Source organism: Ascidiella aspersa, chromosome 5, assembly GCF_963924565.1.
Source record: "Ascidiella aspersa chromosome 5, kaAscAspe10.2, whole genome shotgun sequence".
Lineage (NCBI taxonomy): Eukaryota > Metazoa > Chordata > Ascidiacea > Phlebobranchia > Ascidiidae > Ascidiella > Ascidiella aspersa.
In genome coordinates this window covers 17,653,001-17,720,583 of record NC_139451.1, presented here as the reverse complement: position 1 = coordinate 17,720,583, position 67,583 = coordinate 17,653,001, and the positions used below count along the sequence as shown (strand labels likewise).

The 67,583-nt window shown below is 36.0% G+C and overlaps 4 protein-coding genes across 4 annotated transcripts in view; 1 reads left to right on the top strand and 3 right to left on the bottom strand.

Moving 5' to 3' along the window:
* The window catches only part of LOC146145143 (interleukin-17A-like), a 2,025-nt gene extending 1,359 nt beyond the window's left edge, over positions 1-666 (bottom strand). Inside the window, exons 1-2 of the mRNA XM_083390236.1 lie at positions 336-666; positions 1-68 (exon numbers count right to left, since the gene is read on the bottom strand). The exon at positions 1-68 is cut by the window's left edge and continues 166 nt beyond it. Coding sequence (XP_083246362.1) covers positions 1-68; positions 336-463 — 196 coding nt within the window. The 5' untranslated portion in view covers positions 464-666. The remainder of the gene's footprint in view (positions 69-335) is intronic.
* Positions 667-7,705: 7,039 nt separating this feature from the next.
* Positions 7,706-21,445, top strand: LOC146145142 (uncharacterized). Its single transcript, XM_083390024.1, has 8 exons — positions 7,706-7,807; positions 10,689-10,833; positions 11,884-11,965; positions 12,982-13,046; positions 15,305-15,446; positions 19,737-19,893; positions 20,084-20,192; positions 21,074-21,445. The coding sequence occupies exons 2-8, from the start codon at positions 10,753-10,755 to the stop codon at positions 21,116-21,118; spliced, it is 681 nt and encodes a 226-aa protein (XP_083246150.1). The 5' UTR covers positions 7,706-7,807; positions 10,689-10,752; the 3' UTR covers positions 21,119-21,445.
* Positions 21,446-21,550: 105 nt separating this feature from the next.
* On the bottom strand, positions 21,551-52,894 carry LOC146145141 (uncharacterized). The gene is made up of 48 exons (XM_083390490.1): positions 52,757-52,894; positions 50,494-50,565; positions 50,159-50,328; positions 49,881-49,956; positions 49,624-49,762; positions 49,039-49,368; positions 48,854-48,900; positions 48,723-48,779; positions 45,754-45,816; positions 45,107-45,275; positions 44,787-44,911; positions 44,456-44,584; positions 43,697-43,851; positions 42,982-43,122; positions 42,671-42,794; positions 42,377-42,592; positions 41,630-41,693; positions 38,897-39,031; positions 38,397-38,515; positions 37,788-38,036; positions 37,266-37,338; positions 36,973-37,135; positions 36,525-36,682; positions 35,890-36,200; positions 35,538-35,633; positions 35,227-35,275; positions 34,107-34,220; positions 33,769-33,864; positions 33,192-33,333; positions 31,842-32,009; positions 31,360-31,507; positions 30,910-31,089; positions 30,312-30,440; positions 29,972-30,009; positions 29,799-29,839; positions 29,580-29,653; positions 28,868-28,970; positions 28,547-28,738; positions 27,592-27,744; positions 27,133-27,201; positions 26,850-27,001; positions 26,546-26,686; positions 26,114-26,254; positions 24,641-24,835; positions 24,148-24,278; positions 23,224-23,357; positions 22,805-22,924; positions 21,551-22,004 (listed from the first exon to the last, which is right to left on the bottom strand). Exons 1-48 carry the CDS (start codon positions 52,841-52,843, stop codon positions 21,832-21,834), a joined length of 6,351 nt encoding a protein of 2,116 aa, XP_083246616.1. The 5' UTR covers positions 52,844-52,894; the 3' UTR covers positions 21,551-21,831.
* Positions 52,895-66,868: 13,974 nt separating this feature from the next.
* Positions 66,869-67,583, bottom strand: part of LOC146145140 (uncharacterized) — a 20,033-nt gene continuing 19,318 nt past the window's right edge. Inside the window, exon 23 of the mRNA XM_083390489.1 lies at positions 66,869-67,583. This exon is cut by the window's right edge and continues 53 nt beyond it. Coding sequence (XP_083246615.1) covers positions 67,511-67,583 — 73 coding nt within the window. The 3' untranslated portion in view covers positions 66,869-67,510.

Here is a 67,583-nt window from a genome sequence, read left to right as displayed (position 1 = left end):
TGAATCGGAGAAGTCGATGGCGAGATTGCGACAGTATGGCGTTACTCATCATTATCTCGCATTCGGTTCTGCAAAAAAATATGGTTTAATATATGCATACTTAGTTTTTCAACATTTTTTGCTATTCATAGTAAGATGTTAATGTTTTAGCTTAAATACATCGAAGTGTAACGTTTAACGTGTACAGCTTAGCTCTAATTATTTTGCGAGTCGAGTCACGACCAAACGGGGCTTTCATTCCGGTCTCGACCAAGCGTGTCTTTTTTTCAAACAGGCTATTTGTCGTTGAATGTACTTTAACCGCAAAAAAACTTTTTGCCTAATCACGTGCTTACCTGTTCATAATTCCTGGATGATCGCAGTTATAATGCGATTTGATTTTTTGCCTTTCGCTCATGATGGGACCAGCGTTGGTGTATGTGCACAACATACATGTGACAAGTAATCCAAAAATTATCGACATTTTTCTTTTAGTTCTTTCGGTAAATTTCTTCGTTTTTAAACTGGCGTATAAGTTTTGTATGTATATCTACAAAAGTATATACAATCCTTCTCCTTTAAACTTTTCTTGTTGTTGTTGTTGCTGCAAACTGTTTGAAAGTATGTTTTGAAATCCAGTTGGAAGACCTGGTTTTATACAAGACAAAAAAAATCCCCAATTATTCCCCTAAAAACATTTTTTTCCATTCGATTTCGGTTGCCACTATGCTACAACGTAACGCACTGCAAATTACGCTGGCAACGCGGTTGCGTCATTTGCGTGGCGCATCATCGGCAACAGCGTGCCGAAGCGTCACCGCCTTTTTCTTGAAGAAAAAGCACGTGGTGCTTGTTGGCGGCTGCGTTTAAACAGAAAGCGCGAAACTTAAGTTAAAGTGCTGCACCATTTATTTCCAACGTTGTTCCTACATATATTTTACTGTAGACGCGGCATTTATAAACTTATTACAAAATCATGATAGTTTTTATTGACTCTAGGTTTAACCGCCTTCCTGTCCAGCGTAAAGTTGCCTTCAGGCTATGTTTTTTTTGCAGTTCCTCTTTGTGGCACGTGGGCGATTTAGCGTTTTTTAAATGGTATCGTAAAGAGAAAAGCGGTAGCAGTGTTGCAAGGTGTCATTGGTGGCGAATTAGGCAGATTTAAATCAAGTCCGAACAACTTGGCGATTAAAATGCGTTTTTACTTCAATTCAATATATACATATATATATATATATGCGCCGATACTTCAATTTTATATATATTCATATTTATAAACCGCGACTTTGACTACATATATATATATTATTATATTTGTGTGTGTGTGTGAAAATCAATGAGCAAAAATCGTCGGCACTGCACAGTGAGAGTCGCTTGCACTTTCTCTCGCAAACGCAACGTTAATTTTGCGACGCGTCGCGTGCGTTTCCGCAGCGAGCGACATAAACGTCGCATTTTTTGCACAATGCCGCCTACGCTTAATACCTACTTGTGACGAGCGCCGGCAAATTGACAAACAATGGTGAAATACGGGGAAAATTTGCCACGGGAGTGCGTGTGCCTGCCACTCGCCGACTGGTCCTTGGAATTGGTAACTGCACTGTACTGATTACGTGCTGAGGCAGGTCGAACTTTCTAAATCTAAATTTAGGCGCTGGCCGAATGCGCAGAGAATTGCGCAACGTTCGGCCAAAGATAATTCGGGTCGTTCATTTTTAAGTAAAAAACGGAAAAGGTGCAACAGCTGCATGAATGATTCGCATGCTACAGTAATCCTACCCTAAATTTCCGTTACTATATGGTGCAGAGAAGATTTTTTTTTATCATTCATCGAATTTTATTAACATTTACGCCAAACTATACAAATCGTGACTTAAAATTATTATTTACTTACTTTCCAAATTACAACTTTAAGACTTAAAATCAAACAAAAAATTTCAAAAAGCAAATCACAACAAAAATGCCAAAAAACAAGACGCTGGTTATTTTAGAAAGATGTTGACAGTTGGAATTTAAGGTAAAATAATTAAAGAAAAAAATTAAAGAAGAAAAATAAAAGAGACCGAGCATTATCGAAATAGAAAATGAGACAATTGTAAACCACAGACGATTGTAAATAGCGAAAAAATACAGCAAATGCTGTTAAATACATTTATCACAACGAAGTTCGAACTAAACCTAATTCGATAAACTAGGCCTGGGTGGCTAATTCGTATATTGCTCGAATGAAGATATAATACTGTTTAAACGACTTTCAATTTAATTCAAACCTAAATTTGTTGATTAAATTTTTAACTTGACATAAAAAGTTTTTTAGGGGAATAATTAGAAAGCTGATTAGTTTTTTTTAAACTTTGTAAACGATTTATGTGTATTTTCAATCAATTTTGCCTTAAAATAATTTTGACAAACTTTGAACACAAAGATAGACGTGAAGGATTTACAGTAAAAGAACAACGTATCTAATATTTGATTAGTAAACAAACAAAAGCATTGAAGGAAAATTAAAAAGGAAGGACCACTTTTATTCTTAATTTCGTGGCTGAGATAGAAGCAAACTAAAAAATTTCAAAATTAACAAGTGATCGATTAAACTTGAATCTTTAAATTAGTTTCAGAAGTAGTTTATATAGCTCTATTCATACGATATTTTTGGCATGCTCTGTGATGCCCAATTTACATTTAGTTTGCAATTAATTACTATACTTCAATTATGACATGTGTACAGGCCCTATATAGTCATTCAAAGCAAACGCGGTTTAGTATTCTCAGAAATTTCAACCAGATCAACCCAAATGGAGATTTAAAAGCTTTGTGACCTTAAAGCATTTACTCTCTTGATACATATCCATATCTGTCTCTGTTGGGTAACGTAATCAATATTTGAGAATGATATTTAAAAAAAAAAACGCTAACTTGTTACGTATGAACGTAGCCTGCCAGCAGCTGTGCTGCCCTGATAAATTCGTTATTTCGCGGGAAATATAAATAGATCCCCAAACCCAGAAGTAAACGTTATTCCGCGCAGCAGCAAAGTACAAAAAATTTTCCACGCTTTGATGCGCAGGAAAGGTCAATGGAACAAAGTGGGAAAATGTCCTTTCAACTTTTGTGTTTATTAATTGTCGCGTGTTCCACTTCTTATAGAACTTGGTGTAGAAAAAATTGTCTTAATTTTTTGCAACGGCTAAATAACGGAATAAGGCAAATTCGTTACCACTTTCGACAACGTTTATTTCCATGCGTGTAACTTACGATCGAAATGTATTCAAGTTGCTGCGCGTTTGTACTAGAAGTAAGGTAAAAGGATTATATCATATTTGCAATTTATAAACGGTGGTTGCAAACGTAGAAAATTATTTTACAATAAATACACACTCATTTTTGTATGTTTAGCAATGTTTAATAACCAAACAACTTGCGAATGATTTATTGTTTAATTTGTGACAGATGGTTGCATATACAATTATTTGGTTCATTTCGCATTTCTATATTTAAAGCAAGGGGTACGATGTATGGACTATAACAAAGTAATGACTGAACTTTTTTAAATTCAAAAGTGGGCATTATACAAAATACAAAACAATTTCTGTGAAGGTTACAGACTACAAATTAAATGTAAGTTTGTAAAGGTTAAAATGTCGCGAAAGTGTTGAATTCCAAAACGTGTTATTTAAAATCGATGTTGTGTGGCAGTATTCTCATTGAGGGGTGCGTCACAAAACTCTACAATCAAAACGTACTTTCGTTGGATTTTCAACTTACTGTTTTTCAGTGTTATCAGGATTTTACCATGAATTTTGGCGGCGTTTCAGATTTGGGTCACGACAAACATGCGGGCCTGTGCATGGCTGCGTTCCAATGCTCAGAAGGCAAGTCTGGGCGATTACGATTGGCCTGGGTTGTCTGCGTCAGCGAGGCGAGAAACGACGTCACATATCGGTTTTACGCGATTTCGACACGCCAAGCTGTATCGAAGAAATTTTGGTGAAATCGAACAACCGTCAGAAGCCTGTAAAAAAATTGCTGCGGCAATTAATGCCGATTTTCTTCAGTTGCTTGTCATACAAGTGGAAGCCGCAAGATTTACAACCACCCAGCCACATACTTTTGGGGGCTTGAAATCACATGGCGTATGTAATCTGTCGAGCGTGGGTTTGCAACAAGCCAGTGTTTATTTTCCATGCGTTGTCTTTTAGTGCAGCATTAATTAAATGCCAGATCAAAAGCCACTTCTAATAATAAATCAAACCTACGCAAGTAATAGAGTTGTTCTGTGAAGATTACATTCCCAATTATGGACAGATTATTCTGATTTCCTCACTCGCAGAAACACTAATTAGAAAATCTCAATAAAAAAGTATTATAAAATTACCATGCTTAAATTTGTTTACATAGTAACGACAATTTATAAGGATTGGCAACTGATTTTGTGATGATAGTTATTCTGATATTACAAATATCGTACAAAGTGTAAAACCAACTGAAGGTTGTTTTTTATAAAAAAATTTATGATCAAAACAGAAAAAATATTGTCAGAACAAGAATGGAAAATCAAAAATTATTTTGATCAATGGACGGAGAAATGGAAAAAAATGTTTGTTTTATGTTTCATAAAATCTAACACTACTTTTTATCTGTTGAACTGTTTCCCTGTGGGACTAGTTGGATTTTTTAATTATATCACGTGCCTATTTTTCCGGTTGAATACTGGATTCGATCAGACATTTCTCCCTTTATAACGAATAAGGAATAAGGTGCCATGCCATTCGAATGGAGGGCCCTGGGGCATCGTGCCATCAGGCCTTGCTCCGTCAGTCGTTTTCTCCTCGAATTAGCCTCAGTGTCCTTAAGGGGAATGTGGAATTAGAATCGCCTTTTGTATGATCTTACATAGAATATCTATTGGTTTTGGTAAAACGTTGTAAACCTGGCGTTCTGATGAGTAATTCGTGTTGTTAAACGACACGAGTGCAAACTGCGACATTAAAAGTCTACAAGTTGTATTGGGGCTATTTTAAAATGCTGTTGCTTTTTGGTAACTTAATTCGGTTTTCGGAAACTGTGTGTTGCGGTTTAATAAGGATTCTTTAAAACGCTATCAATTGGAGCTATATATAGCACTGCATCCTGTCTGTATACGCTGCCTGGATGTTGTATGGAGTCACATCATGTGACTGCGCCATTGTAATAAGTGTGCTATAAATGACTGGGGCCGACAACCCAGGAATAACTTTATCGTTTAAATACTTAGAACGCTGTTACAATAAATATAATAAACAGCAAGCACGATTTGCTTAATGCACACCTGACTTATGCGACCTTATTACCTACACCTGTCCTTTTCACGTTGTTTGTACAGGATTTTATATACCCGCATAAAAGCATAAATGACATATGTTTCACAGTCGATTTATGGTCTACGGCAATGACAAAAAATATACACCTTTTACCACTTATACCAAAACCTTCGTGCAATACTAATCCGTACGAATTCTGTATAAATAAACCATAAAATTGCTTTATTTATGTTAAAATTTTTGCTGTTTATGTTAAAATTTAAGCAAAATTCTAACCGCACAATTCTTCGAAATATTTGTTTCTTCAAATCTAAAATGCGTTCATGTATTTAATGCGATTATGTATTGTGATTCAAATTGGCTGGAGTTGTGTTCCACGAAACGCGCTGTCGCTCACATGTCTGAGGCCTCGATATTTGACTGAAGGATTTACTGGACCGACAGAGCGTCAGATAAGAACGAAAGGCCATGAGTAACAACACCGAGACAAAAAGGAAGCGGCAGTGACAGAGGGGTCGCTTGTAAACCTATTTTCTGACAGTTGACTAAAGTAGCTTTCTGTTGTACCCGTTGCAGCAACTTCCTTGCAAAAAACGTGCCCAGGTTTCTTTAGGACAAACGTTTATTTTTAACGTTTTACTAACTTTCGTCCGGTGATGCGCTAACTGGTGCCACAATGGTCGTCATTTGTTTGGTGGTTGCTCCCATCTATGTTAAGACCGCCGGTAGACTCCTTGTTTTATTCAACCAACGTACATAAACGATAACTTATAAGGTCGAGGTAAAACAAACAACAGATTTTCCAGATTTACCAAGTTTATTTCTTTAAAATTACCGAAGGTCCAATTCAAGTCTACTACGTATAGGCTATTTTTTTCCAAAGTTAAACAATTTGTCAATAACTTTAATTGACCAACTAACATTGAATCATTAAAGGCAGTGAGTGAGAATTATCAAAAGCAAAAGTAATACATTCATGCAAAATTTACGGATCGAAACATATCAAAATTAACGTAAATATGCAAAAAATGTGTTATGAAAATATCAAAACAAAAATTATATAATAATAAAAAGGTACACAACATCGCAACAAGTAAATGTGTTCACTATGGCACTTACGTTACTTAATTGTATTGCTATGTCCAGCAGGGCCAAATCGAGTAAGTGTGTAATCGAAATGTGTCTTCCACACTATGTCTTTGGAATTAAACCAGGTTTATACCAGGTAACGTTGTTTACATTTATCCATTTAGTCGTTTTTACATTCAGTCAAATATTCGAACAAACTGAAACTTTATTATGTATAAATTACTGGGTAAGCCTCACATAGAAGTTTATAATTTTTCAGAGTTAAAAATCACAAATCTAAAAGAGATTTTTGTTTACTATAAATATCTACAACTATGCGAAGAGATCAAAAGTACAAACTACTCATTAAGATGAGAAACAAAATAGGGTCATTCGAGTGTGTAGAAGCTTGACTGGTTTTAGTAAGTCTCCAAAATTAACAATTAACACTAACCCGATTTTCCATGTCAAAAAGCAAAAAACAAGTGGGACTGTTTCGGGATTTTGCTGTGCGACTGTGCGTAAACATTTTGTAAACATTTGATTTCAACACGTAACTTTGCGCGCGAGCAAACAAAAAAAATATTCCTTCACAGGGGAAGACTCGCACCCCTACATGACCAATGCTAAATTTCGAAATGCCGTGCTAACCGGGCGCTACAACAATAACACTTCACAAAGGTGAGCGCCAGGGTCTAACTGTATACACAGCGGCCACACAAGGGGCCCTGTTGACGTTCAAACCCATTGTTCCGATTTTGCCCGATTGTCGTGATCATTATGATTTAATAACCGCGCTCGCAACACCAGCCACGTACTGCGCGCGTGTGTGCATCATTTTAAGTCTTTAATGTATGCAAGTTTCCCAAAAAATTAACAGAAAAACATCGCAATCGTCGTCATGAAGGGGTTTTAAGCTATATTTCGGTGTTAAACAAACTGTTTTAACGTTTTGAAGTGAATTTAAAATGCGGGTTAGCTCGCTCGCGCACGCCCAGGGTCGCATACCGACGCGTTTCAATAGACTATGTCACAATGTATACACTCGCTCCTAACTGGTAGGAAAACAGTGGAAATATCGTTGATGAATGGATACAGGTAGGAACGTTACGTGGCGTCGCCTGGCAGTGGCGAATCACCATGGTAACGTGACCAAACAGTCCGTGGGCCCGAACCTAAGCTCACTTTCTTAGTTTGACGATTTACATGCACACGAACGGTTCAGTGTAGTTGCAAGGTGTTCTTCAAACTGAAGTATGTTTATAACGTGAAGTAGTTACAATTGATTGTTATGTTGCTTAAAAACTGGCAATTAGAAAATGCTTTGCGCTAACAACGACCGATAGTTCAACAAAGCTTTAAATAAAGAAACTTAACTAACGACGATGTTTATCTTTGTTCCTGCCCGAGCTTGGATTTTTCAAGTATCCTTAATGTTTTTTAAGTGGAACTCAAACAAGGTATTTGAGCAGATAATTGTATATGTGTTAACTATAACATGTGACTCGATTGTAGAAACCCAAGTTTCGAAATAACATAGAATGTTTATATATTTTCGACATTTGCTGATCAAACAGTATTTTGGGGTTATTCTTTCGTATATCTTATTACAAATAAATATTTTGGAAGCTAAAGCGAAGTAAAGGTATAAGCAGTTTTATGGGCGTAGGACTTTAATGATAAAAGTTTAATGTTCTGATGGTAATAACTAAGAAAGTTCGGGGTAAAATAGAAAAGTATGACACTAATGAAACTAATGAAAAAGTTTAGCGCAATCTTAGCCTGCAGTTTAACTTTGAAATTAATGACACGGGAAGCACTGGGAAATTAAGTTACGTAAGGAAATTGGACAAAAATTTCTCTCTTCCGTTTCATAACCATGACTAGATAGCGAAAGTAGCCAAAATGATAAAGTACATGTTGGGTTTTCTGATTTCACTCAACTCAAACTTCCGATATTAAAAATACATTTTAGGTTTTTTTTTAAATGGCAACTGTGGCGTGAAGTAGCCTAGTATATAAATATAGATGCCGGTTTTTACGAAACCTTTACAGATAGAAACTAACCTATAACTTATATTAGAGCTTACACAGAACACGCGTTTCTTTCTGCCTTGGTAAAGATGGAATGACACATAACTGAAGTTTTGAACGCGATGTGACCCAGAATAAAAAAATATTTGATCGTCGAGTAATTTGTATGTGGCATATCTGACTAAACTATATAGCGCAAATTAAAATTATCTTTAAACCCTGTTTATTTTGTTTATATATATTTTTTTAAATACAGCGGATAGTTTATGTCCGACAACTTGCTTGCTTCTATATTTGAGTTAAGGAACCATTGGGAAAAATATTGGAAATGCCGGTTAAGATATATTATTTTTTTCTTTTTTCTTTCATTTTGTTTAACGAGTCTATCCGATTTAACAGCAAATATTGTTGTTTAAACTTTAAAAGGTGTGCACATCGTCCGATTAGATATGAAAAAAAACGTGGACGCCCTTTGTGAACTGCTTCCTTGCCTATACGGTCGTCAGGGTCACGTAAGACACAATGTAAACATTGAACGTCGCAGCCAAGAAAAGACGCTTGAGCGAAACAATTTGCTGACGTAATGTAGTTTAAATAGTGGAAAAGTTTAATTTCGATTTAAAACAGAACAAAATTGCAGAATGCGTTTAAATTGCATTTTTGTCCAAAAATGATTTTTTTAATCGAATTGCATTCTTTTCTATATTCAATCTCCAACGTGCCTTTTTTGAATCATTTTGTGAAGTAGTTGGTCACTCTGTGATAGGCACAGCTACATTTTACTTCAACGATATAGAAAAAAACGGAAACCTACGTGTATTTTCCATACAAATCACTAGGAGTGATTGCGGTCGCACTTTTAGTCATTTCGAGCACGGGGAAATGAAAGTACCAAAATATGTACACGCTTGTGTTAATCTAATCGCATGAACATATCGAGTGTGTGGTTTAGAACTCTACGCCACAACTATGAATATAGGCCAGCTTTGGTGAGTTTTAAGCCATCCACACTCCCACAGCCTTAAAATGGCGCTGATTAAGATATTCTTTGAACTTCTACCTGCTTACATTGTCTAAAAGTCCTATCGTCATAGCAACGCGTAAAATATCTCTATATAATTTCTATTACCGGGTGGTTTAGGCAACCTGCTTTTGTTGCCAGTTATAATGCGAATTTTATCAATCATCAGATGAGAAAGCAAAGTTATGAAAATAAGGAACTAAAGTCGATTAAATATAAAGTCTTTGCCGGAAAACTTTCCATTCCCTTTAATTCCCACCCGCCGCTCAAGTACTGTACATTTACAGCTTTCGGAAACTTACAAGTCTGCGTCCCACGTCCATGCGTGAGTAAACTCGAGAAATCTCATGGCTGTGACGCAGTCGTGAGGTAATGTTGTTGTCGCGGCAAACCGGCCCTTAACAGGTTACACATGGGCGATTTAGTGCGCTGGGTTTTAAGCGTGGCCCACGCGCTGTGACTTTGATCACCTTTTCGTTATCTCAAGACAAACACGTTGCCCACGCGAACAATTTCTCCTCCTTGAAACAATGGCAAAATCGGTTACAATTTTTTTGTCCTGGTAAGAAAAATCGGGAACTTACTTTTATTTTAGGTTTTACATAAAATCATAGGCACCACGAACGCGGCCTAAATGCCGGTTCGCGTTAGGTCCAGTGGATATGTCCTGCGTAGGCGGACACATTCGTTCAAATTTTTTGTTCGAACGCCTCGTGGTTGCTACAATACCATAAGTATACTGGACCTTTCTGGAAAGACGTACTGTCAGAAAAATGTAAACGGAATTCACCTGATATCATTTTCACGTGACGATAACGTTATAGACAAAATTAAAATATGGGAACAATTCAGGTGATTTTAAGTGACATTATTCAAATAAACTGTCTTGGTAATCAAAAATCATCAAAATAAAAACACTGAGGCTTTGCGTAACAAACGATGTTCTATGAATACCATATTTTCACTTTTGACATTTTTGTGCAGCATTCGAACTTTTTTACACAACATCTAGATATTGCGTTTTTTCCCAGTAAAAAACATTACAAGCGTTTACAAGTAGATAGCATAAAACAAACAGATAGAATAAAGACAAACGTAAAAATGTGGCCTGTAAAGAGATTTTAAACAAACTCGAGTCTAATATTATAAGGTTGCGCAATACAATTGTGCATTATGATAAAATGTCCTACTGTCTGGTAATTTCGGTATTGAACGTGCTGTTTAGAATTAATATATACATGCCTGAAGAAGGCGTTGCATTGCAGATTGTTTTTTTGTTTTTTAAGCATAAGAACAATATAGCGGCCACATTTTTTTGCAAGTTTAGCGGCTACCCACAACGTTGACGAGATGCCAACTGATTCGGAATACGGGGACGATATTCGTTTACTTGATGACCTAACCAGATTGAAACTTCGTTTAATTGACAAGGTACGGTTAAATCATTTTTTAACTTAGTGGAAATTGTCGAATTTTTGGTAAATGTCCCGGACCCAATTTTTGCTTCTTACCAAACAAATCATGTACGTCGGTGCCAAAATTTTGAAACCAATTTAGATACGTCAGCAATCATTTGATATTACGTCAAATCATTGACAAGAAGAAACCAAAACTATTGGGAAAACGGCATCGTAGAAATTTCAAGCGTGTTGCGCAACCCAAGACAATTCGTATGGTGTGATACACTGATTTGGCACAAACGATGACAAGAGAAGACAGCGTCGGTTGAATGGGCGTAAGGGGATTCCAGAGCCCCAAGCGTGCGGTTTTATTCTAATTTTAGCTCCCCTGTCAATCGTTGCGCTGACGACACGAGCTCGTTTGCATAGCTTATAGACCAAAATTTTTAGTGATAAAAGAAATCTATTTACTCGCAATATAAAATCTGAAAGTCGATTTGCACTTGAAAAATGATATAAGTTAGGTTAAGGAAACCTTATTATATCCCATCATGTAATTTGCGATTATTTTAATATAAAGTAATTACCTATTTTCATAAAAATACACACAATACGATAGTGTCGTATAGTCACAGTAAAGTAATACAAAACATTAAATGTTAAAATGGCAAAAACGTGGATAAATCATTACAAAGCAATTTGTCATTTGTCGGCTCGGTCGATAACTCAGCATTTTCTGTTTCACTCGCGGTGAAACTGCTTTCCGCAAGTGGCATTGTTTTATTGAATTGATGCACAGTCACGAATTACTTTCTGACAATAGAAGCCTCGAAACAAATTGAAGCTATGCGCGAGAAGGCAACCTTATTTTTTTGCTAACGTAATACCAGACTTGTAAGAAAAGTCATTGACTTATACTGTTGCAGAAACCACATTTTATTGAATGGTTAAATGGTAAATGTATGTTAGTTGAAGGGTAGGTTAGTCTTTGTTTCGATTAGGCTTAGTTTCTTTAGGTCCAAACAATCAGCTTTTCCTTATCTTTTGGTTTCTTGCCAGATCTTTTTATTTTGCTTTGTAGAAACTGCACAAAGGTGCATCCCCAAGAGTTCAACGGGCTTTGACGCCAGACTACGAGCGTTACACCCCTCCTGCTCATCCAGGTTAGTATATGCAGTTGTGCACTTGCACCTTTTTGGGGATAAACAAAACTGCTTGTTATTTTATTTTTTCTCTATTACCGCAATTTAGATACTTCGAAAATGTGACATGGGAGTATGCAAAAGGCAAATATGAAGTTGAATTGCGCATTTCAAGCAATTGTTGCTGTGACATATTAGTTAGTGTTGGTCGGGTATTCGATCAACACAGATTCTAGGCAGGCGACACACTTACAATTCACATCGCAAAAATTAAACACGCGTGAAAACAATGCGGAAGCATTTTTGTTTCAACAACGTAAGGGTTTGGCTTTTGCCTAAACAATATTTCAAAGTTGTTTGGTATGTAAATGCGTGAATACGGTTTAAAAGATCAATATACCTTGAACGACAACCACTGCTTGATGATATTGGTGTCCCAATCTAACCTTATGGTCAAGTCATGCGTTGTTTTTCTGCAAACCCTCCCAAAACCATCCGATATTTTGCATGGCGCAATTTAAAATAGCTGGCGGATGCAAGATTACAAGTCTGACTGTTCACTGTACGCCGCATTGCAAAGGCTTTCATTTAAATTAGAAATACTTTTACCATTAGTTTTTAACTTTCGAGATATAATTACCACTAAATGTTTTGTGTTTTTTAAACGTTGAGTTTACATTAACTATAGTGAATATTTTATTATTTTTAATGCTGTTGATAAATTTGCGAATGAATATTTAGTGTTTCTTTAACGTTGGAGTTACTTCAAGGCAGCGAGACTCTCGTTTAGCGTCAATGCGTTAACAAAAACTTATGATGCATAAAATACCACAAGTGCATTAAAAAACTTTACGTACAAACATATTAATACGAGTAAACTAAACCATATGCGAATAAATAGATGAACAAACAACAGCTCACTTTGAAGTAGTCTTAATTTTTACTTGAACTAAAAAATTCCTAATAACTTATCATTTGCCATTCATTTTTTTTTCTTTTTTAAATATTTTATATTTAACAAAATTGTGTGTTTTTAGAAAGGAGACGAGACAGGTTTCATAGAAAAATTGATCGAAGAAATGAGCTTCTGCAAAAACTTTGGGTGAGATTGCACGAAAATCTTTTTTGCAAGGTTTAATTAAATCGCAAGATTTTGAAATTCATTTTTATGCCTAAATATGATCAATGATCATGCAAATACGCATGTTGTGAGTGTGATCTATAATTAAAAAAATTGGCCTGCGGGGCATATTTCTCTTTTCAAATAGCTACGTACTTCACCGTAGATAGGTTGTGATATTAATACATCATATTAGATTTACAATGTAATTATATTCATGGCAATACAATTTGTTAACATCTGAATTTCAACTTTGGAATAAGGCAATTACAACAAGATTGTAGGTGGTATTAGGAAATGTCAAGGTAAGATGTCGTTACGGTTGTAACAAAGGCGATTTGCTAAATTTATTCATCGGCTATAAGGCATTTATGGCAAATCCATTATTAAGTTTTGCAGTGCTATTATTATCTCAAATAGGCCGAGATCTTCGATCAGAAGCAAAGAGTCGTTCTAATTGTGTCTTAACTTACACGATTATATAACTTCGGAACGATAGCGAGTGATGCGTATTCTATATAGGTCTTACATTTTGAATGGCGAAATAACATATTTTCTCAGAAAGGCAATTCGGTCAATGTAGTGCTATAGGTTTGACAAACGCTTTTTAATGGGCGGTCAATTTTGGATCCCCTCTTGTGGCCAACGACTATCGAGTATATTTTACAATTAAACATCAAAAGAGACTGCCAAATTTCATTTTAACGACGTGTGCTTTTAAAGTCCACGTCCTATATCTATATACGTCTTTTAGGAGTTTGGTTAAAATTCAAAATATTGTGTTTTTTATAAACAGAAAAAGCGTCAATTTTAGCGAGAATGTGCCTCGTTTAAACTGTGAGAACAAGTGAAGTAGAAACGCTCATGTGACGTATGGTGAAAAATTCGACCATTTTCAAATACTTTTTGCGTCTAACAAAATAATTTGTTTTTTAACATTAACGCCGTCCACTGAACGTAATGATTCGGAATATTAGTCACTTATTGCAATTTTTGTTTGCAGACTTTATTTGGTTTGCTATATCTTGTTTAAAGTGTCTGTTTTTAAGAAAAATATCCTTCATTGTTTTGTTTCAAGCTGTTTCGACTAATTAAATCATTTTAAATTTACGATAATCTTTGCAAAATTTCCAAGTTGAAATTGCACACAATAACAAAATTTTTCATTGACACTTTCTATGGAAACAACATGTAAGGGATATTATTAAAAAATCCAACGGCGAATGTTAATTACCAATAATAATAATAGTAAGATTTAATTCATCTTGTCAGGTTCGGGTAAAGTATTTAGGTTTCAAAGACGCCCCTGTTTAATTCCGTGCCGTGAAAGTGTTTTCAATGACAGCCTTATTCAAATATGAAATGTTCACGCTCCACATTGGTTATATTACCTAATTTAGTACAAATAAGGGTAGCAGAACAGGAATTACAAAATACATCTTTATAAGGGACCTAGCCTTCTCAACACACAACAAAAATGCAAATTATAACTAACTATACACAGGATCCTAGTAATCTCGTTGAACCGCATGCAGTACTATAGGTGAATTGACAAACTCTATTGCAAGCTTCTGTGGTATAACTCACCCGTCAGATATTCAATAATATAATCGTATAATATATGTTGTACTACTTCGTTTGCATGGCATATTTTGGTGTAATCTGAAACAACGTTCAAGTTGGTAAAATTCTGGTTTATTCGTCACATCTCGCAATTCCTAAATAACGACCGCTTGTTCTAAAAAGAGGGTTTGCTTTAAATATTTTCCCTACCCCAAAATAATAGTTGAACTCCATGCATGGGTCGCGGTCTATTTAAATTAGCATAATTCTGACAAGGCTCATGAAATGGGTCGTACTCGATCTCTCGCTTAAGTCGTGATACTGTATATGTATAAATAGTTATTACGAGGGTAAGGAACACATTGTTCAGATGTCGAAAAACCGATTACTTCATCCTTCAGCTTGTATGCTCACAATTCGTTTCTACCGATCATGACCATAATATCACCGCTTCGATTTGTCTTTGCGTTGTTCCCGAAGTTACCTTATATTGATTGACGAGAATAAATCGCTTCTCGTACAAGTTTTCTACTTAGCGTATCTCGGTTGAATTCAAGTCATTCTTAATCTTGGCCCTATAATCAAACTCTTTAAATACCGAAAACTTAAGGAAAAGGGTTATCTTTTTTATTTTCCATGGAAAATTTAACACGAGCCTGTTTGTCGTTTTTTATAAGGAGGAACTTGGAAACGGCGGGAGCCACCGAAGATACGCCAGATCTCTGCCCCCGCTGACCCCCCGCCCCCTCACTCGACACGAGCACGTGCCCTGGATGGAAGAAAACCTACAATGGAACAAGACTGGCAACACCAAAAAGGGTAACAACTAAGCTTGCTTGGTAACTTGAAAATCGTTACGAAATGTTCTATACGTTACACAATGAATAAGTTAAAAATCGGTTTACATAACTTTATGATATATAACAGTTTCATAGTCATTTTGTTACTAAAAGCAGACTGTCAAGAAAAAACAGAAGAGTCAAATACGCGATTATGAATTTGCCGTTGGTTTTATACAAACTTTTAGTTAGCGACCAAAAATGTAAAATTGCGTGAAAGACGCGGTTTGGCTAGCGTTCTTCTGGCAAATTGGCAGGGAAACAAAAAATAAAAACAAACGCCACATCCGCATGTTCTTCACACGTAAGAATTGTGCGGTCTACCTCTTGTTTAGTTAAGACACCATATTATACCACTTACTCATTGTGGCTTTTATTGCAAATATTGTGATAAAGCGGTTGAGTGGCATCAAAATAGGGCCACGGGTATAATACTCACCACAAAAGATGTTCATTGTTGGGATCTAAAAAATGGTGATCGGCTTTTCGTTCCTGGTTGCCTTTTGTCGTTTGACCAGCGGTACAAAATGAGATAAATGAATCGTTTACATCTTTAGGCAATACGCTGTCTGGCCAAGTGTTTTCTGTCCATATAAATGTTATTATGTAACAAGGATCAGTAAATTTATTGGTTATGCATTTGTGTTGGTGGTAAGTGTGACTGTACTCTATAACAATTTAACCGTCCACCCATGCTGTTTTCAGGTGTCGACTGACCTTGGAAACTAAAAACATACTTTTATTAAAGATTATTTGGTACAATAAAATGGAAGCTGCCTATAGCCACTAGTGATGTTATACTTTTCGTGGTTTTCACATTCTTGCACTATGTGAAATATTACAAATAACATCCAGATAATTCAGGCTACAGATTTCTTTCTGAAAATGAAATTATGATACGTATGTGTTCCTGTACACGTCACGCCAAGACTTATATGTTCCTGTATTCGTCACGCAAAGGTATTTTCTCGGAAAGCAGTTCGGAAGGGTTTTCCCTGTCTGGGAAATCGTGATTGCGAAATTAAGCGGGCTTCTTTTTTTATTTTATTAAACACTTAAATATGTACTTAAATATGTTATTTGTATAAATGTATTGGAAAATTTAAGCAAAAAAACACAAACAATCAATTATATTTTCTGCAACAGTATACGGTGGCGTTTAATAGATATTGGTTTACGAAAACGTAGAGTGCATCTTTGTTGCGCAACTAAAAAAAGCAGTGTTGCAAATTTGGACAAAGCAAAAGGTATTTTACGTCTAGCCACTTTAAGGGAAATTATATTGGAGTAATTACGTATGGGCTGAACTGGCGCCCTTGTCTGTTTTCCTGTGACAATGTGAAAGATAGTTGTGCTTCTATGATTGACGTCAGGATAGGTGTGCTTCTACAACCTACAGGGGGCATCTACTCGTAACTCAAAGAATTTAGCCAAAGTCAACATGGGTTTGGAAGTAGTAGAAATAGTGTAGTGTGTGGTACCGTAACATTGCGACGAGCAGTATGACGTCTTATAGTAAACAAAACTACAAAACTGCACCAACTGTGTGTAATGGCATTAAGTAATGTACTTAGTCTGGAAATGGTAAGGTGACATGGTAATGATATCGGAAATTGCCAAACAGCAAAAGAAACAGAAATTCTAAATCGAATTATGGTGAACAAATAGCGCCATTCTATTTATAACTTGGAAAGCTAAAAGTTCAACAAATAAATGTACATACATAGTAACAAACATACGTTAGATTGTGTGGGATAAGCTTTCGCTTCTACTTTACATAAAACATCAGAATTTGCACGACATAAAGCCTTATCTCACTAAACGTGTGTTGGCATTAGTCATAAAATCAGCAGACTTTTGAGGGAGATCCCCTGGTGGTGGTGAGTGAAAGGTGCTTGTAGCGCCTGGCCTTTTTGTGAGGAGATTTGGCGCTCTAAATTGTTGGTTGCGTTATGGATTTGGTTAGCAAAACCCAGTTGCCTGGTGTGCGGAGTCGGTTTATCCCTTATTATACTTTGAAAGAAAAAATTTCGCGTTCTTGAAATCGCACAAAATAAGAAATGGAGTAAATTAGCATAACGTGCGTAAAAGCATTTTATCTGCCGCTTAACCAAGTTCACATCTACCGGTTATCGCTACTGGTCTCTAACAGATCCAACCAATCCGACAACGTACGATGAACTTATCGTAAACATGAACCAATCTTATTTCACACTTTCGTCTAACCGTGTTCATATGTGTACATGCTAAAATTATATTAGCGGCTTTAACGATAAAGTTGTGCATCACAACTATAATTGTTTAGTTATCTACTATTTTTTTTACTGAAACTCAATTTCGGGTCACCAAAACTCCCTGTTGGCAAAGTGTTTAAAATGTTTGGAGTTTCCACCCAATAGTATACGTTAAATTCGTTAATAAGGTTTTCGAGTGCGGTCTGACTCTGTTGTAATTTCGAATGCACAGTGTCTGACGTCGATATTTATTTTTAGCCTCTTTCATGATTTCAATCTTTTAAACGTTACAAGGCAAACATCTGATATGCAATCATATATACTTGCAAATGGTTGCAAATAAGAAATATGGTTTAAACTGGCAACAAATCCTATGTCCGTACGATTTTAGGAAACAAAAGTGTCCATGGTAAACGCATTAGTCACTTATATTAACAAGCTACTTGTTAAATAAAACGAAATACAAAAGAGGTGAACAACACATATATTGTTTAATTTTTCTCGATGGCGTGCTACAGGCGACAGTTATTTCACGCAACGTCTTGATGTTACCTTACGATTGCAAGCAATTACTGTCGTTGTTTTGAACAAACCAAATGTTACCAGTTTCGACGTGGTGCCATCTAGGTATTGTTTAGAAAATTTAAATCCAGCGAGAAAAATTGCCCTGGAAAATCCGCGAGCAGTTTTTGCGGGATGACGCTAACGCCGGTGACGTTACGGTTGACATGAGATCTTGTGTGGCACCTGGGCACGCGCACTGAAGGCTGGCTCGATTCAGGTCAAACCATCCGTTTATACGCAACAGGTACCTCCTGCAAAATTTAACGCGCCACGGACCACTGCATATTGCTGGGTTTACCCATCGAACGTTGCTTTTTGCGGTCGCCACGCATGCCCCGCAGGCAGTAACAATTCAAGGGCAATCACCCCACATGGACGGTAAATAGATATTTAAAAGTTAGGCATAAATTTAGCCAGCAAAACTTTCCGGTGAAGGAAGTAAATATTTTCAAGTCTTACACCATTGTTGGATTTTAATCGATTTCTATACTTTACTAAAGCCTTAGCATTGTACTACTTGTTTTGTAAATAAAATCTGTTTCTTTTATTCGTAACAGTGAAATGTATTTTCTAACATTAGCCTATTTAGTCAGTTAATAAGGTATTAAGATAATGGTGTCAATCGCTTTTAGCCTGGGGCAAACTAAACAATTGAAAATAAATTCGCCGCATATAGTTGTTGGACACTAGAAAATATTTTCAATTTTGAAAAGTAAATTGATCAAAAATAGTTTTTTACCAACTGTGGAGTATTAAACTTTTAAACGCTTAAGCAAATTTTGTCATAATGACTAGTTAAAAGGGACTTTTAACGTTTCAAATTCACATAGTTTGCTTGTTTCAGCATAGCACTAAAGTCATTTGCTATCGGATTAGATGTCGATATTTTTTGTCCAAAACATCGGATATCAGTATCGGAATAAAATATCAAATAGGACCAAAATATAACCTCACCCCTTAAATATTTTGATTAAACCAGAACAGCATGTAGAGAAAACGCTTACCAAGTTCAATTTTATTTCGATCAATTGACTTAAAGTGGAAACGCTTTTGGGGCGAAAAAGGTAATTTTTCGCCAAATCTAAAATATACCTCGAAGTATAAAATGAAAATTGAATCGCAGAAAAGTAATCAGTTTACTTGGCAAAGCCCAAATGTGTACCTTGCATAACTAAAATATGGTACATGGGCCGCAACAAACCAGAAAAACTTCACAGGCCCACTTTAAAGTTCATATAATAACGAATTTGCTTGTAATGTTCTCGAGCGAACTCATGTGCAAATATGCAGGTGAAATCTAGTGTAAATGCGCGTAGCGCGGAAAGAGGCTTTAATCTGGACTGTCAACCTTTTAATTAAAAATGATACGTGACCCATTTTGGTCACATAAAATAAATTCGCAAATTGCTCTCATTTTGCCTGCACTAAACTGATTGTTAGCAGTTTATTAACGGAACATGACATTGTTGCAGATTTAATGGAACTTATGCTGATCCAAAATGCTCAAATTCAGCAATGGATGATGACACAGACTCTGCAGCGACACCAAGGGGGTGCCAACAGCGAGGAAAACGGGACCCATCATCACTATTATGATTCGGCCGGGCGAGCGTTGCCGCCAATACGCAGGTAATATTGGGACTTGGATGACTTTCAAGATTTATTCAGATGGTAGTTTGCTATAAACGATTCGGAGTTTATAAGATGTATCTTTTTATTAAAATTGTGAGCCTCTTTTCCGAGGCGTGTGAAATACTCTTGCTTAAAATAGACCACTTTCGTTTTATTCGTGCCTTAATTGGGTTTAATGATCTTCCAGGGCTGATGCGGGAAGTCAATACCCGCAAGACTTCTTTAACGAAAGGACAGATGCTGGAACGAACTCGAGGGACTCGAGGGAGGGAAGACGCAATCGGGACTCTCGTGATGTGAGTCGATAGTAAGGTTGAGAATTTGCACCAATACTAATGTGCGATGGTTGGATCTGTTTAAAGGCAAAAGCACTATTTTATTATAACGAGATAAAGACGGTGTCTCAACTAACACATATACAGTGGTGGGATTCAGCCAGTCCGCACCGGTTCTATAGAACCGTATCTCGAAATGTTATGAGATCAGCGAACCAGTTAGCATTGTGGTTACTGTCAATGGATTTTTGCATCTTATTCCATACATTGATTTTTGAGATCCAAGTACCGTAGCTCACGTGTTTTTTTTAATTTGCAGTGGTCACTGTCACAGGTAACAGTCATACATTGTGTTAATTTGTATAATTGTAGTAATTTTCCTTTTGTGATTGTTTGTCTGAAAATTTAATTGTTGTGTCATAACTACAAGTTGTGAGACGACTGCTGCTTTTTAGAGTGGCTGTTAGCAGTGATGGGATTTTAGACGGTCGCAACATTGGCTGGAACCTGGGGTTGCATCCTGTTCATGCAACTAATTTAATTCTTTTCCGGAAAATATGACTTTTTGTAACAGACCCGGCTAAAATATTTGACTTTTGTGATAGAACCGGCTGACAAAAAATTTGAATCCCACCACTGCCTTTATACACCATGCCTTGACATATATATTACTTTGAGTAGACTTAAAGACTGACCTTGGTAAGAGTTGCCGGTTACTGTGGTTATAAAGTAAAACTTTCTGTAGCCAATTTTTTAACTTACTAAAACGTAGGTGATTTTTGCGGAAAAAAATGGTGTTCGTCAAAATGAGAACGTAATCACAGTTAGTCATTTTTTGCACTTCGTCTAAATAGAAATCGTTAACTATAGTCATTCAAACAATTCTGTTGTTTTGGTTTCAGGGTTCGCCGTCCAAGGACAAAAATAAGAGAAAGAGGCAGAAATGAGAAAAGAGGCTTCTTTATAACATAGATGATTACAAAGAAAACTAAATATTTTACTATTCTGAAACTTTGCTTGATTTTTTGTATGCTGTGTCAGTATTCGCCAAATTTTTGTACAAAGTTTCTACATTTTGTGTCCGAGAACCATCTAACGTACCACTGTGTTGCATATGTAGTTTAACAGAATTTTCCTGACGTTTTTAAACCATTCAATCCGAGTTAAGTAATGTAAATTTATACGAGCCCTTTATTAGCTGTCTAGTAGTGAAATACGTTCGATGCAAATTTTGTCGTTATCAGACATGATGATATGTGAAATACAAATTTTGCCGGCAACTCGACCTAAAAGGACCAAGACATAAGTAAAACGGATTATTTCTGTTTCAAGTAAAGAAAACTTTTTTCAAACCTTGCTAAAATGAATATGAAATTGAGGCAGATTATGCGTAATACTTTATTGCGAAAAAAACAACGAAACAAACAATATGCGAGTACAAGCGCAGCGCAACAACACAACCACAGGTATATTTAAATTTGGACATCATAGATAAATAAATTTAAAAACCATGTGTTTTGCAAAATTATAAACAATAAATGGTGACGAGTAAAATCGATACCAGTGCCAGACTTCACAAGTGTAGAGCAATCGCCACTTCCAACTCTGGCCGGGAAAACAGGGCGAAGTAAACAGGCGTGTGTACAAAGTGGCCTTCCTCCTACCGCAACATGTGGGCGGCGTCGCGAAACGCCGGAGGCAGGTTGTCGTAGAACTGCGGCACGGTGCGTGTGCAACGGACAGGGATGCCGTAAACCACGCAGCCCATCCCGTTAATGTTCGGAATCTTGCACACGCGTTCTGCGCCGCGCACCACGTCCGTTAGGCATTTGTCTGGCAACATGGGAGAAATAAGTTCGACGAAAATCGCATAAAGTTTTTTTTTATCGTCTTTGAAATAGAAGTCGCTTAAAGTGTCGGGAAATTTGATATTTTCGTACGTTTTCCAATAGTATTGTAACACAACTGAGTGAAACGCTGTAATTTACAATTCTCTGTTTCAGCTAATCCTTGTTTAATTGGGGGCACTTGCGCATTTTTTTCTTACGCAGGGCAAAAAAAAAGATATATTTTTTACAGATTACGCCAATAATCTCCTATAGCCTGTACGATTTTTAGGATATTTAAATTGAATACCATTAGTTACCAAGTTTTACTGGATCAAAGTTTTTGAATTTCTCTACATTCCAGCTACAAGCGAACAACAAACTGCCAAATTAGTTTTATTCGAGCTACGTGCGAATAACAAAGTTCCCAAATTAGTTCATTCAAGCTACGCGCTAATAACAAAGTTCCCAATTTAGTCCATTTAACCGACAACCAAAAAAGTGTCTATAACTGTTTTGTTCGAGCTACATGCGAATGAACAAGTGTTCAAATTGGGATTTTCGAGCTGCGTTGAATTGAAAAGTCTAAATTAGTTTTTTTCGAGCTAATAAAGAAGTGCCCAAATTAGTTTTATTCGACCTACGTGCGAATGAAAAAGTATCCAAAATAGTTTTATTCGAACGCGGATGAACGTTAATTTAAAGATACATTTAAAAACGGTAGTACACACTCGGGCTTTTTGCAGGTGATTTAGACATATTTTTAAACAACCTTAAGTTGTTGGCAATTCTATGAGACCAATTTACCTGTTTTCAGCCAATCGTAGAGACATTTGGTAAGATACTGATCGATGTCTTTGTCTGTTACCGGCCACAAGCAACTTAACACACAAGCGCTACCCGACAGCAAGTAAGAGATTGCCGGACCTGGGAAAATAAAGACAAAGAAATGAAGTAAAAACCCACTATGAGCTGTTTTTTTTTTGTGATACTAACATTTATATAATTAGGCAATTTTTCCTCACATAAGATCTCAACGAGTATTGCAATTTACTACTAAACGAACAGCTTAAACTAGTGAAGTAGGTGTTAATTAATATGACCATATATTGTGCTTAACCAAAGTTTGAATGTACAATCAACCTCTACGGTATTTTTGATCTAATTTGATGTAATATGCGGGTATAAAACTATTTCTTGTTAATGGCGCAACTCAGGTAAACAACCTTCTGGTTCTATAGTTCCTTCCTCGAACAGTCTCCCGCTGCTACAGCCCATCAAAAGCACACAAGCACGCGCGTGTTTGCGAACAAGATTTTCCCGGGCTACGTACTTCGCACCACTGCCGTGTCCGCTGTATCTACTCGACAACAGTAGGGAAATCAGTATTACATGAATTGCCCAAAAAAGATACATGAAAAAGTTTTTTGTAAATCTTATTTACTTACAGGGTTGCCAGATGGCCAAAATAGAAAAAAAAACTAATCCAATAAATGGTTATGCTGGTACATTGAATTTCTCTTTTTGTGGCACTTTTTATTCTTTTTGTAAATATTTCTTCTCTTTTTGTGATTTATTTTCTTGGCAATTTTTCTCTTTTTATGATAGTTTGATCTCTTTAACATAACTCAGAAATTTTTGAAAGAAATCAAAAAGCCAAATTTCATTTGGATTTTTTTTAAAAATAAATCAATCCACTCAAAAAGACCCTAAATTTTCAAATTAGGCTTTAATAAATACAAACTGGCAAGCCTGTTTATTTACATATAATCAAACTCAGATGAAAGCTTTTTTTTACAAGTCTGCTAACAGATTCAAAAAGACTAATTTCACATCATCATCGTTTAACGCAAAATATAAATCATAATTACTAATCTTTTCATATATCCCTGCCGTTTGTGGGGTTTACATCTTTTACGAGTTGATGACCATTTAATAAAATATATATTTTTTTTTTAAATAATGCTTTAGTTCAATGCGCTAATACAGAAAGGCGACTTAAAAAAACGTAGGGTAAAAGGAAAATTGTTCAGACAATGTAAAGGTTAGGATTTATATCATAGTTAGTATAAAAGACTATTTAATATATTTTTTAAAGTAACCAAAAAAATTCAAAAAGAGAGCCCACTCTCTTCCCCCCAATAGCTTACATGAAGAGGCTTTTCCCAGTAATAAAGTCGAGCCATTCCTGCTTAGTTGGAACACGTGACACGATGCCCTCCCACGATTTGATCGATGTGAACCAATCAGAGAAGCGATTGGCCGTCTTTGTTAAGTCGCCCTGTTACGTTTTGATTGTATTATCGTTAGGTGTTAAAAACAATAACCAAAAAATATATATGCGGAAAGTGTTTGGGCCGCGACACCGAAACGACGTACTTTTGTAGTTAGAATTACCTTGTCTTACAGACAGTCGATTTTCTAACAAAACGAAAACGTCTTAATAATATGGGCATATTTAACACAATTATCCAGTTTATACTACACGGTGTTTTTATAAAGTTCTAACAATATGGATTTTTGCTGCATTTTATTCAAACCCAGTCCGTTTCAGTTCTGCAATCGAAGTTTTTCAGCTAGAAGCAGGAAGTTAAACAAGTGGTGCAGCGAGGAAAATTAAATTGCACCAATTTCTGTCCTTACCCCAGCGTTGACGATATAGGCGGCCTCGCGCGGGTCAGTCTCGGCGTATTTCTGGCACCGCGCCAGACGCAGCTGCCAGTTGAGCACGTCCAACGAAGGCAGGCGCGATACCGAACGCTCGCGCAACAGGGAAATTCCCTCCCAGGGCAGGGCCTGGAGCCGCTTGTCGAGCACAAGGATCACGTGACCGCGAGACTGCCGATTTAGTTGAATACATAATTACATGATAATTATTTATAAATCAGTTGAACAGACACACATAAACAGTTAAACACGTTAAAATATCAAAATGTAAAAAAAATGGTGAGAACGATTACAGTGCAAGTCTTTTAGGAGTAGCAGTGTCTACTTCTTCTTGGACACACCGACAGTGCGACCACGGCGTCCGGTGGTCTTGGTGTGCTGTCCGCGCACGCGTAGGCCCCAGTAGTGTCCAGGTGAAAACAAGTGGTTTTATTAAACATAAAATAATTTAGTTGTCCGACGATAGCCAATTAAAGGGAATTTAGTAGAAATCGTTTTTGTATACTGATTGATAATAGTTAGGCTTCGACATTATTGAATAGTATCAATTCAGGTAGGTAATTATGGTAATTTACTAATCGTACAATGTTAATATGGAGCAATTTTTATCCTTAATCAGGAAATACAATGGCCAACTTGCAACATATGGCAAGTGAATGCCGGGCAAACTCAGCCTAAAACGATAAGGTTACGTAATGTCTTGCCACACAATTTGTACAATCAGTCCAAGCCTTTCTCACGCCACTATTTTGTATTTTTTTTTTAAATTCAGAATGGTATATAAGCGTCTGCTGCTATTTTGCCAGTCAAGTAATTTTAACTTGCTATCGCTTGTGAATGGACGGGCTACGAAACGGGAATTTTTCTGAAGTGACCCTTCAGCTATGTTTCGATCACCTCACCTGAAAACAATTCGAATTTTACCATACGGTGCTTCCCCTTAACAGCTGGAATATAAGCCGCTGTTCTATAATTGCGCAGACAAACGATTGCAACGTGCTATTGTTTCACAATCGGTTAGGAATTTTCTGAAGGGTTATTTTGAATAAAGTGACTCTTCAATTTTTTTTCGACATAAATGGTTAATAATATGTCGTTAATATAAAATATATGTCGAAAGTTTCAACTAACAAGGTAAATTACTATCGCGTGGTGCTAAATCGAAGTAGTAAGTGATATTGTTTACTGATAATAATTGAATTCTTCTGATCCGAACGTCATTTAGTTAAAGTTGGGCATTTGTCTAGTAGTAGTTATTTTAAAACCAGACCAATTGCACTTTGTTTAAAACGATTGTCAGTTTTTGATCGTGTTTCATTGTTGAAAATGATCAACTATGGCATACTAGGAAGTAAACTAAAAAATAAGGGTTGTGTTTTTGTCGTTGGTGCAATATATCATTTTCATGCTCATCGTTTAAATGAGGTACTGAGAAAGTGAAATACTTACTTCGCTTTCAAATTTTCTGGATTGCCGCTCGAATTCGAGAACGGTGTCAATCACATATTTTGAAGAGATGCTATCAGTCAATTTGCAGGCTGCAACCGTCTTTTCTTCAACTGAAATATGGGACCAGCCAGACAAATACACCTATTAATAAACAAGCAAAATTTAATATCGTGGTGGTAATATTTAAAAAAAAATTAGTGATTGTTTGGCAAAATACAACACCAACAAAATGCATAAATCTATAACGCAGGTATAGTAGTTGAATGCTGAAAAACACTATTACTTTTTACTACGAAAGTATACAAACATAGCACTTATACAAATGCATTGTACAGAGAAGCAGGTTTTCTTGTTTAGGTTAGGTTTAAGACAATGTTTAACAATGGCCAGGAAAACTTTTTGAATAACACAAGGAAAATGCACTTTGCTTACTTCAATTAGGCTTTCATCGCAGGGCTTTTTGCGAATTGCGTTTAGAAGCTTCGCGATCATTGACACGCTCTGCTTCATCTGGTTTCGTTTCACATCGGTGGACAAGCATCCAAGCATGACGCCACGATGTTCTCCCAACAACTGCAAAAAAGCAAGATATGTTTTAATCGTTGCAGTGGATTGAACTGCATATAAACAAACATTGCTTTCACAAAAAAGAGAAAAAACTGTTACATAAATAACTTTATCTAAAAATGCAGCCATTTAAACAGCTTAGAATTATTCTTAATGAAGGAGCTACAACCTTGACTTCCATTTCCACCACAAATTGACCAAATGCTCTGTTGACGTCACGGCGTTGTGTCCACCAAAGCGACTTGTCCTTACTGTTCATGCTAATGACGTTCGACTTGAGTAAATTGTCGTATCGAGATGTGACGTCGTCAAAATAAGGCGCTAGAAAAAACATTAGAAATATTTTCTTAACTAGTCCGGAATCATTGCAATAAAAAAATTATTTCAGTGAAAATGAACAAAAAATCTGGTTTTACAAATTTTAAACATTGCTACTAAAAGTAGGCCCCTACCATCAATTTGTAGATGTACGACTGGTTGTGAGTGACGCAACTTTGTGACAAGGAGTTGGCTAGATGTGCCTTGATATAATAAGAAAAAAAATGATGCTACAAAAACAATTTAACAAAGAGGTAAAATCACAGCAAACTGCACTGAAATGTACAATATATATTGTCTTTATGCTGAGAAAACAATGGTAATGTAAATATATTAGTAAAATATTTCGTAAAAAGTTGTACTGTGGATAGTATACAATTATTGAGATACAATTATTTGACCCCTGATAAACAGTTGTTGAAGTTGTTATCATTAAATGCCTAAAAACTACACGTTAAAACAAATTTATTTATAACAGCCTGCCGACACCTTTCTAAGATTGGTTTTGGACCGCAAAAGGTAAAAAGTTACTGACCTTGATATAAGCGGTTCTCAACTATGCCAAGGGTCAAAATATTTTTAACGGCACTCACCCTCACTGACATGCGACAAAATACAGACCGACCAATCAGGTGGAAGATTGGAACAAGTGTCATTCAACAATCGCTGCTCGTTGTCGAGACTGCCAATGACGTAGCTGGGGTTTGTAGAACGATCAATAAACTTTAAGGCATCGAAATTGACCTCTGTATTGTAGAAATGCGAGGTATATTTAAAAATATTTTAGATTTGAGTTTTTCACTTGTAAGTCATTTTGAAATGCCCTAAGTTCCAGTCTAGTCATCTGTAACACAGCTAAGTCCAAGTCCAGTCTTTTCTAAAAAAAATAATTCCAAGTCAAGTCGTTTTAAATAAATAACAAGTCAAGTCTCAGTCAAAAGCCACTATTTAAAATAAATTGCACATTCTCTTCCCATTATTATGAACAATAACCCAACTTAAAAATATGAAAGACCCAATATACAGCAAGCAAATTGTTTTTTGTGAAAGTATTAGAATGAAAAAACAAAATTAAGAAAAAAATGCTTAAAACACTTCATTTCACCCAAGTCATTGGTCTAAAAGACGTAAGTCAAGTTAAGTGATTGTCCAAAAGACTCAAGTCAAATCATTTGAAAACAGTGACTTATGTGCACTCAAGTCAAGAGATTGTCATTGACTTTAGGTCCTTAAAACACTGCTAAAAATATATATAAATCAATAAAAAAATAATTAAGGCCTTACAAAAACTGATCATCATTTTTTGAGGTATGGCGTTGATGACGGATAAAAACTGTTTTAAACTGAAAAACTATTTGAGCTAAATATGTAAAATACCAATAGCCTTTATTATTTTAAAAGAGCATTTCGGTCAAAACACCTTAAAAAACACCGCCTGTGATATTGAGTTAAGTAATTTAACAAAACAACCTTCTCATAGGAACTACAGGTCGAAAAGCATTCAACAAACGATACAAACACATTCAACATTGTAATATAAATTTGTACGTGAAAGTTGTTCCTTGTGTCTTTCCCCGGACGCCATTCGAACTTTGCACAAATAATTGAAGATGGAGCGAAGCGATACGCCTACGGAAAGCGCGTGGCTATTGGCTGAGGAGAGGTCACGTGACGGTAAACATGAGCGGTGATGGTGAATTGCGAGATGCTGGGCAGCAAGCTTGGAAACGTGAAAGTCGCCTGCGTTTTTCATTTAATGTATTGGTTGCTTTTTTAGTACATTATGCCAAGAGTCAAAATTTCGAATAAATAAACCAAATATATTTAGGTTATGCAGAAAAATTTATATTTCTGAAATAAATTACTCACCGGAAGCGGTCGCATATTTAAAGGCGTTTTTGAGGTGGCTTTCGCAATCCCAAAGTTCAACGTTTGGTTCGTCATTTAATGCACCAATGAATGAGTAATTTCGCTGTAAATAAAATTTAATCGTCCTAAACATGATCGGAAAATTAAATAGCAAAACATTAGAGATTTTGCAACAAAATATTAGAGTTTTACAACAACATAACGTAATTTTTTTGTTTTAAATTATGATGTTTGCAAATCGCTTAATCTCTAGAGCAGTGGTTTCTAACCGGGGGTAACTTCTATTGTCTGCTTAATATGTAATTGAAAAATACCGAATTGCTTTACGAAGGGTGAGCAAGGCACAGAGCAAATACCAAAAGGGGGTGCGATTGAAAAAGGTTAAGAACTACTGTTCTTGAGCGACGGAAAGCTTTATTGTGGTTATATCGTATCTTGTTGTTCCCAAACCATAATGTGTTGTAGCAAGAAACTAGATTGAAATCATTAGTTATTTTCTTCATATTGTGTGAACCTTATTCCAAAACAACTAACAACTCATATATCTTTAGCCCGTTCAGCGACCCTTGCGGGCTTAAGTTATTTTAATATATTTTTTGAAACCCTTTCACCAACGAAAATGCAGGCATAATTAGTTATGAGTCGACCAACAACACAATCCAATGCAATACAATATCAAAATTTCAAAAAGTCAATTAAAATAACGTTGTACCGGGTGTGCAATAGTCTGGGGTGATTTTTCAAATGCAATATCACGGTTCGTCTCCACTTCGTCGGGATCAGAACCTACAGATTGAATAAATATACAAACAAAAATAAGGTAACTTTTATGGAACAATTGACAAAGGAATATTTTTTTGTAAAATATGAGCGCAGCTTTTGAAGCTTAAGTAAATGGGTAGGAACTAAATGAAATAGAAAGTAACCTTACCTTGGTCGGAACTTTTAACAATCTCTTTAGCAACTGCGACTCTGAAACAAAAAAATAAGCTAGGGCAACCATTTTAGAGCAAACATTGTCATAATGACAAAAAATAAAAACATTGCGAATATATACATTTTTAAATAGTTTATACTTTAATATTTTTTAGGGAAAAAACAAACCGCTGTCTGGTTGTCTTTTTCCTCGTCGGTCGCTCAGCCTAAAAATGTAAAAAACAAAAATTACAAGTCCGTTTAAAATGTTTTGTCTATTCTATGTTACGCTTGTTTCTCATCGAAACTTAAAAAAATAATCGGCAAAATAATTTATTCCATTTGTAAGTGCGTATTCGGATATGAGTTAAAAACTTTCGAACACCAATTCTGTAAGACAGCTTTTTAATTCAGAGATACGAGACAGCTATGCTGCAGGATTGAACCCGTTTTACAAAAAGGTTTTACAGAAAGTTCACTCCTGTCAGCGTTAATTAGCAATTTTCTAATTTCCCCGCAAGCTCCCCACCTCTTTTTCTTCGTCGGTGTAAACGAGCCCTTCTTCCTCCCTGTGTTTTTTCTTGGCCTCTTTCCTACTTTTCATGATGTTCCTTGAGGCAGATCGCGTCGCGCGAGAGCTCTTTCGAACCCCCATCGACTGAACAATGTTTAACTATTTTAGACGCCAACCATAAAGAGTTTTAAACACAACAAATCAAGGTCGGGTAAGGCTATTGAAAAACTTTGTCCAAACATATACAGGGTGGGCCAAAAGTAGGCTTAAAGTTATTCCACAGCGTTGGCTTGGAAGAAGAGGTAGCATTGGCCACCACGCTCACCTGACCTGACACCAATGTATTTCTTATTTTGGGGTGTTGCAAAGTTCAAGGTGTATGAGAAAACCCCAAAACAATACAATTACTTTTAGACCCAAACCCTACTTCTTATAACTGTAGGCCTCCTTTTGGCCCACTCTGTATATAGGACTTTGGAAAAGACGTTAAGAAACACGAGAACGGTTTAAATTTTTTGTGAGTGTCCTCTGTCCTGTATATGTTTTATAAACTAAAATAACGACGAAGGCACTCCAACATAAAAACGTTTAAAACAACCCAATTTTCACCAACCTTAGGTTTAACGTCCGGGACGTAGTCTTCGTCATTGTCCTCGTCAGAAGACCACGTGATTTTCGTTCGTGTCCTTCGAGTTCTGGTCGTGGATGTACTTTTGGCGGCAGCCGGAGTCGCAAAGACCGTGGGTGACAACAACTGGTTGTCAGAGTCGGCCAAATCCGGGACTGGCAACTTCTGCGTTATGTTATTTACTTTGTATCCTTATATTTATAAGGTTTAGCAAAAAGATTAAGGGATTTAAAAAAATACTCTAATGGGTGGTGCCTTGTGTGAGTAAACACACCATAGAAATTGGGGAACGGCGTAACTCGGCAAAGCCAGTTCGGTGAAAGTTCTCTTTTGCAAAACAAGAACAAGAAAGCAAGTTTTGTGTTTTTTATCGAAAGATGTTAAGTAACTTATTCATAATTTTTCCTTAGATTGCAACTTATAATCCGTTTTAACCTTTCTAGTTGCAGGTTTCGATTCCGTAAGGTCAATGACAGGTGTATCTTCCTGGTCGTTGAAAATCTCGAAAGCATTCAGTTTCTTACGCGATTTTGAACTTTTGGTGATCGACGGTCGTGCCGATGTTTGCTTCGACGACGGAAGCCTGTCAATCAAATTTTAAGTAAAAAACACGAAACGAGTATAAGTTATGCTGAAAATACACAGATACCAGTACCATAGCAAAACACGAACCGGACGAACTATAATAACGAACATAATAGTGTTCGTGTCTACGTTGTATACCAAAGACAAGGCCATTTAATTTCTAATTGGGTAGTGATTTTTGGCGAGATTTTCAAACACTTTGGTTAAGCCATTAAGTACAGTATTTTTAATCAAGAGGGACACAAAAAATGCCCAAGACCTTATTGTAATTGACTAAAGTTTGTCAAGTGTTTGCACATCAGAAATATTATTTTAGTGTGAAACAAGTATACCTTTTCACATGCGGTGTTCTGTACGTGCTTTCCAGCGTCGACTTGGTTTGACTTTGCAACTTTTGTTTTGGTCTGGAACGAGCGGGCGTCTGAAATGCTGCAATCTGATTGGATGATACACTCGGTGTCTTGGTTATGCTGGTGTTGATATTGGGTGTGACCATACCGCTAAATAAGAAAAAAATTAACGATCACGATGTAGAAAGAACATGCGACTTGCTTTGTATTCACGTCCCTTTGACATGCAATAAGTGCAGTGTTAAAGTTGGCTTGTTAATGATTTAATATAATTTCATTACACAGACAACTCGTTTTAATGCCCCGTTCTACTTGACCCAGTCTCACGATATTTACAAGATTGCACTTATAGCACGGGTCAGGCAATTTCTTCCGAATACTTCTTTATAAAAAAATGTTTTTACCTATAACAGAAACTAGCTAAACAATGAAAATGTTGCGCTCCTAAAACATTTTTTATTACACTTTTTCTAAAGGAAATTAAATCCTTTTCGAAAAGCCAGCCAGGCGCCAAGTTCTCACAACTTCAACGATATGCCACAAGGTCTACGGGTAAAAAAGGATGAGAATCACTCGCCTAGATCGTGAAGTCGAATACAAATTACAGACTAGTCCTGCCTTTTAAGATTGTAATTATGTTTAAATCCTTATCTGCCATACAGGATATTATAATGCTTTAAGAAATAAACTCAAATTAATTTCTTTGATCTTGGCAATATGTATTTCTTGTAGAAATAAAATTATAGACCACAGAGGCGATAAATTGACAAATGCTAAAACTGGCATATTTCAATTATCCGAACGGACTCCAGCCATAAGACCAAAATAGCACTAATACCTAATAGTCGTAATTAAACAAAAATGGATTCGGACCTAAACCAAATGGATTCGGACTTAAACCGTCGGAATAACACCTAAATAACAAGAATCAGGCTTTACGACATTTTAGCTAGCCCCAAACCACACCTCTAAGTACATCACTAACTGCCCTAATAATTTTCGCCCCACTCCGTTTTCTAACGCGTTATTTTAGCCATCTTAGGCCTTATTTCGATGAATTTAGGACTTATTTCGACAGATTTATGTCTTATTCCGACGGTTAAGTTCTTATTCTGTAGCGGATATTACTGCGTATTTGGCATTATTATGTTGTGGCTTTAATACTATGGTTTATAGATTTTTCTGCTTTAGGTATAATTGCGTTTTAGGTCTTATTGTGTGTTGCCGTCCGAACTAATTTTATCTCATCAGTTGAATATCAAAAAAAATTCCAAAAAAGTTATTTAAATCTCCAATAGTAAAATATTGAACCTAAATTAACGTCAAGCTCACTTGGATTTGTCTTCGGCCGTTTTCTCTAAATTTAGCAAACTCATCTTTTTGCTTAGACTTTTTGCATTTTCCAAATCGCCTTTAGAACCACTTTTTGAACATGAAATGGCATCAATAACATGGTTCAGATGCACGGAAATATCTAAAAATAAAAGTAGAAATGTAACAATAAAGTTTAATGTGATATGAACGAAATATCGGATGAAAAACAAATTGCAATGGAAAAGTATAAGGGAGCAGTGATTCTCAAATCGTGTGTTCCGGTTCAATACAATTAAGCTATTCTGATTACTTCTAGGAAAAACGGCTATTCCTATTACTTATAGGCATGCTACTTGAACACAACATTTTGCCTGTAGTCTTTGAAAAACTGTTAAAATTATAGTATTTGGACTCTGTGCCGTATATCAAGTTTTTGTATTGTCGACACTTTCGTCATTAACTTTTTAAACTTTGAGTGTATCACAAGCTAAAAAGTAGACTGGTATATTGTCTTTAATATATGATTTTTTACAAAACATGCCTAAGCAACTGCGATAGGAATTTCCCTCAAAATAAAATAATTAAAAATAAAAACCTGTTTTAGGGGATTTTATCTTTTCCAAAAATAGTAAACCAGCTGTGAGATGAATTTGCGCCAAAACAGAATAAAAGTCCACCGGCAAAGACATACCTGGATATTACCAAAGAATTAAGTTCAAGTGTTGTTAAACTTTTCATAACGTTTAGCTAAAAAGCATAGCGTTAAATTACCGTTAAAAGTTTTTAAAAGAATCTTAGTTTGTTTAAATTTATACCCTCTGTTCAACACATACCATATTGTATAGCGTTAGAGTGCTATTGTAAATACCAAACAGATGCCTAACGTTCTAATTAATAGCGAAATCATGTGATTCCCAGTAAACAAAAACGCACTGGAAAGTTTTTGCAGCGCGATTTTGACGAAATGTTTCGATGACTTGTGATCGCCGATCTTGAAGTAAACTTGAGAAAGCTTCGAAATCACCTTTAACTCTTCAGCAAGCAAACCTAAATGAATTGCAAAAATTAAAATCGGCCTGATCAATACGTTATTGGGCCAGATATTAGCAACGTATACATAGGACTTGTTTATCCTTTATATTTTGAGGCATTACACATACGTTTTTAAAGAAACGCTTTTGTTGGTTTCTACATTATAGAAGTTCAATTACCGAGCTTTTTGACAAGTCGTGATTACCGGAAAGATAAGAAACGTCTACAACTAATATATTTAAAAAAAGTCTTGTATCGTCATTTTTATTGTCTTAGAGCAGCGGTTCCCAAACTTTTCTAAAATCTTTGCCTGGTGGACCCTTTTAAATTATTTTGATATTTCGCGGCCCTATACAAATATAAGGGTCAGTTGACCCATGTTTCTTTGTAGTACACTAGTACAGTCACGATTTAACCATTTTCTAACTAATGCGAACAATTCGCTGATAGCAGCTGGTACAGCACAATATATGCTTTATGATGTCAAAATAGACATGATGAGACACGCTATATTATTATCTAATAATAAAGCGTAACTACAGAATAATAATGATGACAGATAATGTTTAAATACTTAAAAGACAAAAGACTAATTCTCATTGCGGACCCCCTGAAACTTCTGTACAGACCCCAGTTTGGGAACCGCTGTTATAGATAAGTTACGACCAAGTATCCGGAAATATTAAATAAATAGTAGTTTTATCATTACTATTTTATCATAAGCGAATACGCTGATCTTAATAATATGATAGATTACACCTGCCCATTCCCATACATACACATTTGACATGTAACTAGGCGGTACTTTAACAACAGGGTTCTTAAATTGTGTGTCGTGCCGCACTAAAATACCGCTTCGTTTCTTAACTCGATTGCGAGTTTTTGTTACTAAAAACTGCAGCATTTAATTGTGTTTTTCTGAACGAACAAAAAAATCGAACTATTTGAGTGAATATTGGTAAAATATTTTAAGCAAGTTTGCAAACCTTAAAGCTACAGGAGATTTCACATAACTACTTACATTTTGGGTCTAAATCCGCCTTGCTGTCAGCACTGTCCGCCGCAGTTAACTGCAAACGAAAAAAAATATTTACCTTTTTGTTTAAAACGGTTATCTATTATAGATAAATGAATCCTTCAGTAAATAAATAACAGCAGCTGACTAAAAGCGTCTTTACAGGTTATATTTCCTGGCGGAAAATGTCTTGTTTACTTTTGATATAATTTACGTTTGACTGATCTTCGTTACTTTAGGTTTTAGTAGGAGCTTTTTGTTTACGAATATGCAATAATCAAGCGAACCAATATCAGGTACTTTATTTAACTCGTCACCTGCAACAAATGCTGCTTGAATTTAAATGAAAGCTCTGCGATTTGACTTCTTGTTCTTTCCAGGACGGAGACTGCTTCAGCAGCGGTACATGTGGCCTGGAGCATAAATCAATTTAGTTAAAAGCGTGTTTATCTCGTCTATTATTGTTAAATAGAAGAAAAAGTGTTTCAATAACCCGACGTTAGAATCTATAGTATACTATTTAGTTTTACCTATTTGTATGTAGAAAGTGGGAAGCAAAACGTTTTTTTGTGACACAAACGTCAAATTGTTCGTTTAGGCCTTGGATATGGCAATATTAATATTTGAACTTTAATTAGGTGTATCTTGGCACAAAACGCAGAATGTTACCTCCAAATATTCAGCGTGAAGCACAGCAAGGCTGCACTGGCTCCTGTATAGCGAAATGTTCCGGCACAACTTGCACGAGCAAGGTGCGTTGTGCAGAAACATGTTCTTGTGGCCTTTGTCTGGCGATAGCCTTCTTCTCTTATTCTTTGCCAGCTGAGGACTAGCCATGACATCACACCGATCGAGCATCAGTTTCGAAGTGGTGACGTCAGTGTCAATAGACGACACATCGATGACGTCGTCATCCAGCTCCTCCATGACACTGCTGTTGTTAATGGCATCGCGTAGTTCCGAGTCGTCTTTTAAATTTGCTTCAGAGAGATGCACATTTTAGTTTATAGTTCAGCGTTTAAGATATTTACATGCATTCAAAAAATGAGTGTAAATTCGGCGAACTAACTGGTCTGTGTAAGTTTTTATTTTTGGAATGGGGAGAGCGGATAAAGATAAGTATACTGTATAGGTAAACAAAAAAGATTGAAATCGTACTACACTTAAAGCTATCATAAACTTGGGCTTACAGTTTTACTTATAGAAAACAAATCACACAAAACCCTTTCAAACGTTAAATTTGGTTTCAATATTTCTATCACCCAACATGTTCAATTGTTCATGGAATCAAGCGTTTTACTGACCGGTCGAAAAAAGTTTCTGTCGCTTGTAGTTAGTTTTAGAAGCTGTTGATGCCACGTAAGACAGAAGCTCTTGGCAGATGACAAGTTCCTCGTTTACACGGGGATTGTTTCTTTCCTTCCATGTTAGCTGAGCCATTAATGATTGAAATTGGAGTTCTCTGAAATATTTAAGTTTGTTAAGAAATTTTAAGTTTTTGAAAAACGAATCGAAAATGACAAGATAAAAAACTAAACGGTAAATAAAATAAAAAAAAGAAGCCAAAACGGTAAATAAAGTTTTCTGTAAAGCTGTTATCATAACATGACCACTATTTAAAATAAATAACAAATCTAACGAGAATAATAACCTTACTTAAATAAATAAGAACCAATGGTTTGCCATTTAAAACATAATTTAAGAATAAAAATAATTTGCGGCAGTTGTTTACTAAATGAAAGCACAGAATACCTTTCAGGCAGCTGCAAGAGGCGACAGATCAATATCCCATCAGTATTGTAGAGGCTGGCGAATCTCAGGTCGCCTGCCAACACCCACAGATTGGCCAGATTGTACGTGCTTTCCAGTAGGACGTACAGCAACTCGAATTCCTTCAGCATGTCGTTGTTGCTGTCTGAAGACGAGAAACATAAGCTTAATACTTGTAATTACATAATGAATGAAAAACAATTTTGAGCGGCTGGCATGAACACTAGAAAAGAAAACTCTTGTCAGCATTGTTGTTAAAAATTTCCTTCACCAACTTTTTGACTTTCTGCCGAACTTCGGAACAGTCAGAGATTTGCCCGCTATCGAAAAGTCGTAAATCTTCAGCATCTGAAACAATAAAAATGGGCCTCGTGATATGAAGTCATACAACGTGGTAGAGGAGAACCCATTGACAAGCAGCTGACTGGTCTATCTAACGGTGACTAGAGAATTAGCGCTAAACTTCAATGTTAGATTAACTTGTGCTGCTTCTAGTAAAATACCGAAGAAAGTAGGTATGAAGTATTTTGCGTAAAAGAGATATTAGAATAGTACAGAAAATCTTCCGCTAAAATTTAAATAAAAACAGTCACACGAAAACGGGGGACATGCTTCAAGTCACGCAAGGTTTAAAGCATTTTGTGGCAACATTGTACATATGACTTTCATTCGGTTTAGCATTGCTTCACAACGGTAGTAACATTGCCTTTCTGACCACGTTTTAACCAAACCTAAATTTTCGGACACAACGTTAACACAGCGAAACACGTTCGGCAAACCACACGCAAGCAATAGACCTTAAATACTCCCGGCATTGCCTGGCTGAGCAACATGCAGGCAACCTTCTGCGTCTGGGCGGCTTCGTACACCACGAACTCTCTGCGGCCATCGTGCGGTCGTTGAGCCGCCAAGGCGACGCAGAGACGGGATCGCACTAGGTCGGCCTGCGCGCCCAGGAAGCTTGCCACATGCGAGCTGCTGCGCGACTTTGTGTCGATAAACCCGTGCCCAATCACGTCGTTCAACGCTTCGGAAGCCTTGTCGATCTGTCATGAGAAAAACACTAATAACCACCGGCGCTTGGCAAATTGGATGTTTTTCCTAATAATTGGTTTGCTTTATATATATATATATCGTAATGTTGTGATTCGCGTAATTCTTTTTCAACCAAACTTCAATTCTAAACATATTAGAAAAAATCTGCAAAAAGTTAAACCATTTATTGTCAATTTGTACACCGATTTCTATTGACACGTTAAGGAAGTAAGTAATACTTACAGTTTTGCCTTTAGCTGACATTTTAAAACACACAACAGAGTACTGCCCATTTTTTTTAGTTATATTTTACGTTATTTAAGTAACACTTGAACAAAGATTTATTAAGGAATTGTACGAAATAAAGATACCATTCCGTTGTTCAAAAGCGCTTCGGCGAGACACATGCCGGCAGAAATTGTCGCTTGATTATTTAACTTGGAAATCCGCTCACTTCGCTCCTTGCATTTCGTAACGCACCTCTCAAATTCTAAAAATAAAAACCTGAGGTTTAACCTAAAATCGTTTAGGTTGCTAAAAAGTCTTAGCTGAAGTGACAGCAAATGGTGACAGCAAATCCCACTGACCCATATTATGATAACAGAGCTGATAACTGATTTGATATCAAGTGCCAGTTTAGTACACGGTCGACAATCCGAAACCTATTAATAAAGGTGATTTAATTAACTTTTGCAAGTGTTGCAACGCAATGTTTTCTACCAAATTTTATTCGATATAGGGGCTTTTTTTAATCAATTTTATTTAACTAAACCTCTGAACCTCCGCGCAAGTCATTATCTTAAAAAACTGGTTAACGTGGGTAAGTATCGGTCGCCACTACTGGCCACCAGTCTTCGGTTTAATTTCTTACTTTCGGCCAAGTCTTTTGCTTGGTTTGCCCAAGTAAGCGCAGCTGAATAGAGTCCACACTTGGCGCTAAGTGTCGATATGGAACAGTGCGTGAGGATGAGATGCAGAAGAAGCACAGGAACGTTGTTGTCTTTGTCTGAAAACGATTAGACAACTGATTTAAGTTGTAAAGTGGTTCACCGACTTATCTGTATTTTCTACTCATTTTTTAGTTTTCAGTTTACGCGACTCCACAATGTCAGGAACCACCGCAATGTTACCAAATCTTCATAAAATAGAAAACGTTTTGCATGCATATTTCCGTAATTAAAGACTTTTGTTTCTAATAGGAAAAATGCATGGTGCGTCCATGACGTAAAAACAGAACATTGAGATGCGTAATAAGGTAAAGCACTATTATACACAAAATACGAAATTGAATTAATTTTAAAATTGGTAGTTCTACTTGTTAAACTAAATTAATAAACAGATTAAGGCAGTATTTAAAAGCAGCAAATAAATGTCTTATTAAGAAATACAGTATAAACAAAGACATCTTAAACTTGAAGCATTTATGGAAAATATACACGGGTTTGCTTATTCGGCAACCTAATGACATGTTGTTAAATTAGAGGATTGATTTTAAAAATAGATTTATTCTGTTTATGTTATTTCACTTTGCCTTCAATTAATATTCAATCAATAAGATTGTTTGTTTTTTTGTGTTCAAGTCGGGGTATACTATGTGATTTTGCTAGTAGGCTGGGAAGGTGGCGACAAAAAAGGTATTCATAGGTAAACGCTTTAATAAGACAAAAGAGTCTTCGTTCGACAAAAGTGCAATGATGATGTCATAAACACGATTTTCTTCACTTGCCTGCCACTACTGCATTTAGAAAATAAACAAAGCAACGCCTTAGACATATCCTTGCGAAACCAGGGTGGAAACCAATGTGGTAAAAAACACAGTGCATAAAAACAACTTTCAACACAACACCTGTTATGTTGTACACCTCGCATGTGAAACAACTTTTTTAATTTTGCCTTAAACAATACGGTAGCACTCGTAGATTTTTCATGATTTAAATATTTAAATAGTGTTCAAATTAAATTTGTACGGCCATATTCTCCCTATAATAATAAAAGCATTGCTCCGCAACCAATGTGCCGCGTAAACTGTTTTTTAAGATTCACATTTTCCCAAAGTACTGTCAAATATTGCAAACTACTAATGCAAGAAACTTTCACCTAGTTCGGCATTTTGATAAAATAATTGTGGTAATTTTGATTGTTTTCAAATATTTGAAACAATTTTCAAATTTATGCTAAATTAAATCACAAATAGTCTAATTTGGAAATAAATTTTAAATAAACTCAAATAACAGGCTATAAGCGCGTGCCGCGTAAACCAGAAGTTTAAAACATAATTGAAAAATAGTATATTCGTAGACAATAAGCTTTATTTTTTATTTAATAACCTGAAGTATATAATAAAATCGTGAATAATTTCTACTTGACACTTCAATACTCATTTTATCGTATTTTATTGCTACTGATTGATAGGGATGCTCAAAGTAGAATATCGAATCCTTGGATTCGAATCCAGATGGGATTCGAATCCAATTCTGCCGTTTATTTCGGGTAATTGGAACCGATATAATTTAATGTTTTACCGCCGATTGTTGCGCCTAATTGTACAAACGCGTGTGGCAAGTTGGCCTGTCGCTGCGGCGACCAATTTATAGTGCTTACTTTAAATGTAACCTCCTGGTAGTGCAGTGTCAGCGTTTTTTCGGGTGACCAATTACCGCGTCTCGCGATAACGTTCGTCTAATAATTAAGTGTCAATCAAGCATTATCGGGCGAGCGACTAACGTGTAATGTCTGATGTGGAGTTCGCAATTGCCCTAAATGCGTTAAGTTGCAAAAGTAATATTACGTTGTAAAACGTGCTGGCCGTCTACAAAATGCGCTATAGGGTTACTTAAGGTCAACTTTAGGCCAATATTCAGCGAGGTTATGCAGTTATGCACAGCGTAATTGTCAAGAATTCGTTATGTCAATAGTAACTTTGTATTCTTTGCAGTACATTATTTGACTGCATAACAGATCATGTTAGTCCATAAAGAAGCACTAAAACCCAACAATGCTTTAAAAAACAGGACCGAATTGCTTAAGACTTCTGTGTGCAGTGTTTCATTGTACTCACTATTGGCAAAAATATAAGTTTTGGCAACAACCTGGACAGTTGATATAATACAGTTTACAGAACTGTTTCAAATGACAGTTGTTAAGAATGTTAAACATATGGGAGATTTTTTTATTATAATGTACACATGTTAGCAAATTGTTTAGGCGATTTATTGCTGTGATTGTAGGCTCTGTGGGGTAGATTAAGATTAATCCCTTCCCCAAACAAAACCAAGGTTGTTTTATTTAATAAAAATATACTAGGATTCGCTATTCTGGATTCGTTATTCTAGATTCGAAACCTATTATTCTAGAATACCTTGGGATTCTATTTTGAACATCCCTACTGATTGATCACATTTGTTTCAACCCTTTTCGTGTCAGAATAGCACAATTGGGTTTACAGATTGGGTCAAATGTATAGAAAAAAAGTAGGCGGATTCCTATCGGATAACGGGGATCCCGGGTGTTTGAGGTACGGATGCACATTTTTTGTATTACTATAATTATATTAATCTGTAAGGTGTTTTAAAATAATTTATCTACAGCAGAAGCTATTACTTACCAATGTCGATGGTAGTTTGTAGAAGGCGAACTATTAACTGATGAGTTCGAAGCGATTCAACAAACTGAAATACATTTCGAAACAAATTCAATAGTTATCGACAGGCATATAGCGTTGCCGCTTGCCGAGCATGTCACTTTACTTTACATCTGATGATAATCCTTTTCGAAACTTTATATTAGAAGCAGATAACAGCTGAAGTCATGAGGTTTCTGTTAGTTTAAGTACAAATATGTAACGATATAAAAATATATATATTTTAATAAACTATAGGTAAAATAATATTGCTATAAAATAGATAATACGACAAAAGCCGAAAGCTTCAAATTTAATAACGATGTCCGAATATTAACGCAAATTAGAATTACGGCCAGGCAAATATCTCACACAATTCGATAAACTGGGTGCCCACGGTAAGACAATCAGCGAAACCATACGACCTAGCAAGGATCGTCGGTAAGCAAGGCATGGGTAGCCTGCAGTAAGATATGAACTCACGACCTCGGCCAAACCGGAACCGTCGCTCAACCAACTAAGCTGCGCAGGCTCAGTGGGAAGAGGTCGAGAAACTAGCATTGCCAGTTACATCATGGGTGCAAAGTACCACACCATTTTAGAAAGTATGATCTTCAGCCCGACCCATAAATTATAGAAATTATGACTGGTATCTTTGCAATTATAACGACACACTAATAAAAGTACACAATGTGGCTTCGGATCATGCCTGATATCAAAGAAGACATTTACCTCCTCTCTCAAGCACAAGTATATCGCGAGAATGCGCAGCGACGCAACCACTTCTAAGGTGTACTCGGGATAGATGGGCCTCTTGCTTGCCCCCGTTTTACACTCTAGCACCAAGTCGATGATATCTTTGCAATGTAAAGGTGACACTGATGGGGACCAGGTGAGATAATTGGGCTCACTGTCGTTGGTCAGTCGTTCATCCACTTCATTCCAAATCTGGAGGGTTATATCTCGGGATTAGTTTGGTTGGGTTGAAAAAAAAAAAAAAAAAAAAAACGAGAAAAAATTGGTCACCTTGCTTAGATTAGATTCCCAGGAGCAAATAAAGCTGGTGAACTTGGCTAAAAACGCTATTTCCCATTTTGTCTCGACGTGCTTTAATGCCTTGACGACATTGTTGCAGAGACTGGACGAATCGCTATGGAAAGAATAAGAAAATATTTTTCACACCCGCATCAAAAGCAACTAAAAATACATGGCCTATAATAGCAAACGCATTTTCGACTAAAGCTCTTGTTCAATGGTAGCCACCGATAAAAGTAAAAATTAGTTTCTATCTTGGTTAAGGTCTTGCAATAAAGCCATATAAATCGCGAAAACCAAACCTGGGGTATTGAAACGTTCCGCGCCAGGAATGCAGCAACACAGAAAGGAGGGTACTGGCTGTTACCGCTTCAACAGTTTCCGGCTGTGCGATACTAACTATCTTGCAGAGCACTTGGAACTCTGATACCGGTGGATGTTGCCTGCGAAAACAACCTAAATTTTAAAGCATAGAAGCTACCGAGGTGGATTCAGATAGGTAAAAGGACCGAACAACTGTATTAGGGCCTAAACATAAGGACTAACCCTAAAAAAGTATTTTTAGAAAATTACTTCCAGATTCAGGGCACAATGTACTACATGTGAGTTGAAGGAAATACATGAAATGCCTTTCGAAAGGCTTTCTGAAATCAGTCGGCCTATTCGAGATTAACAATTAGGCCAGGCTAGAAACTACTAGCCTGTGGTGAGGTTCGAACTCATGGCCTCGAACCATACCAGTACCGTCGCTGGGGAGCTTGTTTAAAAGACACCTTGCGTGCTGCATCCCACTTTTACAAACAAGTTACAACCTTTATTGAAGGGGATCCACTACCCATATTTAGTAACTGAAACGTGTTCTTATGCACATTGTGTATTCTGTGATTAGGCCCTTCAGGAGTTGTACTAGCCAACGATAACGCCACACATTACATGAAAAAAATTACAAATTGCCCAGTAATAAGCAAAAATAATAACAGATATTATACTACAAAATGTTACTTTACCAATAACCACCTGTATTGCTTGCAAACCTCCCACTCCACAAACATAACTTTGATGACGCTTGTAATCGGTAAATCTTTTTTAAAGTAATCCGCAATGGTTTGTGTTTCAACAAGTTCTTTGTTTTTAGACATGACGCGGAACTTACTGCGCCACCATGTCTCAACCTAAAATATAATTAGTCTTAAAATGAGCACGTACAAATTAAGACGATAAAAACTAGAGAAAATAATAAAATAAATGTATTGTGATGAATTCCTTGACGAAATCACTGACAGAATGGTGAACTAATTATAAAGGGGTTCAATAAATTTCTGTACCAAAGAAACAACCTCAGGTCCATACAGTCCTTTAAATTCAATGAATATACTGTTGCTGCCAGGCATTGTATTAATTATAAAGGGGTTCAATAATGGTGGTAATATTATACATAGAACGGCGCAATACAACTAGCAGTTTTCCTAATCACATTATTATGCCAAATAAGGTAATTTACTACTTCATTATTTAAATGTAGAACAGAGTGGATTTTTTGCTTTCTATTATAAACGTTTCTTACTCTAATATAAAAATAACTCACTTCTCCAAATTGATACACATTTAGATGAGTTTATTAAGAGTACCAAAAAAGCTTTTCTAATCTAATCAAATAAATACATCCCTATAAAACAAATGTAAACTGTACACTAATTGATGATCTTTGATTTTGTTTGTAAAGTTTAAAAACATATATATAATTATATATAAAATACAATAATCATCTCCAACTACCATGTTTCTGCATTTGTTTGCGTCATGCGACCACAAAAGTGAAGCAGCCTTTGCGGACACTTCCATTGCCCTTTCATTATCTCCCAAATGACAAAGCATTCTGCATAGAACAGTTCCGCTTAAAAAAACCTGCAAAAAACATTAAACCTTAGTTTACAATGACCTTTAAATGCTTCAGACGAGACTTACAAAAAAATAATGGGTATTGTACTACCACTTATCATTTGTCATTTACTTTTTGTAAAGAATGAATTCTTATGACTTAAAAACATAACAGAAATAGTATTTATGGTTAGATTTTATTCTTAATTTTTTAATTAAAGTAACTTACTTTAGGCAAAAAGCCTTGTTCACAACTTAAAGCAAATACATTAAGCGCAATTGGCAAGCACTTTCCACTTTCCTCTGTATTGTTACAGTTGCTTACTGCTATACAGATGTTGATGATGCAATCCACTTTAAAACAAAAGGAAATTAATTCCAGATCGGAACATATAACACAGACACATACACATCAAGATTATATTTTCATATTTTATTTATGCTATTTACGATTAATGCACACCACCTAAAGCAAATAAAGTATATATTGCCTTGAACATTAACATTGAGTTGACATTGCTCTACCAGCCCGGTATAAAGTTTGCTTACCACAATGGTCCATATTTGTTGTTGGTAACTGGGTAATGGCAACAGCATTTTGCCCCATGAGTTTATTGACAGACTCAAATGCAAAAATTCTTGTTTCTTTATCCTCGTGAGATTGTAGGAAGACATAGTAAAAGTAAATTAGCTTGGCTAATATGTCAGGGTTCAATTTCTGCAAACAATAAATCTGACTATACTAATCAAAATAATTTGATTTATACTTTTGTAATACATAGGATTTACAGTCTATATCAGTGGTAGGGTGGGAATTGGGGATGAGAGCTTTTTATTTGGGCAAGTTAGGTTTGTACTAAGTTTTTTATTTAATGATTACAGTATTACATCATTTGATGAATTCATATGTGTCCCATTAAATTGAAAAATAAATTGGTAAATGTAATTACAAAGAAAATAAGTTAATATATTTAACAGCTTTTTGTTTAATCATAACTTGAAATATTTTTTAAGGATTTCTAAGATTTAGGAATTTAAGGATTTATGAGATTTAAAATTTAATTACTACATTTTTAATTTAGAAAAATAAAGTTGAGTGCCACAGTTGAGAAATTCTGACCAAAGATATGCTCACAAATTGTATAGTATGCAGTTTAATGAAATAATTTTTTTTTAAATAAAATAGAAATACTTGCCTTTTCTTTGTGAAATAACTTGATGTTGCACAATTTGGAAATTGATATGATTGTAGATAACCACTGAAATATATATAGACACAATTTTTATATCTAAAACAATGGTTTTGATATTTTATGCAGATACAGTTTGTTGAGTAGATAAATTCATGTTTGCCATTAATGTGTTATGCTTTCATAACAATTTATTAAAAATACAGTCAACTACCTTTATCATACAACACTATTTGAAGCCAAAAGTAAATACAACAGTATGGCCTTTATTGCTTTACTTAGCATCTATATCAGGGCTTATCATGCCTTTAAAGATAACTGTGATGATTCCCTAGAGCAGGGGCGGGTAACTTCTTCAGTCGCGGGCCTAATATGGGAAAATGAAGTACTAGGCGGATTCCAGATCGATACATTCATCGGACTGCCATAGCCTGCATGTTTTGCCGCATAATGGCGGAAAAGTATTGATGTAAATTCTAAATCTAATTTGGGAAAACACAATGACCTAAAAAGCAACAATACCTGAAGCAGAAAATTCTATAAAACCATAGTATTAACACCAATTAACGACAGAATAATCCAAATACGCAGTGATACCATCAACACAAAAATAACTTAATTGTCTGAATAAGACATAAACCTGTCGGAATGTATCCTAAATTCTACAGAATAAGGCCTAAACAGCCAAAATATCGCCGAAACTGTAGGGAGAGGGTATGGGACGGTCGAGGCCATGTCTATGGTATCGACCGTATCGGTTTTGAATTTAGGGTGTCCTAATTTGAAAAGCTCCCTTAAGGCACCGCTGTTTTGGCACCTGATTTTTTGGTCCTGTTTGGGGTTATTGGTTGGGTTAGAAAATGTGTTAGGGTTGGATTTATTAGGGGAGTTAGTGATGTACTTAGGGGTGGGGGATGGTGTTGGGTAACATGTTTTATAGGCCCGATTCTGGCCATTTTGGTCTTATTTCGACAGATTTATGACTTATTCCGACTTAGACGGTACCTATTACGTCTTTTAGGTTGATGTTGTTTTTATTACGATCTTATGGCTGCAGACCTCTAATTTTAACCCAAAACAAAGAACTAAAGAAGAACTAACAATCACTATTATTTGATGTAGTAATCAAGTAGTGGGAGATTGCGGCAGACTGTGGCGCGGGCCACATTATAATGTAAGACCGGAAGCTGTCTGCGGGCCGCTCAATCCGGCCCGTGGGCGGTGTGTTGCCCGCCCCTGCCCTAGAGTTAAGTAAAAGCATATTTCCAAAACTACATTTAAAATACAAAAAACAAAACGCCCCTCACTTGTTTTAACTATTGACCACCAACAAATAAGTAGTTACTGCTTGTTAAAACAGCATGAACTTTATAACCAGCCAGCAACAGAAGAAACATTTATAAAAAAACTCTGCGAACCCTTAGGTGACTAAGGGCATTAGAAGAACATAACTTTCTTGGTTGCAGCCAATACACTGCAGGGGGAGTTCAAAGGGAGAGCGCCACTCGCATTGCTCGATTTAATTGTAAATAATTGAATGTAAAAATTAAATTAAATAAATTGTTATTATTTATTGAGAATTTACACATGTAATTGCTTTGTGTACCATTTTAATGTAATCTGCATGCAGTTCCGCATAAGCCCTATTTAAACACTTTGTACTTTTAAAACTCATAAGTAGGGCGAATATTTTTTGACTTGTCAAAATTTTGTCAAATTTACATGTTAGGTCAAAATTTGTCAACATTTTTTAAGTCGAAATCGAATAAAATTGCACATAAATCGCTTACAAAATTAAAAAAAAAACTAAAGTCAGCTTTTTGAAATTGGTCGTTCGCTTATTTTGAAATTAATCTTTCATTTTATCAAAAAAAAAAAATTAGTTTTGATATAAGTTCAAAGCCATTTTAACCATATTATACCTTTATTCTAGCAATATACAGTAGAAAAAATGTGTGATTAACGACGCCTAGGTTATTTAAATCAATGTATTTCTAACAGGTCAAAATTTTGTCAAAATAAATTATTTTCAGGTCAAAATTTGTCAAAATTTTAATTTTTTAGGTCAAAATTTCCTATTTTTTTGGTCAAAAAATATTCGCCCTACTTATAAGGTGAATCCAGCATATATTTTAGTGTTGACAATTTCTAACACTTGGTGAAATGTTTCCAATCACATACCTTAATTAATTCAGGTGCACACAACAAAATGGTGTAGGTGCAATAAACAAAACTAAATTTATATTTAATTGGTACTGATCGGATTTTTGTTATACAAACTTCTGTGCTTTCCACAAAGTTTATTTAACTTTCATCAAAAAAAACTTTTAATTTTTTGCAATTTCTGATTTTTTTTCTCTGTTTCTATGCTCGGACTCCTACTGTCTCCAATTAAAAAAAATTATTGTGTCAAACAAACTTTTTCCATGTTTAGTACCAATCTAAAAAAATATTGTATGTATGTTAATGCATTTTTCGTTTATCATAATGCCTCGCTTGCATCCACTTATCCGATATTATTTCAAAACAAGGCGTCACTGTCCTGTATGTCAATTATTTTTGCTTACATTAACATATTGCTGAGCAAAAGCTGATGAACAAATAAAAAATAACAAAAACATTTTTTGGTTTTTCCAGAAAAAAATAGGAGCCTTATATTTGTTCCAGGGGCCTAACTGACAAACTTATGACTCTGCCTTTTGGATTAATGAAACATAAGTTGAAACACTGACATAGACTTTGTTCGCCAACCTGTGGCTTACCACTAACAGCGATCTTCCCTGTTTTAAATGTATTTTACTTTCCTGTTGTTTCAATGTTTAAAGCTGTATAGAATTTAGCATAATTTACAAATTCACATTTATGTAGCCCACTCATTATTGTGTAACATTCACAGTAAAGCCAGACTAAACATGAGGGATTTCTGTCCTTAAACAAAATAAGAACAATACTAAAACTGTGTAAATCATAGTTACCTCAATACTGGAGGTATCCACTGCCTTTATCAAATTCTTCAATATTTCAAAAAAGAACTACAAAAATTTGAAACAAAAGAATGATAATGTCGCCACGAGTAACAGATTTTTTAGGCAGCAAATATACAAACCTTTGTTGCAACTTGACTAATGGCAGACTGTTCAATTTCTCCATAACCTATAAAGTAGACATACAGTGTCACTGTCACCTCTAAAACTTTATACAATTCTCATAAATTACCAAATGCTTTAAATTATGTATTCAATTTCCATAATTACAAAGTAATAAACATTGGACATTGCAAGCAAATTAAACCTTTAATAAAAGTTGCCATTCGTTCAGAGATTCCTAGAAGTTTTTCAAAGATTTCAGAGACCTCTTGATGGTGAAATTTAGTACAATTGCTTCCATCACTTGCAAGAATTCCAAAAAGGGAAAGAAACAAGTGAACAAATTTGGCTGCCAATTTAACCTCAGTTCTAGTTGTTTCACATAGCTGAACTTGGTATTGCTTTAGTTGTTTAGTAATTGCCAATACTTCAACAGACACATTAATTACATGGCAAAGGCAATAGTTAGAAGTGATGTGGGGTATGCAGAGGTTCAAACATGTTGCAAAGAACTTTTGAAATGAAAACGGGTTGTCTGAAAATAGTTTAAGTGCCAGATTAGAAAAAAAAAAAAACTTTAATCATCTGCAATTAATTAAAATAGTACATTGAGAGCTTGATAATAGCTGAATACTATAAAACAGTCTTATTATGTGCTGTTGGCTCTTGAACTCAAAGTTATCTGTATAATTTGATGTCATCATCTTTTAATACTGCATATTTTAAATCACTCTAAATATCTAATAGTTAGTGATATTATTTTGATAAAACAAATTAGAAAACAGCCTACGGTTTGCAATAAGGGAAGTCACAAATCCATTCATATGACAACAGAGATGCAAAATTGAAAGACATTCCCCGGTATGACAACTGCATTTTTTGTCCATTACCTTGAGATTCATCATCCTCAAAGAAGCATAATAAGCAATCTAATAAAAAACAAGAAACAGGTTAAGAGTTGGTAAATGCACAAGTATATATAGTCTTTCATAATTGCACCTAGGGACTTTTTGGAAAATAAAACAAAGCTAATGGATCAATAACAACCTGCTTTGGGCATTCCAAAACTGTAGTCCGTTGAAGGAAAATTTCTGTGAATTCATTAACCATTTTTGCAGACTTCCTACAACACAAAATGAAAATATAATATTTTTTATTTGAGAGATTATATTTATATCTTAATTTCCAAAAATTATATACTATAGATTTGTTTATATATATTTTAAGTTTGAAAAAAAAGACTTATTAATAAAAAAATGGATAGAAAAGTTTTTGTTATTTAATATACACCTTGAAGTCAATTCTGCATTGTTGTTTTATGTTACCTTTTTTCTGCTTGAGATATAATTTTGTATAATAATTTGTCAATTCCATTCTTTGGTATATCACTGATAGCATCTATTTTTCCTGTAGCTGCTTGAAGAAATACCAAACAATTCATAGAAAGCGTTAAAGCTTCAAAAAACTCTTCAATGGAAACAATGTTTTCCAGACCCTAATTCAAAGTAAAGCACCAAAAACTAACAATTTTGACATTGAGTAAAAACAAACAAAGACATTACAAAACTCTGTATTATACCTTCAATAATTTGAAGTTTCCTAAGTAAAGTTAGATAAAGACATAAATTACCATTTAAATGATTTTTAGAAAAATACATACTTCAACTATATGATGTAGAATTGTGTATACACATGTTTGAGTTCTCTGAAATGGAGTTGCTGCCAATCTATCCTGCAATACAAATGTAGCAACTTACTAATTTAAACATACAAAAAAGTCAATGTGGATTTAATGCATACAATGTTGCAAAAAAATTATGAAAGGGCAAAAGTAAGTAATTTTAGATTATTGAATTTGATATTATTTGATAGAGGGTATGTTTTAAGATTTAAAACTTGAAATTTTTTTTATTCAGTCTGGGTGAGTGCTGATGGACACCAGCTCGCCAGACTAGCGAGACTGCAAAAATTGTTTTTTTTTGTGAAAAATGTTGTGCTGTGAAACTGACTTTAAAACAAAATCTCACTAAATAATTAAAAAAAAACAATCAAACTGGATAAAATCGTTAATTTATTCATTGTTTACTTTTGGGTGTGCGGATTTCTGATAAAAAAACCTCAGTAATTGTTAAGCACTTAACTACATTACATTTGTCTTATGTCTATCCATGCATGTAAATAAACACGTTAATTTGATTTTTTTAGAACTATGTATACACACCCAAACAGTAAGGCAGGGTAAATTATTGAAAAAAAATTTGGTATAAAATACTCAGACGACATGCCAGTATTTTAAGAAGTATTATTTTTGTCACACAAGTGCAAATTTCAATTTAGAACCAACCATATTGGGGTACATAAATCTTTTTGTTTGTTTAAAAACAGATCTAAGAGTGTTTTCTAAAAATTAAAAGTTTGATAACAAGCTATCGAATAAGTTTGAACCTCAGTTAAATGATAGTAAATATATATCACGTTTAACATGGAAATTAAATCTTATAAGTTAAATAGAATGACAAACGGTTTTGAACCCAAATCCGCATGGGTGTGGGTTAGGGTTCCTCTCCGGGAATGTTTCGACGGGAAATTCCCGGGATTTCCCGCGAATTAACAATCCCGAATCCCAGGAAATTTTTTTTATAATCCCGAGTATTCGGCAACCTAGCAAAACTTTAAAAATATTGCCATTTTTGACTAATATAAATAAAAAAAAATAGTACCAACCATGTTAACATCGTTGCCTGAGTTGTTTTATTTGCGCTTACCAGCGGAAAAACCTAATTAAATTTATTCTAACAAAAAAAATATGTCATGCATGCGCATGCATGCACAAATAACGGCCTGACTCGTATTAGAGAACGTCTTCAGTTATGAACGTACAAATTAATAAAAAAAAATGGTCTTTAAATACCGCTTACCACAACGCAAATTATTTGGGTTAGAATGTGGATTAGCATTTGGGTAAGGGTGGGTCAAGGGTCATTATTAATAATAAACGTAATAATACTTGACACACCCTCACCCAAACGCTAACCTGTGGTATGCGGTATTTCTTTCTTTTGTTTTTTTTTTGCATAACTTTCCACGTACATAAGTGAAAGAACGCCCATAAATGAGCTTAATTAAATGTTTGGAGCTAAAATAAAAAAACACAAACCTCAAAATGACGTAATTTTAAGTATATTTTTTTTGTCGGGATCCCGGGATTCCCGGGAAGTTTCATTTTTCAATCCCGTTTCCCGGTAGTGAAAAAAAACGGGAAAAAGAGGAACCCTAGTGTGGGTTGGTCAAGTATTATTATATTCATTATTTAATACTATTGCATAACCCAAACGCTAACCTGTACCCTAACCGAAATAATGTTTGTTGTGGTAGGTTTCTACACCAGGTTGTCTGGATAGTATGGCAAATCTCGACGAGATCTTGCGAGTGGATGCCTGCAAGGGCAAAAAAATCCATGTGGCCGGGTGCACTTTCAATTTCTGGGCGCACTTTAAGATTTTCCAATGACCTCCGTATTGCATATGCGCTAAATAAGGGGGCACAAGTTTTTTTTTCAAGTTTTTAGGAGTGCACTTTTGAAAGGTTGAAAAAAACTAGCGGGTGCACTTTGCAATTTTGCAAATTCGCTTTTCAAAAAAAAACAAAAAACATCGAAATAACGGCGCTCTTTCACTTATGTACGTGAAAAGTTATGCAAAAAACAAAACAAAATAATACAGCATACCACAACGCATATTGTTTGGTGAGGGTGGGTCAGGTAATATTATGTTTATTATTAATAATAACTTGACCAACCCTCAACCAAACGCTAACCCGCAACCTAACCCAAACAATATGCGTTGGGGTATGCGGCATTTAAAGAAAGTTTTTTTTTTTTTTTTTTTCACGTACATAAGTGAAAGAGCGCCGAAATAACTTACGTAGTACTTTCTTGCTTTAGTTGGTAGTAATTCGATATTTTTCTTTAAATTTAGTAAAAGAGATTCGATATCCATTTCAAAAACCATTTATATTCTGTTGACCTAATAACATTAAACTACTTTACAATTTAATACCTCCTACAGCATTTAAACTTGCCGCGAAGTTGCTTAGTAAACACCAAAGTCGCGTGTCGCTTCTGTGGCATAAAAGTGGCGCGTGTCGCCTGTAAATGGCTTCCGTGTTCTTATTTCGTTATAATATAACTTAATTGATTAGCGTATGCTAAAAATGTTACTGTGTCAACCAGCATTTTTAGCGTCTCAAAATTTGATTTTAATACTCTTTGACCGAAACAAAAAAATTTAAACAATCTTTTTGGTTCTTTTTATCGTTTTAAAGACTAAACTGAATGTGACTTTGAAACAGTGGCGTAGCCAGCCGAAAATTTTTGGGGGGGGGCAAAAAGTTAGAATTTTTTGTTTAGCTTTTACCATGGTATTAACTGCCGTAACGAACACAAATAACAATGCTAGAAAACCGTTTCAAGCACCAACTGACTGAGTGTTAACGCAATACTCAAAGCACAGTCAAAGAGCAAAATTGTCTAAAACAGGGGTTCTTAAACTTTTTATTTTAAATTAAATTCTTTCCTTAGAAAAATCGATTACTTCTAATATAAACCAATATTTCAATTTGGCTTTCACGGACCCCCTAAAACTAGTTCACGGACCCCGAAGCCTGGTCTAAAAGTAGTAAAACTACATTATTGTATAGCAAACGTTTATTAACTACATCGTTTGTGACGTAACAATGCACGGCAATCGAGGGCGTGGCATACCTGTGATCAACTGTTGTGGTACTGCTCATATGTGCTAAAAAACAAATTATTAAGAAACAAATATTTATAATTTTTTTTTTTGGGGGGGTGAACATGGCCCCTCAGCCCCCTGGCTACGCCTATGCTTTTAACTTCTAGTTGATGTTCAGGTTTTCAAGAATTGGGCAATCCTAATTCCAATCTAATCTTAAAAACCTAAATTTCGTTTATAATCTAATTTTAAAAAACCCCAAAAGCTATATCTAGTTGTTGAAGCTGAGGGTGCCGAAGGTAACCTCTGTTATTATCTGTAGGCTATATTTGTAATGGAACAAATTGCAATTGTTAGGCTACGTGTGGTCATACAAAACATAAATTTTAATTTGGGGCGGTTCCGGATTAAATAAACAAAACTGAACGATAATATTAAAATATAATTACAAAATCAGCCAACAACTCAGAAAAATCGTCTTTTTGACTCATGCCTTGACTTAGCCATAGTGACGAAGGAATTGGGTTGAAATTAATTGTTTTCAATAAAAGTTTTTTTATAAAATTGAGTTATTTATTTTAATTTTTGCAGTTATGTGTTATAATTGTTATGTTTTTGTTAATTTTTAGTCATTAACGAACGAGGTTTTCAATTTTAATAGTTAGTGTTTTATTTTTACGTCAAGGACTTGACTTGAAATTGACTAGCTGAGCACTAATAATGTATTGACTTATTATTTTTTGCAAAAGACTTACGCTTATTTGGCTAGACTTATATTTCAAATGGCTTAACTGGGTCATCCGTTTTAAATGAGATGTTTACAATAGTGCTAACCTTTAGCCTATATAACGGGTTTTTCAGAAAATTTCAAAATGCACGCATGAACTTTGTGGTATAAGTTGTCAGTTCACCAGCATGAACAGCCTTGTGTTGTATAATATCTTCGCATGTAGTGTTTACACTGCTCTTGTTTAAAATGAGTCTTGCTTTTGTGAACTTTTAAATTAAAGCGTTGTGTATTTTACGCCTTAACTTCATTTGCTAAAAGTCATAAGATTGACGTTTATTTGTGTCGTAATGGCGCATTGTTTGTTTGACTTTCTTATGTTATCTAGGCGTTGGAGAAGTAACTGCTGTTAATTGCCACTGATTCTTCCCGTTCCCAATATTTGATGAACATAATAATTGAAATTGTACAACAAAGTTATTTTTGCTTGACACATACATAAACTATGGTTACGGTACCACTTACATTTCTTCTCCAACGTTTCGGCAACCTATTCAAGTCGCATTTAGGGTAAATGACGTTGGACGCTCATAGAGTCATAGTAACTAATGGCAAAACACGAATGCAAAAAATGGAAGGAAAAACGTGTGCAACAACACGATAAAAACAATTCGTGATATCGAATGACTGTAGCCTTGAATCTAGGGTTGGGCAATTATTTTTTAGCGCCGCATGAGAAACATAAAATGTTGTGGCGGGCACGTCAAAAATCGAATCTCAAATACGGTACACGCAATACGACCTCAAAGCATGTCGCTATAAAACAAGTTAGCTAAAGAACGTGGTAGACTATTACGGGAATTATGCGCAAATGTAACTGAAGTTGACCTATCTAAAGAAAAGGCGACAAGACATCGCAACAATTTGCTGCTCTTCGATTTAAAACGGAAACTTTAACAGGGTTGGGCATAAGCACTCGCCCGCTCGCCAATGCGAGTACAAATTGCTCCTGGAGAGTGCTGATTTGACAGTTTAGATTAGGAAAAAACGAGCAATTGCTGCAGTTTTTGGTAGTCCAGTGAACACTGCGATATTAGAAAATATCACCTCACTTGTGTAACTACAGCTGAGAATTAGCAATTAGTCTACGTAAGTATGTTGTTGCGATCTCTTAAAGTTTATAGCGGTCAACCAAGCCATAGCTTAAAAAAATAACTGTCTGTAAATATTTTATATCGCAATTATGTTAAGATACGAATCGCACCATTGCGGACGCCCTTGAAAATTTAAACGACCCACGTCGCGCAGCACTGAACCTCTAGTGCATATGGTTGTTAACTTTTCGAATGAATGGTTTAGTTGTAAATTTACAATTATTTTGTCATTATTTGCTGTTCAACAAGTACCTATAGTGCTAGGCGAAATGTGGCGTTTCGTTTGTGGTTGAAACAACCTGCGGTAAAACGTCCTTCAAGCACAGAACAAACAGAATACGACAAAAAATAGAGCGCGAGCATTTTTAGAAAAATGGAGAATAGCCAGGCCGTGGCTACTGAATTGTCAGTGTTATTTTTTTCACGATAGATAAAAAAATATTTCGCTAAAAACATTGTTTTAAGCGTAAACTGCTTTATGGGTCATTAATTTGTTCATCCATGCATGGAAATAAACGACCAGACTTTTATAAAAAACTAATGTTTACGTGCAAAAACCACAAGGCAGATTAAGGATAACCCAAGAAATGACCGTGCTAGGACGAAAATTTGCAGACGGCGTGCCAACATTTTTGGTGAGTGTTATATCGTCCGGGCGATTTCTGATTGATAGCCTCTCGCCCAACTGGCGAGTGCAAATTTTTGCTTAGGAACAACCCTGTTTAATGTTAATTTATCGGGGAAGTTATGCAGTGCGCAGAAAAAGATATGAACATTTCTTGTTACATTGGCATTTATCATGTTGTGGTGGAAATTAACCCAACAGCTCTAGGTTAAACGTAAAAAATTTGCTAAAATAAACTACAATTTCGTTTTTTACTTTTTGAGGCTTTAAGTTACCGATGTGTTTCTTTAGGACGGTATAAATCTGGAGAAACACAAACATCGCATTAATAGATAGACAAAATGTGAATCGGCATGTTATAGAGATTGGAAAACGGGTGATATACTAATTTTCGTTCATATTTCTAAGACGGATTACTTTTGATCGAAGCGCAAATAATTTATTTACAAATACTAGGCCAGGGTTTCTCAACCGTCCCCCCTGGGTGGCAACGGAGCGGAAATTGGGGGGCCACGGTCATAGGCGTAGCCAGGGGAACACAGGGGCTATTTCTCTCAAATAAATAATGAATATTTTACTCTTAATTATTTGTTTTGTAGTACTTATGAGCAGTACACGACTGTCCATTACAAGCATGTCACACCTCCATTTGTCAAGCACTGTTACGTCACAAACGATTTAGTTATTATGTTTGTTGTATACATTAATGTAGTTTTACTACTTTTAGTCATTTTGTTTTTTTCCTTTAAATGGCTTTTGAGTATTGCGTTAAAACCAGTGACGTGCGGTGAGGTTCCCAGGTGGTGAGGCACAATTTTTTTCGAGTCACGTTTTTCTTTAACAATCACAACACAAACACGGTATAGTACTAATAAAAATAAAAAAAATTTGAACTTTTGTTGTTTAGCTTTTGCCATTGTATGAACTGCGTATCGAACACAAATAAATATGCTAGCAAACCGTTTCGAGAAGCAACTGACTGAGTTTTAGCGCAATACTCCATTCAGAGAGCAAAAAGATAATGACTAAAACGTAGTAAAAGTCCAGGGAGTCGAACCGTTTGACTTTTCCGGTTCAGGTTCGGTTCGGGTTCAAGATTTTTTTCGGAATCCGGGTCAGCTCCGGTTCGCCTAAATTTATTTTCTAACCCGGTTTATAACGTTCCGGTTCGGATGCACTATGAGATTAAAATGTGGGTCAATAAATGTAGAGTTACGTGACATAAACAAGCACCTCGTTACTGAAATATCTGGAAAATAAAAGAACAAAGGTTTTGTTTAATCAGTACTTATTTTTTCCCTTAAACTTCGACTAAATAGAGGTTGTGACGTCATGCTGGAGTGAACCGCTTTTATTGACCGGTTCGGGTTCGGTTAAGGTTCAGGTTTATTTAAAATATAGGGTTCAGTTCCGGTTCGGCTCCTCAGAATTTCAAATAAAACGGTTCAGGTTCGGTTACGGTTCGGGAAAATTTGAACCAAAACCGGTTGATAAAGTTCCGGTTCGACTCCCTGAGTAAAACTACATTAATATAACAAATGTAATAATGACTACATCGTTTATGACGTAAACAATTGAAGGTGTGACACGCCTGTGATCGACTGTTGTGGTAGGCTGCTGCTCATAAATGCTACAAAACAAATTATTATTAAGTGTACAATATTTATAAATTATTGGGGGGCCCATGGCCCCCCTGGCTAAACCCATGACATCTACACGGTCACTATTTTTTTTATCAATCTCTTTGAAAGTTGCGTGTTATTTTTTTTTGTCCAGTCGTCTGATGCAAAACTTTTAAATTTGCAACAGGTCTGCCTTTATTTATGACTTCAAATTTAGAGCTTTACACTACAAGAAGTCAATCTACGCGCACTATGCGGGAATTCAAGAATTCAAGCTGGACAAAGAAAGGTTTCATAGCTGGAACGTCACAATTGAGCCATGCCTCAAATCATAGCTAAATTGTTCATTATGTTTACTGGGAGAATTCGCAAAAGAAAAAGGAACGCATAATGCAGTGTATGGAACTTTTGTGCTCTGAAGAGAGGCACGGCTTGGCGCTGCCTCACTTTGCGTATTTCAACGATTTTGACCGCGTGAACGCTTGATATGAATAACGCAACAGAAATAGAAGAAAAAATAAAGGACGCTTTAGGTATAGAGACATAAAATTTTGGTAGAGGTATAACTGATATAACTTTTTTGTGAGGTACTGCCTCACCTGCCTCCACTGACTGCACGTCCATGGTTAAAACTCAGTCAGTTGCTGCGCGAAACGGTTTGCTAGCATTTTTGTTCGTGTTTGATACGGCAGTTAATACCATGGCCAAAGCAATCAAGTTAAAACGAGCCTCGCTGGCGGGAAGCGACTAATGGACTTTTAATCGTAGTTTCATTACTGATTCGTTGTAAATAGTTATTTGTTTATGTTTTATATAAAGTCGATTTATCGCTGTGAGGTAACAGTTTTAGTGTCAAAGTTATTTAAGTTGATAATTTACCTACTCAGCGTGTCTAGTTTTTTTCTGCTTCAAGAAGCGATGTTTCAAATGAAGTACTCTTACTAGTCCAAGTTCAAAATTTTCGTCCCTCACATATTTCGGCCGGCTAAGCCACTGACCAGGGGCACAACTCTCTAGCTAGGTATTGCAAAACCAAAATGTCAAAGAAAAAATTGGTGCAAAAAAATTTAAGTAAAAAAAAAAAAAATTGAAAAAAAAAATATATTTTTTTTTGAAAAAAATTTTTTGAAAGGTTTTTTCCAACATCCAATTTACAAAATACCTTGTGGTTGTTTCCACACATATTTAATCACATATATTTTTGAACAGCGGAAATATGTAATAACATTACATACTACAATTGGCAGAAATTAATTTTGTTTGTGTCATTTTGAAAAAAAGTTATGTATATTTTTTTACCAATTTGAAGGGGTGGGTCGGATTAATGAGTCTTCATTTATATAATTGCCAAGATGAATCGACCACACTCCTACAAGATTTGAGATGGCCTGTCTTCGTGAGGCCATTCAGGTCCAATTCTTTCCTTTAGTTCAGATACATGAACAGTCAATTTTGCTGTCTCCAGTCAAAGCTGTAAAAGCCTCTCTGCACTAGGCAGTACTGGGTGATACTGGTTGATACTGGTTTTTATTCGATTGTGCGACTATACTTATTGGCGAAAATATTTCTAAAATGCACAGGAAATATTGACGTAGATATTCTTACGATTTTCAATAATAAATCACGTGACAACAAGGCGTGGTCTAAACCTTTTTCTCTCGACTCTTATAGACGGAAATAATATTTTTGTCCCAATATGGCTTGAACAAAAGCGCTTCGATCTACATTGCGACGTAACTGGCGTTCGATTCTAAAAAATACCGAATTGTTGACAATAAGGCGAATTTCAAAATAAAGCGCTCACATTAAACGGATATACGTCACATCACATACAGCTCTGACGCATAAAAATTGGTGTCAGCAATGCATTCGTTGCAAACTCTAGCAAGAGATATCGGCAATCGAATTTAAACAAAAACTTTCATGACGCAACATTAAGGCGATAAAACAAAGAATTAATTTGATGTGCTGACGTGTTGCGACAAATACTCCCCTTGCAAAGGTTTTGCAGTCATTTCGATTATATAGGAATGACATTATTTTCCAATTGTTTTCGTGTGTTGTGTTTCAGCTGTTGTGAAATGCTTATGGAGCATTGGACGCGAAATTGTCCGATCATTTAACGCATTTGCGCAATTGTTTTTGGTTCGATTCCTGATTCCTCGAGAAAATTTTCGTTTGTGCCTGAACTGGCAACGAGGATTTTGATGTCAGCGTTCGCTGGTTGCTTGAAATGTGTTTCATCGACACGCCAGAGCAGTTTGCTGTGGCTTTTTGCTTTTCAGGAAATTTGTGCGGCTTGCAGGAGAAAATCCCTGCGCGGTGCGTTGCAATTCTGACGTCACCAGGAAGCCGTTGTTTTGCGCGTTGCATCTCGATCTATCGCTTTGTCCAACGCTTGTTGTGTTTGTTTTCTGAAATTTCAAAATAATTTTCCGGCAGATGTGTGTTCGAAATTATCTATAGTAACACTCACTATTCAAGTTATTTATATTTTGGTTATAGACACACATATTTATATTTATACATATAGGCGCTTTAGATTATTTTTGAAGTTTGAGACAATTAATTACTGCAATTTGTAATTACTCACGTTACATATTTTGCGATTCAATACAAAATTAAATTCTATTGATTTTTAACATTGAGCAACATTTCCTTGAAAATTTGCATTTTTTTTAGTTTGCACAATTCGTTCAATGTAAGTTTTAAAATAACGACGCATCACAAGAAAATACGCTTTGAAATTGCTGCTTTTTCACTATTAATTTTAACAAAGGCAGGTAATGGGCTTATCCCTAATTCGTGTTTATAGACTTACACGATTTTGAAGCATATATTTCGCGTGTGGAAAAATCATTATGCTTTTCTTCGAGGTATTTAGACTCGTGTTTGTTTTTTAACTACCTAACTAAACGCGGCTGCGTATGACGAGAGTTCCCTAAACTAAAACCCAAAACCGTACCAAATGTTTAAAAGAATTCGAAAATTTAACACAAAATTATTTCGTGCACAACAAAATTAAATCATGATTCACAAGTTTAACGCGTTGATTTCAAACTATTGAGCTCCAAGCACAAAATTAAGCACTTTTAACATTTATCAAAATATCGTGCGATCGATGTTTAAGCTTAGACTTCATAGATATAGACTATACATAATTTGCGAAATGCGATACATAATGGTTTAATAAAAAGTCGCATTAAAGCAATTTACAGACCTTTCAGTCGATATTTTTACTTGTTATATATATAATTTTGTTTTTTTGTTTTTAAATGTATAATAGATTTTTCACCTGATAAACTAGGCAGAATTAGTTATTGTGAAATCCATAATTCCGTTTCGTTTTCAATGATTCCAAACGGTGGTGATGTCTTTATCGGCAACGCTTGTTTATATTTAGTGTTCCGTAATCCAAGCAAATGCTTTGCTGACGATACGGAGCGTCTTTCGATGTATCTTTCGACGAGATCAATTCTTCCAACAGCTAGCTTCTTGCAGGTTTTAAACATAATAGTTTTTTAGGCGATCGCTTGTAGGTGGTCCCTACAGATTAAGGCACATCTTTTCCTGTACATATGCGTGAAATTTGAGTTATTCGATCCTCACTCGGGTCGCGCCAATTGATTTGGGCTGCATGTTTAAAAATGTGATTTACATCGGGTCGTGACATTAAGTCAGCAACCAGGTTAGTTGCCCCAGGGAGGTATCTTATATCTGTTGTGAACTCGGATATGTATGCTAAGTGTCTTGCCTGTCTATCGCAATCGGATGCTCGCTCAGAGGCAAAGGCTTTGGTAATCGTTTTATGGTCAGTATAACAGGTAAATTTTCTTCCTTCAAGGAAATAACGGAAGTGCTTAATAGCCAAAACTATTGCTAATAATTCACGATCGAAAGTGCTGTAACGGCTTTGACATTGATTGAGGGATTTTGAAAAGAAACCCAGTGGCTCAACTTTCGAATCTATTTTTTGTTGTAGAACAGCGCCCACACTCTTATCTGACGCGTCGGTGACTAATGCGATCTCAGCATCCGGATTAGGATAAGCTAGTAGCGCATGATTCATCAAGCACTGTTTTGCTTTTTCAAACGCAAAATTCGCCTCGTCTGTCCACTGTACAATTGCATTTCGTTTTGACTTTTTACCCTTCATAAGGTCGTAGATTGGAGCTAAAGTTCTAGATAATAAGGGGACGCTGGGCGCAAAGAAATTTAACATTCCAGCGTACTTTCTTAAGCCTTTTGTATCCCTAGGTCTAGGGAAATCTTTGATTGCAGTTACTTTTTCCGGATTTGGTCGCACGCCTTCGGGCGTGATCACATGCCCTAGGAAGGTTACACTTTTTCTACCATAAACGCATTTTTTTGCATTCAACTTTAGGCCAAATTCGCTTAGACGTTGGAAAACTAACTTCAAGTGTTGTATATGCTCCGCCTCATTTCTGCTGAAAACTAGGATGTCGTCTACATAGCAAAATACAAATGTCAATCCTCTCATGGCGCAATCAATTAGCCGTTGAAAATTCTGCGCGGATGTCTTAAGGCCGAAAGGACTTCTAACAAAATGAAATAGACCTAAAGGTGTCGCGAGAGCAGTTTTGTGCCTGTCTTCATTAGCAATCGGCACCTGATGGAAAGCCGATTTAAGGTCAAGGCACGAGTAAATGCTCGAGCCGTGTAATAAATCATAACTGGTTCTAAGATTAGGTAAACCGTATTTATCATCAATTAGTAGTTTATTCAATTCTCTATAGTCTCCTACAATTCTTAATTCCTTAGTCCCTGCCTTTGGAACAGCGTGCATAGCCGTAGAATAATGTGAACAACTAGGAACCAGAAGTCCGGAGTCTACCATTTCCGTAATTTGTTTTTTTAATTGAGCATAGCGTTCTGGGTGAACTCTATGCGCGCGAGCTGAGGGTGGTCTCCCAGGTTTTGTAGGGAGGTATTGCACGAAATTATGTTTGACTTCGGCGTGGAAGTCTACTGGGGAAGTGAGGTCTGGAAACTCTTTTATTAAGTTTTCGTATGGTATTTCAACCGGGATTTCGTTGCCATCAGTACGTTTAACATGATGTACGACCTTTAACTGCGTTTGTGATTTGGCGCACTCTAAAAGGTTGCTTGCTGAGTGCAAAACTAATTCATGTTCTCTAAGGAAGTCATAACCTAATATTGGCGTTTTAACTTCACATATATTGAAATTTCCTTCCATGGCGCCAAAACCTATATCAATATTAATTTGCTTCTTACCGTAACTTTTTATGTGACTGCCACTTGCTGTGCTAAAACGGGAGGGAACTTCTGTGGTATCGGCATAGGTTTTTGGTATAAAACTCTCTATGGCGCCACTATCAACCAAGTATATTTGATTTGAGATCCTATCTAAAACATACGGTAAGGTTTCATTAGATTCTAAGGCCACATATTGGTTACCTTTTCTTAAATGGTTTACATTTGGTCTGCCATAATTGCATGGCTGTTCACAGCGTTTTGCTTTATCTCCAAATAAATCATGATAATAACATATGTCTTTATTTTGTTGTGTCCTATGGGGAAAGTTCGACCTTTGGAATCCCGCGCCGTAATCTCTTTGCGCCCCCCTGCTACTATAATTTGTATTAGGCCACGCGTCGCCGTATCGTTGACTCCGCATCGGGTAATCTCGTCTTGCTGTTTGATAATATGAATTTTCGGGTTTTCGCGGGCTATTAAACGTGTTATTAAGTTTCCACGGCTGACGATAATTATTCTGATGTACATGGCTAGTTTTGTTACTCGTGGATGCACGCTGGGCAGTCATTAATTCATTTACTTTAGCGGTTAATGAAGCGATGGTGTCGGGTTCTTCAATCTTTTTAATAACGCTACTAGTTTTTTTAGTAATGTCATGAAATTCATCTGCATATTTTCCTAAAACACGGAGGGTCTTACCTTTTTGGGCCTGTATTGTTGGTCTAATTATTTCTGGTAATAAATCTATAAATCTACTGTGCAATATTGCTTTAGCCGTCGCATCTGCCTCTGGGTCTAATCGGCAGAGAGCTAACAAACGGCCAATTAACATGGAAGGTCTCTCATTCGCCTCCGCACTTAAAGCATTTACCCTACGTACCCATTCGGTGGGGTTCGTTCCAAAAACATGACTCAAAATCGCCCCTTTTAACTCCGTATATGGCTTTTTAGCAAGGCTCGCTTCTGCTAATTGCGTAGCATATTTGCTAGATTGATCTGCGGTAAAACTAGCGGCCAGCAACGCGAACCTATTGTCCTCGTTGTCTATGCCATTCGAATCATAAAATTTATCCAAAAATACAAAATACGATTTAATTTTTGCGCTCGACCAGACGGACGGTATCTTGAGTAAAGAGTTTCTTAAACTTCCAATGCCATTATCCTCGTTTTTGCTCGAATGAGAGCTTGAGTCATCATTTGGGGTGCCTAATCCTGACGTGGTTGGGATATTATCGCTAAAATCAGGGGTTTGATTTTGTGGCAAAGCTATATTTTGGGTTTCTGGGGTATCAGTGGGATTTTGTATACCCATTGAACTAGCAGCCGCGACGGTGTCGCTGTCATCTGTTTGTTCGTTAGAGGCCATTAGTGCCTTGGCGTGGCTACGGGTAATTCTAGGCGAATATTCAGACGTTTTTAATTTTTCCTTTTTTTTAGATGGAGGTTTGAAAGTTGCCTTTCGTTTAATTTTACTAACAGAAAACTGAACGTTGCGTTTCATACACTTAAAAATACGGACATTTACTTACTAATATTCAATTGGTCGAAAAGCACGCTCGTTGAAATCTCGGTGTACAGGGCTGTCGGCGAAAAAGATGTGCACAATTTTCCTTGTGCAGTCGGGTCGGGGTCGATCCAAAGTTTCGCGGTTGACGGCAAAGTATTTGACCAAGACGTCTACCTTCGTATCTGGATTGTTGCCTCTGGAGTAATATATTTTGTTAAGTATTATAAGAATTAATGACGTAAATCTTTCTTTATCGCAGAAATTTTCTTAACTGATTCTCGTCTATAAATAGCGTGTTCAATCAATATAAAATGGCTTATATAGCTTCTACTCAGACAGCAAACTCGAGTGCTTTTGTGACTGAACCAGATAGAGGCTACTCACCCGAACCGCAGCAAGCGGACAGAACAGGGTTTGTACGCCGAGAACCAGAGTTCTCGCCAATCAGTTCTGCAAGCTCAGATTCAAGCAGAAATTCTCCTGTCAAGAAGGTACGTAAACCCTTCGTTAATCTTGATAGACTTCAAGCATCTACTTCAGCAGCTGCTAATCATACAGCGAAAATACAATTGAGCAAGCCATCTCGAGGTCCAAGAACTCCACCTTTGATTAGACGAATTTCAGGATCCAGATCGCCCATAAGATCTAGATCACCATCAAGCAGAAGATCACAATCAAGCAGAAGATCACCACCAATAAGAAGATATCCATCGGAAAGAAGAAACAATTACAGAAGAAATAGCCACGAACGTTCTCCGGAATCCGAAGATTCTTACGAACTGTATCTCACGCCAGCTCCAAGACCTTCGTGGCGAATCCACGTCCCGTTTAGTGCAGGCACATCAAGAGAGCAAATTGCTTCCGATCGGCTACTTGAAAATCAGGAATCTTGCCCTTTTGTCGATTCTTATTTCAAAGCTCGTGCAGTAACTACTCAACAAATCAGACTTTAAAACGGATCTTTTGAGGCCATTATCAAGAGGACGGCCTTTGACCATTTTGCTATTCCTAGCATCAGAGAATTCCGGCATATCAACAATATAGACAATCTTGGAATTGTGGCTGTGCATTCTCTGCAAGCCAACAACGAACCAGGAGACGTGTTCGTGTGGCGATCAAGTCATACTCCAACATCTATTGAAGGCAAGGTCTTAACAGAGACGTTCTTGGCATTAAGAATATTCCTTAGTGTTCCATTACGTCTTGTAACAAGTCTTGTTTCTTCAAATTGGAAATTTGGTGAGAAAAAGCCAGTTTAAGGCATATAGACTGTTTATTATTTTAGAAAGTACACACTTTTTATCATACTATTGTTACGTATTGTCAGTTTTACTTTGAATTGGCAAGTACTTCTATATTGAGTTGATTTCCTGTATATTGAGTTGAATTCCCCATTCCTGTTAAATGTACAGGTATAACATTTGCATCAGCATATTAAGGATCTAGCAGACTATGCTTCTCCACCTAAGGTATATTTTTGGTTGTTTAATTACGCAAATGCAAAAAATTTTCGCGCTCCGCGCGAACATTGGCCTCGTTTTGCTAGGTTTCTGTGTCTGTTTTCAGCAAATCTATCCCAAAGGTAATATGCATACTATGGGGCATGTTGCACTGTGACTGTGACCATTTCTATTACATTTTATTATAAATATCATTACTTCGAGCAATAGAAATTGAAAATTTATCCAAAAAATATTTTTTCGTGCTTTTCAGTCGAAAAGTTTTGAGCAGCACGTTTTCACACAGGTTTGCCTGAAAACAGGTATCAATGTAACACTTTTAAAGCAAGAAAAGCAAACATGTACGTACATCCCCAGGCCCCAGGTTGTACCTTCACATGTCCCTTGTGTACTTGTTAATGACTTAATGTCACAAAATTTTTTTTTGTTGTTGTCTAATTTACTTATTAATAGCCTTGTTTATCGCTAAAACATGGCAAGGTTCATAGATTCCTCAGGCGAACACATCATTAAAGTTTAGGGACGCGACCAAAAGTCGAAGAATTTTCGCCAAAAATGCTTGTCACCAGAAGGCTGGCAAGATTCTGCCAGCCTGACTAAATGTATTAATTTAAATTAAAATAAGTAATATGTTAAATTTTGGAGAAATTAAGTGCATTGATTCGTTGATTAATGGCTGTATTTCTTACTAACGTGGAGAAGTAAAACAAGAAAAAAACACGTAGAAACAATGCAAAATATTTTAAAGCATGGGGGCCACGAGGGTTGGGAACCTTTTAAAGGGGGGCACGAAGCATAAAAGGTTGAGAACCACTGTGCTAGGCTAAATTTGACAAATTTTGTTTAAAAGAGTGCCACAGTGGGCGACTTTTGTTTGTTAAGACGCCCCAAAACGCGTGGAGAAAAACTAAACAACAACCTTATTTTATCCCTTTAAGTTTATTTTGTCGCAAACGATGCACAGAACACTATTTAAAGTTTACTAACAGCAGCAAAAATTATAAATAAGATTTGTTCGTAGAAATAAACGCACAAACCAGAAATAAACGCACAAAACAACAACATTCGCCTAGTGCAAAAAAATGAGTAAGGCCACAAACTTTTCCAAAATACCAGAGTAATTTTTATATAAAAACGTGATACTACACATTTAACGATATTATTGTAAATGATATTAGTTTACTGTTTAAGAAAACAACTTTAAAAGTGGTTTAACAGGCAAGATGGAGGTAAATATAATGTTGTTTTAACTACATGACAACGATAGTTTCATCGCGAACCTACTTGATTATACGGAGCTGCCCAAACAGTGAACAATAAACTGCTTGCCACATAAATATCACGTTGTGCGCAAAATTTTCACATAAATGACATCTTGTAACCCGGCGGTTGTTTCGAAATATCGAGAATTAAAATTTTATATTTGCCAAAACCAAAAGGTAGTTCAAGCGCTCCGTACGTAGTTTCGTGATGGTTAAGAAGTTCCGCTTTAGTGTGACATATTTATATCCTTTCGCAAGTAAAAAGATACGTTTTGTTTACCTGTAAGATGGCAGCAAAAATAATCGTGCCACATAATGAAAATTGCTAATGTATGATTTTTAAGAAGCATCACGAATCGGCGTTAAGGGCGAACAACACGTCATCAACACTGACGTTAAGCCGAACCCTCGCGTAAAGGTCG

Excerpts from the sequence above, each read along its gene's own strand:
- LOC146145142 (XM_083390024.1), top strand. The coding sequence starts at position 10,753 with ATGCCAACTGATTCGGAATACGGGGACGATATTCGTTTACTTGATGAC. Across the intron at positions 10,834-11,883 it reads AACTTCGTTTAATTGACAAG|AAACTGCACAAAGGTGCATC; the intron begins GTACGGTTAAAT and ends TTTGCTTTGTAG. Across the intron at positions 15,447-19,736 it reads GACTGGCAACACCAAAAAGG|ATTTAATGGAACTTATGCTG; the intron begins GTAACAACTAAG and ends ACATTGTTGCAG.
- LOC146145141 (XM_083390490.1), bottom strand. The coding sequence starts at position 52,843 with ATGGTTTTTGAAATGGATATCGAATCTCTTTTACTAAATTTAAAGAAA. Across the intron at positions 41,694-42,376 it reads ACTTGTGCTTGAGAGAGGAG|TTTGTTGAATCGCTTCGAAC; the intron begins GTAAATGTCTTC and ends AATGTATTTCAG. Across the intron at positions 23,358-24,147 it reads ACTGGGAAAAGCCTCTTCAT|ATACAGCGGACACGGCAGTG; the intron begins GTAAGCTATTGG and ends GTTGTCGAGTAG.